Raw genomic sequence first — 72089 nt, 5'->3', positions numbered from 1 at the left:
TATCTTTTCAATAAATATTTACAGTAGCTGTTATACTGTACATTGAAACAGGTTGTTTCAACCCACCCTCCCTCACCCCCCAAATAAAACGGTAATTGCTGCATTTAACATAGTCACTGTAACATATATGTCAAAGACTAGGAACATTTCAGTGTTCTCTTTACATGTGATTAGATGGCAGCCATTACATGTGACTGGTTTCCAACCAATCATGTCCTGCCCTGTTTGACCCTGAATGGCAAAAGCAGTTGTTTGGTTTTTTTCAGTTTGTCACAGTCTATCCTATATTAAGCACAGCAGTCTGTCAAATAATCAATACTTGAAGTTTAAAATTTGTATTGAAATGTGTTTGCTATAGATTAAATATGGAAACTAGAAAACAATAAAATGTTAAACATGAGAAATATTATTCTTGTTGTCTGTTTTATATTTAGTTGACCTTGACTACCCCAAATGAAAGCGATAAAACAATAATTGTACTGATTATATTTATTTTGATGTGTATTTTTTTTAATAGCAACAGTCCTCATTTTTATTGACATATGTTTCATGATGCTGTGAATGCGTGTTGTAATATCATCATCATCAGCTATTTATATAGCGCCACTAATTCCGCAGCGCTGTACAGAGAAGTCACTCACATCAGTCCCTGCCCTATTGGAGCTTACAGTCTAAATTCCGAACATATACACACACAGACAATGCCTATTGTAATATCCTTTAGCTTTCAGTACAGTGATGTCCGTGTGTAACTAAAAGTGCATGGGCGGGGATCAACACTTTTAAACACAATTAAATTTATGTGCATCTTTTTCATATGGGGATAAACACTCATGATCAATTGCTGGCGGGAATGTTTGACTGGAAAAAAGAGTTACTCTTGAGAGAGCATGTGAGTACTTGCCTTACTCAGGTCGATCCAGCTGCCTCTTTCTCCTTCAATCCAACCTCTTCAGCCCTGTTTCAGCTATCTCATTCTCACTGCTGTAGCTCCAGTCTCTTACTGCTTCTGCTTCACCAGATGCCTCATATTCCCTGCTGTGGCTTGTCCTGCTTCCTCCATTGTTCTCTATGACTCTGTGTGACTTTTGCTCCCAGATCCTGCTGTTAGCTGTAGCTTGCAGGTAAGGCTAACTAATAGGCTTTGTAAAGAGTGCATTTGGAAATTTTGGGCAGGGGTAGTTTAGGCTAAGGCTGCAGAATGAGGACTTATGATTAGTCTGGGATGCAAATATAGGTTTAAGCTTGGCCAGTAGGTTAGTTTGTACTGCAGGAGCTAGGTGCTTAAGTTATTTGCAGCCGGTGGTGAACTTCTACACATTCTAGCAATTGCTCATTGCTTAGGTTACACAGCAAGAGAAAGGTGTTAAGGTTAGGGTACAATCATGTCTACTTACATCCAGTCCCAAGCTTCACCACATGTAATTGCTCATTTAGCAAATGAATCATGATTATCATCATCATCATCACCATTTATTTATATAGCGCCACTGATTCCGCAGCTCTGCACAGAGAACTCACTCACATCAGTCTCTGCCCCATTGGAGCTTACAGTCTAAATTCTCTAACACACACATACAGACAGACAGAGAGAGAGAGAGAGACTAGGGTCAATTTTGATAGCAGCCAATTAACCTAATATCCAAGAAAAATATTGAGATGTATAATACTCCATAGAGTGACTATAAAAATATTCATCTCTATGGGTCTATTCACTTATAAGGATAGATTCATTTAACATCCCGCGGAGCCACAAGACTACGTGGGATATTATGGTACTAAAACATTGCTTATTTATGAGGTGTGATCAAAAATAAGCAATGATTTATAAGCACGTTATACAAGTCTCCAGTGGGACCTTGCACATAACATAATCTACCCCTTTATTTTCCTTCATTATAAAATAAAAGTGGATTTTATTCAGGAATTCCTAACACTGATCAACACAAAATAATCTATTACGTCATAGAAAATAAACGCTTTTTCTTCAACAAATATCTGTGAGAGATCCTACAGTTGGTGCATTTCAAAACAAGAGCTTCATCATGAAAATCGAAGAATGTTCCAAGCAAATATAAGAAAAGTTTTTCTAAAAGCTCCAATTAGAGGAAGGCTATAAGAAGATTTCAACGTGTGAATATACCCAAAAACACTGTCAAGAGGAAAATAATATGGAAAAGATGTGAAGTCCATCCTGTTGGGATTATTTATTATGGAGGCCACCGAGAACCCTATGGCAACTCTGACAGCCTTACATGGCAGAGGTGGGAAAACAGTAGCCGGATAAATCACAAATCTGAGTTTCATGGGAAAATATGTACGCTTTACTTCTTACAATATATGTTATACAGACCGACTAGTGCTGCAGAGTTTTATACATAAACAAGGGTGATTAAAAAATATAACATGTTAGCCTCAATGTTAGGTGCTATGTTTGGCACAAGCTTAACACTGTGCATCAGTGGAAGAACGGTATTGTTACTGTGAAGCATGATTACAGGAACATGATTGTATTAGGCTGCTTCTCTGTTTCAGGTGCATGGAAAATTTGTTAGAAAAGGGCAAATGGATGTAGACAAATCTTGGATGAAAAACTACTGCACTTTGCAAAAGGGCTAGGACTTGGGAAAAAAGCCACATTGGGATGGGTTAAATACAAAAAAAGAATGTCTTGGAATGGCCCAGCCAAACTCAGACATCCACCTGACCCCACTGAGCACCTGTGGAATAGTTTAAAAATGACTGTTCCCTGTGGAAATAAAAAATACTTATGCTACAGATCGCAAACCCTAATAGGCCTAAAAAACCCATAATGTCATGTTTCTAGGACAGACACGGTAAAAAACTAATACATTAAGTGACAGAAATTGACATTGTTTCTTTTTATTGTTAAGCAGATGTAACTGTGGAAATGTGCTCATCTTTCAGAGAAACTTTATAACAATTATGTATTTTTTATGTCTAACCATCATGCTTCGGGGCATATTCAACAGTCCGCGTTACTGTCTGCGTTAAAGTAATGCGGCTTGCGCACTATTACCGTTATTACGGTAATAGTGCGCATACTTTATTACAGTAATTATTGCGGTACCTTTAACGCCGCAGCTCAGGGAACTGCGAGCTGAAATCCGGGTTAGAATTACCGTATTAACAGTAATACTTTTAACGCCACGTTACTTTTGCGAGTAACGGGGACAATTGAATATGCCCCTTCAAGTCTCAATACTTGCAAACAAAGCCTTTATAATCTGTTTGATTTTGAACTGTCAGAATTGCTGCTAAATAGAACGTAGATTTTCCCTTTGTGATCACAGACTACTTATATTTGGGTCTGTCCATTTACACTGATTTTAGCCTTTGATAGTCATTTTCACAACAATTTCTCGGTGTACAAATGACTGGAGACAGAACATAGACCTGAGGGCAGTACTAACCTGAAAACCCCAGCACACACTCCTAAGTAAGGGAATGTTTTTGAAATCTCTATTTGGGGTTCTTGAATGGGGCATTACTCCACTTCCATTTGGTTACCAGACGTTACTGCTGATATATCTGTCATCTGATAAACATCTTTGGTAATACTACACATCATTTTTTTTTTAGCTTGGAATAGGAGTAATTGTAATAGGAGTAATTGTAATAGAACAGATAACGATATTATGAAAAGAGGCGATGTCAGCTGATGTTCCTGTATGACTTGTCTGAATTTGGGTTTGATTTGAGCCTTTACGACTATGTCCTGGTTATGGGAGCACACCCAAATTGCACGGGCACTTGAGTGAACTTGTTAGTAGTTAAAAGAGATTGTCAAAACAAAAAACGGAGGATTGAAGAGTGGAAACTCCTACGTCATAATGTTATAATACTAGATTGTGTAGGTAAGTGCATAATCATTCTTACTGTATGTCTATGCATAGTCTGGTGCATAGTTCTGGGCATTTGTGAAAACAATTAGGATTTCTCAGTTCTGCAGGCAAACAAATTATTGTTATTTTGTACAAATACTTGATGCTTGAATGTATTTTTTTATTAAATACACTTGATGATAGTGTTATGATTAGAGATGGTCACTGACCCCCGTGTTTTGGTTTTGTATTCGGTTTTGGATCTGGATTACCTTCGTGTTTTGGTTTTGGTTTTGCAAAACTGCCCTTGCGTGTTTTGGTTTTGGTTTTGTTTGGTTTTGTTTTGCTATTTTCGAAAAAAATACAATTTTTTTGGTCTAAAATAACCTAATTTAGTGCTCCACCAGTTTCTTAGATAAGTGAGGTAGTTCTAAAGCTAATAAATTATGAAAAAAACAGTTTAATCCCTGGTAGGCCGTTTCGAACACTTGTCTGCAAATTATACAGACAAACCAAGTTGTCTACCTCCTCCATCTTTGATTATTGCCAATGTAGCCAGCGTCTTTGAGTGTATATTACACCCTACACTTGTAGTTGAATATTAAAAAAAGCAGCCTGCACAGACTGTGGAACTAGAAAGTAAAATTAAATGGACCACGGTAGTTTGATGGCTATCTATGCCCCCCCCCGCCCTCCACTTGTAGTTGAATATAAAAAAGCAGCCTGCACAGACTGTGGAACTATAAGTTTGAACATACAAAGAAATGGACAAAGGCAGTTTGGTATCTGTCTGCATCAGACCCCCCCCCCCATCCACTTGTAGTAAAATAGAAAAAAAAGCAGCCTGCATAGACTGTAGAACTAGAAATTCGAATTTACAAAGAAATGGACAAAGGCAGTTTGGTATCTGTCTGCATCAGACCCCCCCCCCCATCCACTTGTATCAGATCCCCTCTCCACTATCCCCTCTCCACTAGGAGTAAAATAGAAAACTATTCAGCTGTTATATAATCTTGAATATAAATAGAAATTGAGAAAGGCAATTTGGTATCTGTCTGCATCATAATCATCAACATCCTCATTAGCGCCTTCGTCACCTCCACAAATCTCCCCCTCATCCTCTTCTATTTCCAAAGTGGCATCCTCAATTTGTGTATCACCGGCTACACTCGGGCTGTTCAGGTACACATCAGCAGAACTGCTGAAAGGGCCCTTCTTTATGGGTACACTAACAGAATGCTCACGATTAGACATGTTGGATGGACTCTCCACAGGAATTGGTGTCATTTGTGAATCAGAGCAAACATTATCCTCTAATGCCTTACTGTTATCTTGCAGCTCGGCTTTGACGCGTAACAGTAGTTGTGCACCAATTGTAGGCTCAGTAACTTTTTGGGATCTGCCACTAATAGCCAAAGGTGAAGGCCTCATTCTCTCTTTGCCACTGCATGTGTAGAATGGTATGTTGGCAATTTTTTTTTTATCGGCACTTAACTTTTGCTCAATAACTCAGTTATTATTTTTTTGTTTTGTTTTTTTGGACTGATTTCGAAACACTGTGTAGTTTGACATCGCCTTGCCCAGATGACGTACTGGGAACACTAACATCAGGACTGGTGACAGAACCTGGTTGCTCATTCTGATCATATGTGGACTGCTTTCAATCCATTCTGAGCCCAAATCACTGTGGAGTGCTAAAAATTATTTGGTAAGATACTGCTGACAGATTGTAATTTTGACAGCCAGAAATATTTATGCACAATTATGGGGGACACCCCAAAAGCACTGGGGAGTGTTAAAAATTATTTGGCAGATACTGCTGACAGATAGTAATTTTGACAGCCAGAAATATTTATGCACAATTATGGGGGACACCCCAAAAGCACTGGGGAGTGCTACAAATTATTTGGTAAAAACTGCTGACAGATAGTAATTTTGACAGCCAGAAAGATTTAAAAGCAGTAAAAGCAAAAGCTCAAAATTAAGGTAATATTGATGTAAAATTTACAGTTTCAAAGGATTCCAAAACTTACCAGCAATAATAAAGCTGCTAAGGGTGGTTATGTTTCTGGGATAAAGGTTAGAAAACTTTGCAGATGTGCAAAGCTGATACAGACTTACTCAAAAAGAACATATTGTGCTTTGTTTAGTTTTTCAAATGCACATAATTCGGGTAAACGCACGTCCATATTGAACTACAAGCAGATCTGAAGAAACGTCTCTTGTTGAATTTGGGTCTAGGTGCGCTCTGCTTTGACAGACACAACGCACTGCCGGATATGTCCAATACATATGTGAAATATAAAGTCCCACAAACGCAGATAAAAAAAAAGTATTCAATGTCAATAATAGTCATTAATGAAAAAACATTAAAAAAAAATTTTTGCTTTTTCCACCCCCCCACAAAATGATATTATTGATGTCTACTGTATCTAAAATGCATTTTTTTACAGTAGCTCCTAATTGCAAACATATGTTCTAGCATTCATACACATCTGTCATCACTATTAATCAGCACTTACACCTGCACCGTAGCTGGTGCAAGTGATATCACATAAAAACATGTACCTTAGAGATGGCCAAAGCTTGATTCGGGCGCTGCTGCGTGCACTTGAGCTTGGCACGTCCTTACTGCACATTGACTACATGCACACACCCCTTTTCCTTCCCGTTCTGCCCATTAAATCAGAGGCTGTCCTAAGTGGTCTTTGCACTCGAAGATGAATTGGATGTTGCTGCATATAGTTCGGTCTGGGCACGTGCAATGCGGTATCAGCGTTTACGTTTCTTGTGTTTCTTGACATTACAGAGTACTTGTATTGATCAGTGGTAAAAGAAACTCCCAAATTAATGTTCATACCACAATGTAAGAAAATAAAATGTAAAAATTGACAAATGGGATAAATACTTTTTATAGTCACTGTATGAAACATAGTTCATAGACCTAACTTTTAGGACTGGTGACTGGATGATTTTGCATTATACAAATTCTATGCGATTTAGATGGTATGAATTATACAATGATTGCACAGTGGCGTAGTGGTTAGCACTTATGCCTTACAGCACTGGGGTCATGAGTTCAATTCCCGACCATGGCCTTATCTGTGTGGAGTTTGTAGGTTCTCCCCGTGTTTGCGTGGGTTTCCTCCGGGTGCTCCGGTTTCCTCCCACACTCTAAAAACATACTGGTAGGTTAATTGGCTGCTAACGAAATTGACCCTAGTCTCTCTCTGTCTCTGTCTGTGTGTATGTGTGTTAGGGAATTTAGACTGTAAGCTCCAATGGGGCAGGGACTGATGTGAGTGAGTGCTGCGGAATTAGAAATAAATGATGATGATGATGATGACAAAAATACACAACATTTTAAAATGTGTTTTTATTTTGTAGAGATTATTTCACACAAAGACCATGTAGACTAGTTGTTCAACAATACCATATACCAAAACAAAATTCTCTATTTTGCATTATTTTCAAAATAGAAAAGAGAATAATAAGTACACTGATAACTAAACCTTTATATCTGAGTTTTGACTTACAATCTCAGTTATCTGGTGGGAATCCACATGTCTCATTATGTTAAGAAACCAAAAATGATGTCTCCTAAATTAATGCACATCTAAAAAATCATGGATGATTGATCATGTTGTAGGTTATAGAGACAATAGAAATGTGGATGGGTACCAACAAATGGAGAAAGACAAGTAATGTCTCTGTAAGTATGAAGTATTTTGTTATAAGTCATAACAGGGAAACAAGTGCCCGTAGAGCTTAATAATATAATTTAAAAAAAAAAAATTCCACAAAGACAAATTTCAAAGTAACAGAGTAAAAAAGAGGAAGAATAGACCCTCTTAAAATCCAAATGGGTCCTCACAACTTAAGAATGAACGGCTGATAGTTTCAACTGCCCACAACTTCTTCTAGTCTATAGATCGGAATGGAGTATCTCTGCAGGAATCTTGGAGTCCTTCAATGACATAATAGCAGCCAGACAGTTAGGAAAACTTAAACGTGATGCATGGATGAGGAATAGTACTATTTCGTTCCTCACTCGTCAGAGTTTTTTTAATGACAATATGAGAATCAAACAAGCAGTAACGAACAGTACTATTTGGATAAGTTAAAGTGTTGGTTGGGTCAAAGATGTAGTTAGACAACTCAGACATTACTTTGTTAGGGAATATGGGTTGCAAACAGACAGCACACTGACAAGACAATTCCATCTCATACTAACCTCTTTTATGTACATGAGAATATTTTTCTGCACAGTGCAAACGTTGGAAAAAGGGCACAAATAGGAAACCCCAGTTTTGTGTGAAATGACTCCCAGTTTGTATCAAAATCTTTGGAAAATTCTGATAAATTCAATTATATATTTCTGGAGCTGAAATCTTAATAAATATACAACTATGCTTTTTTCTCTAAGATTATACATTGGTCTTAAGCTATAAGGTATGATTATCCATTATTATTTCTGTTCTCCCTTTCATCACCGTAGCCTACAAATTGTTAGAACTTATACTGTGCAAGAAGGAGGAGCATAATTAATGGGTACATACAGGAATACAGACCTAGTGAGTTTTAGAGAGAGCAGAGCACATAAAGGAGGAATAATTGTGAATATATGTAAGAATTTATTTGCTACACACATAAGAATACAAGTGATCAAAATAAATTCACAATTATTTTTTTTTTCAAGAGTCACTCTATCCGTTTCTGTCAAGGACTAGCTGGAACCGGACAATGGGCCTGATTCATTAAGGATCTTAACTTAAGAAACTTCTTATTTTAGTCTCCTGGACAAAACCATGTTACAATGCAAGGGGTGCAAATTAGTATTCTGTTTTGCACATAAGTTAAATACTGACTGTTTTTTCATGTAGCACACAAATATCAACTCTAAATTTCAGTGTACAAATAAGCTATCAAGTATTTGTGTGCTACATGAAAAAACAGTCAGTATTTAACTTATGTGCAAAACAGAACACTAATTTGCACCCCTTGCATTGTAACATGGTTTTGTCCAGGAGACTGAAATAAGAAGTTTCTTAAGTTAAGATCCTTAATGAATCAGGCCCAATGTTCTTTAGATGTTAGGAGAGATAACTAAACAAATAATCTGAAAATGATAGAGGTAATTTGCAAAGCAAAAAGGAACTACGCGTTCCTGGATAGTAGGAGTTTACAGACTGATAGTTCCTGGCAGAAAAAAATAACAGCTATAAGAAAATATATTGGACATTTCACCTTCTGCTAAACTCTTATATCCACAGTTGATCGTTTTGCAAATTTTTACATTTCATTGTATTCTTTAGAAGCTGATTATACAGAAAAAGGATCTCAATATATCCTCAATGTTGTGTTAAATATTTAATTTTCCCTCATTTGTAATGTGTATGTAAATAAACATGTAAATAAATATTGTGTATTAGGGAATCATTTGTAACATTCATATTTATGTATATAAAATTGCATATTAACTGAACTAAATAGTTCCTAAACTCCAGGGGCCTGATTCACTAAGGATCTTAACTTAAGAAACTTCTTATGTCAGTCTCCTGGACAAAACCATGATACAATGTAAGGGGTGCAAATTAGTATTCTGTTTTGCGCATAAGTTAAATACTGACTGTTTTTTCATGTAGCACACAAATACTTGATAGCTGATTTGTACACTGAAATTTAAAGTTGATATTTGTGTGCTACATGAAAAAACAGTCAGTATTTAACTTATGTGCAAAACAGAAAATTAATTTGCTCCCCTTGAATTGTAACATGGTTTTGTCAAGGAGACTTAAATAAGAAACTTCTTAATTTAAGTTCCTTAATGAATCAGGCCCCAGATGACTATCTCTACATTGTACTAGCCTATCAGAGAAACATCTTATAAAACTGACAGCAGCAATGTTCTATGAAGTGGCATTTAATAGAATGCTTACTACTGATAATCTATAAACTAAAAATACACTATTACATATATTCCCATTCAAGAAAGAAATTGGAACAAGATATTCTCTGTTAAGATAAAACATAGGTTGAAGTGAAGAGGGACTATATCCGTAGTACTCCTCTGCCACGCAGCTCTCTGTGAGATGATAATTTAATCAACCCTGAGTGAATGGATGGATGTCCTCTTAATTAGAATAACAATGTCATAATAATTTGCATTTATATGGCTCCTCTCATACTTGCACGCTGCCGCACACTGACAGCAGAATCACTTCATTGGGCAAAGAGCGCGTTTCCCTCCTGCACCCTCACGGGTCCCCCGCGGCCACCTTAACAACTCAATTAACCCTTTCTTCTCAGACACTTTAAGGAATCCTGAGCAAACACCTTTTTAAAAGCAATTGAACAAAACAATATATTCTCAATGAAAAGTACTTTATTTGTCTTTCCTCTGCTGCATTTATCTGTGATCATTTTCAACTCCATAAAGCGTTTGTCAATTAATCTCTTTTTTTCACCAATTCCAAGGGGTAGGAGTGAATCTATAAGGAGGTGTTTCACTGTTCTACTGCTAAACGTATGAAAGGAGATGACCTAGAAATTGGAAATAGGCAGATTGAACAACACAACAAAGATGGATATGTTAAAAGTGACTGACAGAATCTAGGTTATGCCTTTAACACCAAGGAGTCCATCGTACTACAAAAGACACTGCTGAACTACAATTTCCTAGTTTAGAGACCTATTGAGCAGATCTACTCATCGGCTACTGGCTGAGGATCTCACAAGACTTTGCAATGTCCCGAAGCAAGAAAGGGATTAACAAAGAACAGCAGGGGACATGTGCTAACACAGAGGAAATTTGTGTTTTGACATATTGCTTCATTTGCTACTTATAGGGGTGTCAAATGTAACAAAAGCGGTTCTTATGCTTGATGCAGATTGTTAGGAAAAGAACATACTGCCAGCTTCAGAGCCAACACATTTTCTTGTAAAAATGACACACTGACGCAGTCTTTTATGTCTATTGTTGTCATAAAGATACCATGTGATGCACCACAACAACTTAGATTAACACCAAAAGCCTTGGGGATGTATGCACTTTCCAATGTTGACAATTTCATTTCTCTACAGTATAAAGAAGACAGGTATACAGTAGTATATGTAAGAAACAACAGAGACATCCTGGGACTGGCATTATCATTGATTCCAAGAGAAGCTTCAGAGCTATATAAATAAATGATGATGATGATGTTAGAGCCATGTGCACTTTTCTATAGTTGAACTATTCATGTCCCGTTTTCAGTAAAATAATAATAATAATAATAATAATAATAATAATAATAATAATAATATTTTAGACCAGTTTCTTTAATTATATTAAACATTTTGTAAATGGTGGTAAGAAATATCAGAAACAGTACAGAGTTTCAATCATAATACTATTTAAAAATAAATATAAGAAAATGAGCTTAACTATTAACTTAACTCAAGAGGGCTTTTAAATGTTGCAAAGTGCAATCATATGCTGTAACCAATAGCAACCAGTAGAAATAACCAATAGAAATGAGTAAAGTTGCAGTGAAATGTCACAGATATCAGATTTCACTGTGGATTAATTCGCATTTCAGAGGTTGAAAATTCCGGCAATACAATCTTTGAGTTCTGTATTGCATTGTTTTTATAAATTCACATTTTGTGGATTTTATAATTAATGAATAGAGCTGGGATGACAATGTGCAATTCATTCTGCTGTGTGGTGTATTTGAGATAGGACTGGAAACAATGTTAAATTCCATTCACAAAAAAAGGACCTATTATTTAACCAAAGGTGGAATGAGGCAAATGTTCCTTGGAACACTTTTTTTTAAAAAAAAATTGTTATAATTCTTTATCTTGCATGGTCAGAAGTATAGATACATACATTTGTATGACAGAACTATGTATCCAAAAATGTGTGCACAAACCAATATGCAGTTAAAATAAAACAATGAACATGGAATAGAATAATGAATATGACAAGAGTTTAGGATTTCTATAGGAAAACAAAAAAATAGGTGGTAGGGTGGACAGGTAATGAAAGGTTAGGAGGGATGGGGGCTACAGAACTAGTAGGGAGGGAGCAATATCCTTGTATCATTTAACAGGCTATACAGTTTTACATTACACACTAATGGTGGCATTGCCACTTTAAATACAGAAAAGCCAGAAGGGGAATAATCTAGGGCAGCTCCACCAGATGTATAACGGGGATCCAATGACTAAGCCACATCTCCAACAGTAAACTAGACACACCTGGATGCATCTTGCACAGTTGGGAGGGACACCTGGAAAAGGTTCTTGAACTGTGTTTTATTAATGGGGCTTGAGGAGCAGGTCATGCTGAATTGAAACATTTTTGGGCCAAAGTGGTTCCGTATCTCATTCTAGTCTCCCCAACTCACCATCCCACAACTTACTGTACCTCGGTAATGGGTCATAAAAGTTTCCAATCAACAATTGATAAATAGTGGAGATTGTGGTTCCTGAGAAACATAACAAAGATCCTCAAATATAGTCAGTTTCCATCCCACCCCTGCAAGAATGATCTTCTGCATATAGTGTCTAGTCTGTAAATAGAGCCAGATTTCAGAATAGGGGAGGTTTAGTTTCTCCTGAAGTTCAGGAAAGGCCCACATTTTTTTCATTCAGTACCAGTTGGCCCCACCTGATCGCCTTCCCATCCAACCACAATCCAAAGGCTCCTGCCTGTAGCCCTGGTTCAAAGACTGGATTGTGGGTCAAAGAGGTGAGAGGAGACAATGGGGAAGAAATGTATGCATGTATTCTCAGTCTAGAGCAGCACTGGATTTTAGGGCCAATAGTTGCATGAAATATGTAGGGTAATTTGGGGATGCATGGGTGGAGACTGGGAGGTACCTGTAGATCATGACCATCAATAGAAATCCATTGTTTGGAATCTACGACACGGGCCCACTCCAGAATTCTAGTACGTAGAACTGCCTGGTGATATTTAGAAAATAGCGGGATTTAAGTTCCCATTGGAGTTTCCTCCTATAGAGAATATTTTCGGGAATCCTAGGATTTTTCTCTGCCCAAACGAAATCGCAAATCAATGATTGTAGGTTAGTGAGGTATCTGGGAGGGATATGAATAGGGAGTGTTTGGAGGAGGTATAAGACCTTTGGTAGAGTGTTAATCTTGATAAAAATTAACCCTCCCAAGAAGAAGCCTTGGGAGCACCATTTCTTAAAGTCAGAGCGTAATTTGGAGAGTAATGGAATAAATCTCATTCCAAACAAGTTGGAAAGATCTTTAGCAATAAAACCCCCCAACTATTTCATATGACTAGGATGCCAGGCAAAGAGGAAGGCATGTTTGATCCCTGCTAATAATAAGGTGCAACTAAAAGATTAAGGGCGACCGATTCCATATAATTTATTTTGAAATTAGAGTCACCAAATGTCTGAAATTCTAACATCAAATTAGAGAGAGAAATCACTGGATTAGTGACCACTGCCAGGAGATCATCAGCAAATACGGCTAATTTATGCACAGTATCTCCTACCTGAACGCCAGAGATATCATGATTTATTGTAATAGACTGAGCCAAAGCCTTGTTCCATTTTTTATAAAGAAAGTATCTGATAGAGAACCATTTTTGATTCTGGCAGTAGGAGTTTGATAGAGCGAGAGAATTCAATGTAGAAATACAGGACTCAATACAATGTGTTCTAGAACTCCAGAGAGGAACTGCCAATCCATCCTGTCAAAAGATCTTTCAGCATAGGTTGAAAGTAATAGGGCAATTGATGTCGAATTTCCAACCAAGTGACCAGATCAATGAGTTTACTGGTATTATCCTGGGCTTCACGTCCCGGAACAATATCAATTTGATCAGAGTGAATCAATTCTGATAGCAAGAGTTTCAAAGTGGTTAGCAATCATTTTTTCGAAAATCTTAAGATCAACATTCAACAGTGAGATTGGCCTGTAGCTTGGAGGGGTCCACGCTGCTCTTTAGGGAGAACTGTTATATGGGCCTCAGGGTTGTTGTGTGAAGCCAATGACATTTGAAATTTCGTTGAGGGCTCCTAAAAGGAGAGGGATCAGTTTACCCCCCAAAGGTTTTGTAATCACATAATGGTAAAACCAAAATGGTTGGTCTCATAGCTCTTCAGCTGTTTCTGAAGCTTTAGGGAAGTCACAATTTCGTAGGTATTCTGCAATCATAATTTTTTTAAGGGCATTATCGCTTCAGTGAGAGGATATTCCCTGCCCCTCGAATCTTTGATTGAGTGCATAATGATTGAGTGCATAAAGGAAGCTGCTCTTTGGGCACGTAACACCCTAGCGAGAAGGCGGCCTAGCTTGTTCATCCACTGATCTGTTCCTACGGTTTCTCAAAGACAACTTTGTTCGGTCACTCAGGAGTTTATTCAAAACATCTCTGGTCTGAATTAACTCGTTAAAGTCTCACTGGCTAGAGAACAGTTATGTCTAGTTTTGAGGTCCTTAATTTTCAACAAGAGGTCTATCTTTTGTGCTTCCTTTTGTTTTTTTAATAAAGGAGCCTAACTGAATGAGTTTGTCTCTTTGTACACACTTGTGTGCCTCCCAGACAGTCACTTTTCATGCACCCGTCAATTCTCTATGTTCAATATACTCGTCTATCGTGGATTCAAATTGGAATTTACAATAAGGGAGTGTCTTGTTTATTCTCCAAGTCCAATGATTATGTTAAAAATAGGTGAGGGAAAATGAGACATATACTGGATCATTTGCCATATCTGAGCATCCATGACAAGGTGTATATGGTTAACAAAGAGCATTTTTAGGGTAAAATGTGTGAGGGTGAGAGTAAAAAGTGTAATCACAACCTCTGGGATGGCGAAGGCGCCATGTGTCAGTCAACTGGAAATCCGGTATCTACCAGCTGTACCATTGTCCATTTAAGATCTCCATCCAGAACGATTACGCTGTCCAAGCGTTCTTCAAGCTCCTCTAGTCTGCTGGACTGAATTGATGCCCGATCCTGATTAGGAGCATAGATGTTAATAAAAATATATAGCTGGTGGTAAATCAAGGATTGAACAAGGAGGTCCCTCCCCAAAGGAGTGATGAGAAAGATCATACACTGATAAATGCTTATAGAACAAGATGGCAACTCCCTTCGCTTTCCCAGTGGGTCAATTGCTATAAAAACATGTGGGTAGTGCTTACTGCAGAGTAAAAAGCTTGCAAAGTATGTGATCTCTTTTCAGGAATATTGATGCCTTTCACGTTAATAGAGCAAATTTTAATAGTATCCCAACTGGCAGGTACAGTGCCTGGGTGGTTATGGTTAGAGGGCAGCATCAGATGCAACAGTAAGCTGTGTAGAGATCCTCAAGGACAAGAGAAAGAGGGTGGGGGGGTTATGAGAGGGAGGGTAGTGGGAGCTGGGAAATGGATTGAAAAAGATTGTGAATGAAAAATATTGTGGGATCAAAACACCTCTGTCTGTAAGAAAGGTCATATATGCAACTAATTGTATATTGATATGGGGCTTATATTTACATTTTTATATTAATTATTGTTTTAAATGGAACAGATTTACATATATTAATCTCAAATCGTCTGCAGTGAGAAAATGTTTTACATTTTGACAGCTATTATCATCTAAATTTAAAATCTAATATTCCAAAAGGACAACTACACTGTATTAAAATGACAAGATAAATATCATACACATGGTTCATAGCAAAACATATTTGGGCATTAGATGGAGCTCATGCATGTCAGTAAATAGATTGATTTCATGCAATACTGAATACAGTTACCAAAGTCATAAAATACATCAGGCTTCAAGCAGACATTGGGACATTTCTCTACAAGATCTTATTATCAGTAAATGCATCCTCTCACAATCTACAATTAACTATAGCTGCAACAATGTTAAAGACCAGGACATTCTAGTGAAATAAACATCAATATAGAGGACAATACCTCAAATACATTATTGGACCAACTGTATACCACATACATAGTAATGCAAACAAACATTCATTGGTTGTGCTACTTATATGGATTTTAATTTATATATGGGAGATAGTCACTAGCACTTAATAAGAGCAGCATGGTGGCTTAGTGGCTAGTATTGCTGACTCACAGCACTGCGGTCATTGGTTTATGTGCAATTGAGAGGAGCTGGGGTGCAGCGATTCACATATTTGGCCCCGTGACACAATGACGCAGGGTGCGGGGCCAAAATGACACCACTAACCACGAATCGCATCATTCTGCCCACTTCACTAGGAAGTGGGCAGGATGCGGGAGTCTGGGAGAACTACCCGGAATTCTGGCGTTTTCTGGACATTCTGGGAGAGTGGGCAAGTATGGTATATCTATTGTAGCTCCCAAGGGCTTGGGGTAAACCTATGCCTATGTTTGGATTGTAAAATGGTGTGCGACACTGTAAGTGTAACATTTAATTATATACATTTGCACCACACATTTTTGACAATTGAAATTTGTCTTGATTGTGTATAGCAAATCACTTTTGAATTGTAGAGAGTGAAAATTTTAGTATGTGAATTTAGGTTGTACAAGTATTCTTTTGGATCTGTAATTAATCATTAATTCAACAACATTGATAGTATCTGCACGATTTAAGGGAAAGGTCTGCCCAAATGTGTTTAATAAAATATCTCCCAGATAATAATAAGGGGCCTGATTTATTAAGGATCTTAAATTAAGAAGTTTGTTATTTAAGTCTTCTGGACAAAACCAGGGGCCTGATTCATTAAGGATCTTAACTTGAGAAACTTCTTATTTTAGTCTCCTGGACAAAACCATATTACAATGCAAAGGGTGCAAATTAGTTTTCTGTTTTGCACATAAGTTAAATACTGACTGTTTTTTCATGTAGCGCACAAATACTTGATAGCTTATTTGTACACTGAAATTTAAAGTTGATATTTGTGTGCTACATGAAAAAACAGTCAGTATTTAACTTATGTGCAAAACAGAAAATTAATTTGCACCCCTTGCATTGTAACATGGTTTTTTCCAGGAGACTTAAATAAGAAACTTCTTAATTTAAGATCCTTAATGAATCAGGGCCAAGATTTTGAAAATAATATTTTTTCTCTGGTGTCATGACAGGCTGGTCACAGTGAAAAGGAGCTGGTAACTACAGAGGAAGGTAAGTAGATTTATTTTTGTTTAATGCAGCAACTATTTCATTTTTAAATATATATTTTGAGTGGAGTGCCCCTTCATTCATTGCGTGATGAAAACATGTAAATGATGCAGAAGAGGAGAGACCAGTGAGAGAAACAGGTGTCTATTCCTCTCTTACTGTATGCAAATTCAAATACAATACGAGTATTCTCTTTAGCAATGGATTCACCAGTAAGACTGGAAAGTGGCCAGCACTGTGTCATTATAGGACATCTATGCTACCTCTTCCAACATTGAAGCAAATTAAGCTTTGATTGTGAAAAGGAGGCTAGAAGAAAAGCTCAGTGTGAGCCTTTAGATGGACTGGATCTGGGTCAACCACAAGCATGCATGTCTTATTGGCTCACTTCCGGAGCACATCATCCGTAATGAAGCCTGAGGGATAAACACTTATTATAAAAGTGGAACACCTATCGTATGTATAAAACATTGGCAGATGATTTTTATTATGATGTCATTGTCCTGCACAAATTGCTTTAGCGCTCATTTGGTTGCCAACAAATAATAATTTGCATTAAGGCTGAACATGAAGGATAACAAGTGAGCTCTTAGTTGCACATATATATATATATATATATATATATATATATATATATATATATATATATATCTATATACACCGATCAGCCACAACATTTAAACCACTGACAAGTGAAGTGAATAATATTGATTATCTCGTTAAAATGGCACCTGGCGTGGGATATATTAGGCGGCAAGTGAACAGTCAGTTCTTGAAGTTGATGTGTTGGAAGCAGGAAAAATGGGTAAGCGAAAGGATCTGAGCAACAAGTGCCAAATTGTGATGGCTAGATGACTGGGTCAGAGCATTTCTAACCTGGCAGGTCTTGTGGGGTGTTCCCGCTATGCAGTGGTTTCTATCTACCAAAGTGGTCCAAGGAAGGACAACCGGTGAACTGGCTGCAGGGTCATGGGCGCCCAAGCCTTACTGACATGCATGGGGAACAGAGCCCGCAACAGAAGAGCTACTTTACCACAAATTGCTGAAAAAGTTAATGCAGGCTATGGTAAAAAGGTGTCAGAACACACAGTGCATCGCAGCTTGCTGCCTATGGGCCCGCGTAGCCGCAGTCCGGTCAGAGTACCCATGCTGACCCCTCCACCGCCAAAAGCGTCTACAATGGGCATGTGAGAGCCAGAACCAGACTGTGGAGCAATGCAAGGTAGCCTGGTCTGATGACTCATATTTTCTTTAACATTATGTGGATGGCTGGTTGCACGTGCGTCGTTGACCTGGGGAAGAGTTGACGCAAGGATGCACTATGGGAAGAATGCAAGCCGGTGGAGGCAGTGTGATGCTCTGGGCAATGTTATGCTGGGAAACCTTGGGTCATGGAATTCATGTGGATGTTACTTTGACACGTACATACTTAAATATTGTTGCAGAACAAGTACATCCCTTCATGGCAATGGTTTTCCCTGATGGCAATGGCATTTTCAGCAGAATAACGAGTCCTGCCACACTGCAAAAATATGTGTATTGTATATACGTATATTTTACAGTGCTTCATTTAGCAATGTACTTTCCATTTCTGAAAGAAGACATAACACAGTGGCGTAGTGGTTAGCACTTCTGCCTCCCAGCACTGGGGTCATGAGTTCAATTCCCGACCATGTCTGTCTCCCTCTGTGTCTGTGTGTGAGTGTGTGTCTATATTAGGGAATTTACTCTAATGGGGCAGGGACTGATGTGAATGAGTTCTCTGTACAGCCCTGCGTAATTAGTGGCGCTATATAAATAAATGATGATGATGATAACAAAACAAGACCTTTAGCTGGAGAAGTATTCTGGAGAAGCACTAAAAAGAAATTTATTTTTAAATAAGAGACTTTTTTTAAGGTGCATTGTATAGACTCAGAACACTTGCTATCGTTCTTCATTTCCATGTGTCCCTACTTTTGAAGTGGGCAGAGAAAGAATGATTTGTAGCCAATCAGATCATTGGATTGTGCACAACAATATAGAGAATCTGCTGGCCTTGTAGAAATTAGTGATCTGTCCACGTGTTTGAATATGTTGATGTACTTACTGGTGTTTAAAGTATGCCTTTAACATGCATTTTTAATGAAAGTGAAGTGTATGTAATGGAAGTGAAAATAATAAATTATTCAATCAAATGAGACAATATGGGCCTGACTTATTAGGCAAGGCAAGACAAAAAATAAACAAATTTGATTCTGAAAAAACCAAGTTACACTGCAATGGGTGAAAATTAGTTTATTCTTTTACACATAAAGAAAATACCTGCTTCTTTGTCATCTAGCACACAAATACTTGATAGCTTTATTTTTACACCGAAATTTAAAGTTGATCTAGGACATTCCCTACCACAACTATAAATCTGTCCCCACACTTAGGCTGCGGGGTCCAGACATTGGCGCTTTAAATTAACATTAATCTAAGTCGCGCAGACGTCAGACTGAAGTGCTGGAGCGCTGTCCATTCGGAATCACTTACTGTCAGCCTGCCGGTGCCAGCCACCTCAATTATACAGTGCCACAGGCTTGGAGGGGGGTCTCCGGGCACTAGAAAACCCCCTGGTTTTGCCTATGAAAGCTGTCCTAAAAATCGGGACTTCCATGACCAACTCTGGACAGATGTCAGGTATGCATTATAAATAAAGAGCACTAGTGTGATGTTTAAGCCATTCTCCCTTTTTACATCACTGAGATCACTTTCTCTTTGCTCTGGTTTTAGAAATATTTTTCTATAGAATAACTGCAATTCTGAGCGAAGTCCTATCAAAGACTATGGGATGGAGCTCCGCAGGATGTTAGGGTACTAAAAAATTACTGATTTTTATTAGAGATGGTCACTGACCCCCGTGAACTGGTTTTGGTTTTGGATCTGGATTAGCTTCGTGTTTCGGTTTTGGCAAAAACGCCCTTGTGTGCTTTGGTTTTGGTTTTGGTTTTTTGCCCTCCCTCCCTCCCACCGTTATATTGGATCTTAAAAAGGAATCCAAAAATCGTGAGATCTGACAACGTCATGATGATGGTTTGCCTCGTTTTCGAGGGCACGCGAAAGTACTGACCCATCTCGGCTTGGTACTCGGATACCCTAAGTTCGGGTGTGTTCGGTTCTCGGGGAACCGAGCCTGAGCATCTCTAATTTTTTTGAGATACAAGGTCAGCAATGTTTCAAAAACAGTAATACCTGAAAATACAGGCGCAAATCGTGTGAGGCTCCAACAGAACTTCACTCAGAATTGAATCCCCCCTATGTGTCTTTAAGGGCTAGATTTACTAAGCTGCGGGTTTGAAAAAGTGGGGATGTTGCCTATAGCAACCAATCAGATTCTAGCTTTCATTTATTTAGTACTTTCTACAAAATGACAGCTAGAATCTGGTTGGTTGCTATAGGCAACATCCCCACTTTTTCAAACCCGCAGCTTAGTAAATCTAGCCCTAAGTCTAAGATGTGTCTATATGCAGTGAAAACACAAGCCACAGTGTGTCTTTTAACAGTTTTAAGTCGTCCATTTGATCATTTTAAATGCCGGAATGTATAGTGTAACACGTCTGCACTGCTGCTTTAGTATGTGGTCATTAAAATATTTATGTTTTGTCATAACTTGATTGTTATTTTATTTATTTATTCATTTAATTCAACTAAAGACAGATTGAAAAAGTGGGTTACCACGCAAAGGCAAAACTGGAGTTAAGTGCAGTGTCTCAGGCAGCAGCTAACAATCAAGGAATAATTAAGAACTAATCAAGAAGCAATTTGTTCCTGGAGAGTGAAGAAAAGCTGCAGTTTAAAAAAAAAAACATAACAGGAAGAAATCTACAAATTGAGAGTTTCTGACATGGCTAATGATAGAGATTTATAGGGTATGTCCACCTTAAAAAGATGTTATAAATAAAATCAGTGGAGTTTTATGAATTTAATTGGCCTATGTGCAAGAGCAGCCCCCCTACCTAAGCATCTGGGGCCTGATTCATTAAGGATCTTAACTTAAGAAACTTCTTATTTCAGTCTCCCGGACAAAACCATGTTACAATGCAAGGGGTGCAAATTAGTATTCTGTTTTGCACATAAGTTAAATACTGACTGTTTTTTCATGTAGCACACAAATATCAACTTTAAATTTCAGTGTACAAATAAGTTATCAAGTAATTGTGTGCTACATGAAAAAACAGTCAGCATTTAACTTATGTGCAAAACAGAAAACTAATTCGCACCCCTTGCATTGTAACATGGTTTTGTCCAGGAGACTGAAATAAGAAGTTTCTTAAGTTAAGATCCTTAATGAATCAGGCCCCTGGTTCTTCTATCCCCATGACAGTATAATTTTGGGTGCAAAGTGGGCCCATAAGTCAAGGGGCTTTCATGGGGGCCCCAAACTCACGAATAATCTCCATACTATGCACCAAATGCCACTGAATTAAATGTGTTCTTCAAAACAATATATTTTGTAATTGGTTGTATTTACCTGTGGAGTAATGGCAAGAGGTGGAAACTTATAAAGGAGCTTTACATTGTGTTTCACACCGACTGATCAGAGGCTGTGTGGGGAATGGACTGATAGCGACAAGTATTAAAATATGCAATACCTGTCACAATAAGACCCAATCTCACCCAGTGTGCAATTCAGTACTTACTACTGTTGAACATTAATGTTAAACCCTACTTCCGCTTGCCATGTAGTACACTACTGAAATTTCAAAGTAAGAAAATCTCAACTGTGTTACTTGGTTATATTTACTATCTGCCATCCCCCTCGCAGTACGCAATATTCTGTCACTTGTTGACAGACACAAGCAACAATCAAGTGTCTAAATTGTACAACATGTTTTGTTTCCAAATGAGTCCCATCTTATTCTATTATTCAAAGTGCAGTATCCTAGTGACTTTATTACAATAAATAGTGCGCATGCCGGTGTGCTGGATTGTCAGCAGATTTCCACACACTTTGGGTGAACAGTCTGCAGTAAGAAAACAATGGTAACTAATAAGTTATACTGTAGTAAATAAGTAATTTAGAGTAGGTCCTGCAGTGGGATGAGTGCAATGATGAGAAAACTATAAATCGTGTGTGTTTTTTACATTGCATGCCTTCTCCAAATAGATACATAGTTATTATTATGAGTGCTTAATGTGTGCGAACATATCTAAACATGCTGTTGTAACACAATAGACCTGATTCATTAAGAAAAGGAAAGCAAAAACAATGAGTAACTTTGCACCTGGGCAAAACCATGTTGTATTGGGGGGGAGGTAAATTTAAAAGGTGGTGACAGATTTAGGGCATGTCCTAGATCAACGTTTAATATCAGTGTAAAAATAAAGCTATCAAGTATTTGTGTCCTATGTGCAAAATAATAAACTCATTTGTACCCCTTGCATTATAACATGGTTTTGCCAAGGTTCAAAGTTACTCATTTTCTTGCTTTACTTTCCTTAATGATTCAGGCACAATCTGACTAAGGAGATGTGCCTGCCCAAAGGAGGTTACAATCTAAAGAAATCAGGAAAAATGTGAAACACGATGTGTAAGGGAAGATATTTAAAACATAAAATTAGAAACAAGTAGATGTTCACCAGCATTAGGGTAAATATCTCCATAGAGCAAGAGCAGAGTAATAAAAGGGAAAACAGGTACTAAAGAACTGGAGATTTAATAATGACAAAGTAAAAAGGAAATGATGAGGTGTAATGTACGTTCTCAGAAAGTTAAACAAGAAACTGTAAAGCCAAACATTAGGATAAAATTTTGATAATGAATAATCCATATTTAAATTGGTTTACTGTGAACCAAGAAACAATCCTTTCCAGCTTTCTTCTTGTGTGGGTGCAAGCGGTACATTGCACTTTATTCTGCTTCATTTGTGTTGCCCTCAGTTAAATTCTACTTGCATCCATACTTAGAGATGGTACAATAAGTGGACACAAACCACTATTACTGGAAATATTTTCTGCAGGTTATCAGGGCTGGGTGGGGCTGCTATTGGGCAATTATGGATACCAATAAAAAGAATTACCACGAATAAAAATAATCAAATCACAATTTAATCAATATAATTATTTCAAGCTTTACTTTAATTAAAAAGAGGGAACACACGGATTTTTAGTTAATATCAAGACAATGTTGCCTTTTTATAATGCCTATTTTAAGCTATAACTCTCCCTTATGGACAAACATTTTTCTTAACAAAAGTATATTAAAATGTATTCATTCCATAATATATCACACTCTTCATGTCCTCACCTTCTCTGTAAAGCCGGTGTTGTCTTGCCTTCCAAGCCGACAGTATGAAGAGAGAGCTCTGTATTTGAATTAATGTCTAAGATATAAAGTGTGGAGTATTCATTCCATTATTAAATTGTTGAGATAAGCTTCAGATAATAAACAGCATAATATAGTATAAAGATGATTTGTATTAGTAACATACTGTTTACTTTACCATTAGCTCAGCTATGCCTGATTAAGCACTCTGATTGCCATTTAACCTGCAGCCAGGAGTCTTCCATTCATTACTGTGACAGAAGCTGCCAACTCTTCCATGACTAAAAGGTTTATGGATGATATAAGCCTACTGAAAACAACCTCTCGGCTTAGTCTCACAACCCAACTCAATCTATTACTTTTAGCATGTATACAACGTGTGCATCTTGAATAAACTATAAACAAACACGAACATTAACAACACATCAACAAAATACATGTACCTAGAATGGTTCACTGCAACTGTAATATTGCCAGACAATTGGCTTAGTGATGCCATGTCACCTCTTTTATTAAATACAGGCTTTAAATAGCCGGCAGCAACTCCTCTCTCTCCCTGACAAGAGATTCCGTGGCTTGGGCGATTAGTATGATAATCACGCCAGCCAGTTGCCACTGTGGCTTCCCTGTTCCTTGTCACAGCTCTCTATACACGTGAGAAGTGCTGATTTGGAACAGCTGTTAAGGAAGGGACATATTACTGCTCGGTATGCAATCAGCATATAAATGAGCAACCTATCGATCTGGGGAAATCAATTTATTAATACAAGAAGATTGGCCTAGGCTGTTTAGGACACAGAGGTGGAATCACATGTTAAATTTTAATCACATTGGGCAGATAGTATTCAAGCAGTCTGGTTGGAAAATCTTGGTTGGCCAACATTGTTGCATGTGGGCCCCTGAAACAATGGATATTGTGAATATCACTCTTTATGCAAATTCAATTAGGAGTCTGTTCCTGCTGTCACTGTTAGGTTAATGGAGGGCTAATGTTACATTTATCTATCTCTGTGTTTCCCTATGGTGCAATGGTGGCATGTGATCCATAATACAAACCCAATACATAGCACCAGGCCCAACCTTATACCACAGAGGGACAGGAGTACAGTCATGGCCAAAAGTTTTGAGAATGACACAAGTATTGGTATTCACAAAGTTTGCTGCTTCAGTGTTTTTAGACCTTTTTGTCAGATGTTTACTATGGTAAACTGAAGTAAAATTACAAGCATTTCATAAGTGTCAAAGGCTTGTATTGACAGTTACATTAAGTTTATGCAAACAGTAAATTTTTGCACCGTTGACCCTTCTTTTTGAAGACCTTTGCAAATTTCCCTGAAATGCTGTCAATCAACTTCTGGAACGCATACTGACGGTCGTCCATTCTTACCTAATCAATGCTTGGAGTTTGTCAAAATTTGTGAGATTTTGTTTGTCTATACGCCTCTTTAGGATTGACCAGAAGTATTCAATGGGATTAAGGTCTGGGGAGTTTCCTGGCCATGGACCCAAAATTTTTATGTTTTCATCCCCGAGCCACTTAGTTCTCACTTTTGCCTTATGGTGCTGGAAAAGACATTGTTCGTCAACAAACTGTTGGATGGTTGGGAGAAGTTGCTCTTGGAGGATGTTTTGTTACCATTCTTTATTCATGGCTGTGCTCTTAGGCAAAATTGTGAGTGAGCCAATCCCTTGGCTGAGAAGCAACCCCACACATGAATGGTCTCAGGATGCTTTACTGTTGACATGACACAGGACTGATGGTAGCGCTCAATTTTCCTTCTCTGGACAAGTTTTTTTTCCAAATGCCCCAAACAATCTGAAAGGGGATTCATCAGAAAAATGACTTTACCCCAGTCCTCAGTAGTCCAATCCCTGTACCTTTTGTAGAATATCAGTCTGTCTATGATGTTTTCCTGGAGAGAAGTGGCTTTTTTGCTGGCCTTCTTGACATCAGGCCATCCTCCAAAAGTCTTCGCCTCACTGTGCGTGCAGAAGCACTCACATCTGCCTGCTGCCATTCCTGAGCAAGCTCTGCACTGGTGGTGCTCCGATTCCGCAGCTGAATCAACTTTAGTAGATGGTTCTGGCGCTTGCTGGACGTTCTTGGATGCCCTGAAGCCTTCTTCACAACTATTGAACCTCTTTTCTTGAAGTTCTTGATCATTTGAAAAATGGTTGATTTAGGTGCAATCTTACTAGCAGCAATAGCCCTGCCTGTGAAGTTTTTTTTGTGCAAAGCAGTGGTGACTGCACGTGTTTCCTTGCAGATAACCATGGTTAACAAAGGAAGAACAATGATTTCAAGCACCACCCTCCTTTCAAAGCTTCCAGTCTGTTATTCTAACTCAATCAGCATGACAGAGTGATTTCCAGCTTTGTCCTTGTCAACACTCTCACCTGTGTTAATGAGAGAATCACCGACCTGATGTCAGCTGGTCCGTTTGTGACATGGCTGAAATGCAGTGGAAATGTTGTTTTTGGGATAAAGTTCATTGTCATTCCAAAGAGGGACTTGAAATTAATTGCAATTCATCTGATCACTCTTCAAGAGATTCTGGAGTATATACAAATTGGCATCATAAAAACAGAGGCAGCAGACTTTGTGAAAAATAATATTTATGTCATTCTCAAAACCTTTGGCCACGACTGTACTCATATACTAGTAAAAAGGTCAATTTAACCTCCTCCTGTGTAAACTTTCCCCAGAATGTTGTTGGGAGAACTATTTTAGTTTCAACTAATCAGTGGCAGGTTTCAAATTTTTCTCACCAATTTTCACACCTCCGATCTGTTTACTGTTGGTTGATTACTGGATTACATGCCATTGGCATCCTATGATTTATTTGTTCATTATTGTTTCATTTTGCAATATGTGTTGCCAGCATTGGGAGTGCTACCACACAGGAGCTTTGTATGCTAGTGAAAAACAATAGTGTTCATTGTGGTTTTTTTTACCCCAGCTGGAAAATCGCTTAAAACTGCATGTTTATCACCGCACACTTTAAATTCGGATTAATACATATACGTATAATTTGTCCTGCTAGTCTTTTTCTGTCTACTGTCATTGGAAGTGAAAGCTTGGTCCACTATATAGAGAGATATTATTCCCATTGTAACTATTAAAATTCCGTCATGTTAAGCATGAATGTGTTTTCTAATAAAGTAGAAGTCAGGTATAATAATTTATAAATATAACATTTGTCACTGTTCCTTGTGTCAAACCGTATGCATCCAACCTATAATAGCAACCGTATTTGAATTCCTGCGTTTGGCAACAATGTATATAACACTTCACAATAATTACATTTGAAGTGAAATTCCTATTTCAGATTCATCCTTTAGATACTTTCCAGTTTATTCAAACCACATTCTTGGTGGCTGTCAGGCGTCCAATCAGATTGAGCACTAGGTCAGAGTCACAAAACATCTCACAATAAAGGTTTCTCTTTTGTAGAAACAGGTAGGCCTTGAATAAAAAACATTCTAGGATGGTGCAGAAGAAAAATTGTCAGGATTAGAAAATGTCTATTGATTGAATACACTGCTGCCCTTCTCTACTTCTTTTGGAGTATTATTTTTTAAATTATATTATCGGAGTGTTAGTTTTGGAGTCATGGCACTCCTCCATGCACCATGGTAATGCCCACTGGTGAAAGCAAGTGGAATGTTTTATAATCTATTGGGTTTGCATATCGGGATGAGTCAGGCGTATTAGAATTAGTGCTTGTTTCTTCATTCTATGACAACTAAAATAAATCCAAATATTTTTCCTTTTAATGGAATTACACCTACGTTTTCTAGCTTCCTATGCAACAGCTCATCCACTTAACTTCCAACCAACAACCCTGTAAAGGGTTGCCTGACTTAAACTGAAGAGAGATGAGACATCTTCAACTCTACCTTTCCTCTCCCGATCTCTCTCCCTCCCTCCTCTCCAGGGTGTCCGCCTGCCTCTCCGCCATCTCCTCCTGGATGTCCTCTAGATTCCTCAAACTTAATCTCACTAAAACCGAACTTATTGTCTTTCCCCCCACTCACTCCCCCTCCCCTTCCGACCTTTCTATCACCGCTCTCAACTCCTCTATTTCCCCTGTCTCTCAACTTCGCTGCCTGGGCGTCACCCTGGACTCCTCTCTCTCCTTTGCCCCTCATATCCTCTCTCTTGCTAAGACTTGCCACTTCCAGCTGCGCAACATCGCACGCATTCGGCCCTTCCTCTCCCAAGATGCCACTAAAGCTCTTGTCCACTCTCTTATTATCTCCCGCTTGGACTACTGTAACCTCCTCCTCACTGGCCTCCCCCGCTCTCATCTCGCTCCCCTTCGCTCCGTACTCAATGCTGTCGCTCGGCTCATTTTCCTTTCTCGCCGCTCCTCTTCTGTCTCCCCCCTCTACCAATCCCTCCACTGGCTCCCCATCCCCTACAGAATCGTGTTCAAGCTCCTCACTCTTACTTTCAAGGCCCTCTCCAACTCCACTGCTCCCTACATCTCCAACCTAATCTCCATTCACGCTCCATCCCGCCCTCTGCGTTCGGCTAACGACCGCCGCCTCTCTTCCCCCCTGATAACCTCCTCCCATGCTCACATCCAAGACTTCTCCCGCGCTGCCCCCCTCCACTGGAACCAGCTCCCCCGCTCCATCAGAACTTCCCCCAATTTGTCCAGCTTCAAATGGGCCTTAAAAACCCACCTCTTCCTTAAAACCCTCCAGTCCCCCACCTAATTGAACTAGTTGACCTTTTGACCTCCTCCCAGTCTCCCCTACCCCCTCCCACTTCTGTCCCCCTCTTACCTCCCTCCTTTTCATTCTCCTCTCCCCCCCTCTCCATTTCTGCCTCCATTCTCCACCATTCCCTCCTCCCACCATCGCGTCTCTGTCCGTCCTACCCTCCTCTTAGATTGTACGCTCCTTCGAGCAGGGCCTTCTCTCCTTCTGTTCTCCACCACCTTAACTCTGCTCTCCAGCTCCATGTCTCTTCCGTGAGGTCCTCCTGCCCTTCTACCCCCCTCTCTACCCCGCTGGGGGCTCTCACCTCTCATCTAGCTGTACATTGAGCTTCTGAGTTACTGTGCTTTTTGTTAACTGTACCGTGCTGTCTCACCCTGTATCGTGTTTCTGTCTGTCCCTGTATGGCGCTACGGATACCTAGTGGTGCCCTATAAATAAAAATTAATAATAATAATAATAATAATAATAATCTTCAGTCGTGTGTATTTCCCAAATTTTGGGAGTCCTGTCCAAGGGAACCTATTGGTTAATTATGTTCGGGTTAAGGTGCTAAGAATAAAAGATGGATGGACTTCTCCTTTAACGAAACACCCCAAATGTTATGCAAGGAGCACCTAAAATCACCCAGTCATCACTGGTTATGTTGTTATCCAACTGAGTCAGCCATTCACCCTGCTGAGGCAGATAAATGCAGTGCTAATTGTAATTGGGTAATTATAATGTATAACCTCTTAATGATTGCAAAGCGCCTTATAAATAAAGAATTATTCATCTTATTATAACAGGACCTGAATGCAGTGATTAGATGAACTTTATTTTGTCACTGTGACATAATTACTATTGTCGAATCGCTATTCTGGTGTTCATAAACATTTGTTTTACAAATTCCACTCAGGGCTTTTACAGAGCTGAGCAGAAAACGGTTTCCTTTTATTCCTTATCACCCATTCAATCAAATCTAACCTTGGGAGCGCACCAGCATGCAATTTAGCTTTCAAGCCAAATATTTCCAAATTACATTTTGTTTTATGTGAAAGAAATCTGCTTCTATCCAAGCTCTCCAAGGTTCGACATGTGGGGTGTTAAACTCATCCTGCCTGTAAAATGAAAATTATAATGCTGACATTTTTCCTGCAATGATTTAATTGAAAGGTAAGAAGTAAAGGGCACTAAGGTATGAGCATTCTATGTAACTACAAGAGAAGCCAAAAGCACCAGGGGTCATATTTGCTAAGCAATAATCAGCCACAACATCTCTTATAGACCATGAAAGTCAATGAGGCTTATCTTGTGTTTTGGGGAGACGGAATGGCGTGTGACATATTTGTAGCTGAAAAAATGTTACCAGACTTATATATCAGAACAGGTCTGTTTAGAAAGGAAATAATTTAAAAGTATCACACTGTCATTTCTTTAAAATACCAAGTCACATCCCAAAGCACTGACTTAAGCTATAAATAATTTGTTTGCCACTCTATGTTAGAGCAAATTTGTTCAACCTTCTTGCTCTTAGCATAAACCGCACAGGACAAGACCAGTTTTACAGAGATTATCACTGCAGCTCCTAGTCAGAGAGATGTACATAACAGAAATCACCTTAAATTAGCACAACAAATGTTTTAAGTTTTAAAGTACATTTTCATTTCTAGGAGTACTATTCCAGAGCCACACTTATATCCCATGACTAATTTAGATAGTGTTACATGGCAGGATTAATATCTGTTAGTTGAAAGTAAAGTACACCTATATGTGGATCCACTTTGATTTTGCAATCATTCAGTTTGGGGAAAGGCTTAAAATACTTTCTTCTCCACAATCTCAAATAGTATAGATTTCAACTCCATCTTCAATAGAGAGTATATAAAGATGCAATATTAGTTAGAGAAATTGGAGGACATTTATAAGATTGAAGGAAACAAGTTGGATATATGAACTTTGTTTCACATAGAGAAAAAACAAGGCCGTGCTCGGTATGTCCCATATTATATATGGTACCAGCTGCTTGGCAATAAGCCCACGCTCGGAATATCCCACACTGTATATTGTACCAGCTGCGTAGCAATATAACTGCCCATATATGTATACAAAACAAAAAGACAGTTGTCAGCGCTTATTCTTTACACTGCATATCTGTGTGTGTCTAGCAAAATGAAAACATGAGGTATTAGTTCATATTTTTCTCAAAACATTTAAGCCTGCATCCCAGCATCAAGGACACCTCATTATATGCAGGTCCTACACTGACCTATATGCTTTAAACACCATTACAATGCAGTTAAAATCAGATGCACTCACCTCCTAGGTATAGGGGTTTACATCTAGCAAAGGCTGGCTTGTGAGCCACACCCAAATGTGCCCTAAATAGGCTTGATGAACAGCTGCTATGACAATAAGGCAATATTTTTAAACAAAACCAGAGAAAAAAGAAAAACTAATACCTCATGTTTTCATTTTGCTAGATACACACAGATATGCAGTGTAAAGGATAAGCGCTGACAACTGTCTTTTTGTTTTGTTTCACATAGAGTTGATAGAAGTCTCAAATCCCCTCTGTGTGCTGTTGGGGGACAGAGTGAATTTTATTTCATGGCCATTGGATTACAAGCTGGAAGACTGAAGAGGATTTCTTGTGGATTTTCGGTGTGTAACATATGGGTAAAACAGGGTGTTTGGGGGAGTGTTTATTTAAAAAAATATTTTTTCATAGCTTTTTTTAGCAGTAATTTTTCTCCTGGTTCACTACAGGTCCCAGTGGGCCATTATTGCTGGGGAATGCTGGTGCTTGTATGCTCTGTCAGCTGTGGGTATACTGGCAAATTTAGTTCTACAAGTGTCAGCATATCCCAGCAATTTATGGTTGCCAGGACTTTCTGGGATAGGGTCACAGGGCAAAATGTTGATTTTTCTACCTTTTAACCATTTATTACCCCTACACTCACTGACAGGAGTTTTGGGAAGGTCCTCAGTACTTCCAACACTGGGTTGTTTTTTCTAGGGGTAGGGGCCCACATTCTTTCTTCCAAGAGAAGCTTGTGCCACCCAATTATGTATTAAGGGTGGTGGGAGAGAGAGTATGTCTTTAATAATGAGAATGACATCTATACCAACCAAGTGATACTATGGTTAAGGTATATTGATGACATTCTAATTCTATGGGGAGGGGAAAAGCATCTATTAGAAGAATTTATTGGAAAATTAAATACAAACAACATTAATTTAAGATTAACAAGTGAGATTGATAAAGATCAAGTCAACTTCTTAGATCTTCAAAAAAAGGGGAATCGCAAGGGAAAAATTGTAAAGGATCTTTTCCAAAAACATACAGCCACAAACTAATCTAGGAAATATTGACAGATAAACCCAGCATCTTCACAATATTTTTAAAATTCGGATTAGGTTTTGTTATAAAAATAAATTAAATAATAAAAATAATAATAAAATAATAAAAAAGTGCATATATTATCAGAATATCAAACAATTAAATATTCACAAACATTTACTAATTATTCACTAATCACCATGAAAAAAACACTTATTTTAGATATGAACAAACACTATACAAAACAATATTAATTGAGGTATTAAACAATATAGTAAGTTGTATTATTTTTGTTTAATATCACTTTTTAAGCACTAACGATTTTCACTGAGATGTTTCACTTATATATTTATTCAGATGTAAATACATGCACTTTCATCAATTAATCACCATGGGCATGAGTTATGAAGAAGAGCAAAGCATTAAAAAGGAGTAACTTTGCACCTGGGCAAAACAATGTTTCATTGGAGGGGAAGTTAATTGTATAGTTGGAATAGGGCATATCCTAGATGAATTTTAAATTTCAGTGTAAAAATAAAGCTATCACGTATTTGTGTGCTACATGAAAAAACAGCCAGTATTTAACATATGTGCAAAATAATAAACTAATTTGCACCTCCTGCAGTGTAACATGGTTTGTCCTAGAGAACATTTAATCCTTTTTTTGCCTTTCTTTCCTTAACAACTCAGGCACCATATCTGTAGCCTGAATCACTCATGATACAGCACATATATACAAATTTAATAGCAAATGTATTCACATAACACTGTATTGATTCACTTAAAAAGTGATTTTATGATGTATTATTTTAACTATATCTATTTATATAATAATAACTCATAAATAGCAGTCTAATTATAACTATACCAAAGATAATTAAAAAATAAAAGAATTTGATTATTATAATACTAGAAGGATTACAATAGAAAAACAAGGGACAAATGTATGCAATATACTGTCATTTTGTTGAGATTTGAAGGGTCCATCTGCATTTAAAAATCCCACTGAAATGAGGATCGGGTTGACACTTTGAAAAAGCAGAGGCACACGACGCTCCCAAATGGTCCATATAACCAAAACTCGCTTCAGCCGGCTTGCAGCGTACTGTATGTTGGAGCTAATGGGGACACTTTGTAGTTAATAAGTGAGTTACACAGACAATTATGAAATAAAGTAGATTTGCGGTCAGCCGCTGAAGGATCATTATCATTGCTGTAGTTGGGGCACAAGATAAGAGCTGAGAAAATGGCTCTAGAAGTTGCCCACAAAGTCACACACAGATCGAGGAAGGCACCGGCTGTTAGGATGCCTTAATGAGTTTGGTTAAAACAATCTCCTTTCTACTGTTATATATCACATAACGCCTGAAATAGGTTGTGACGTGCAATATATCTATTCACATCATCTTTATAAAGAAGACAGCTGATTGGAAAGATCAATCTTTCCACCAATTGTAATGTTACTATAAAAAAAATAAGCCAATCAAGATTAAGAGCATTTAGTGAATGGGGTTACTAATAGAAAGATATGCATGAAGCAATATTATATAAATGTGTAGATTATCACACTGCTAGCTGAAAGAGCTTAGGATAAAGAAAATGATGGTTAACAACTAACAGGCCGTTGATGGTAGAAGCTTATATGCTCACAATAAACAGTACAATAAGCTGGTCATAGCAAATACAGAAAGGGATATGTGAAAATACATTTAATTGCTTAAGTAACAATAAGAAATAATAAGCAGTTCACTACTGACAGTATAATAGAGTTGCTGTAATAAATTACAAGGGATTAATAAAATCACAGTATGTTATAACAAGTGGTGATATAAACCGATATTAATGACAGCACTGGAAATATATAGAGCAATTAAGGATACCGACATAGGAATCCTACACTGTTTAATAGATATTCTTATCACATTGTTTGATCCTTCAAAGAACATTAAACTAAAGGAATAATACTATATAACTCAGAGTTCCTATTTGTTGTGTGATCACAACATTTTAAATTCCTATTTCTTATCTAATATATATATATATATATATATATATATATATATATATATATATAAAGAGATTATAAATAAAGAATTATGATTGTATTATGGTATCAGTAATGCATTCAAGGGAATTGTGGAGTGCCCCCTTGATAAGAGAAAGAATCCCTTTTCTTCTTCTTAGAAATGTAATTCGTCATGCTAAACAGACTAGGGCTGTGTGTAGGGCCGGTAGAAGACTATAAACACCTGAAAGTGTGAGGGTGAAAATTAAATTTTCTTTATTGATAAGTGAATTATAAAATGCTGTTATAACTTTAAATAATAAAGACCAGATATATTTCTGCTTGCTGAAATCTGAAGCCAACGTCTTGATCAGTCATCTTCTAAGCAAAATAAGGACACCCACCTTCATTACCATACAATCTGAAGACTGCAAGGAGACAATGTATAGATCAATCATCTGCTAAGCTAGATAAGGAAAGCTCACCTTTATATTGCCACATATGGACTTTAGCATCTGCTAAGCTATGCTTTGCATTTATTGGACAACAGCCTAATTCTGTGTATATATAAACGAGGAGGGCTGGAAAGCCAGAGCTGACTCTGAAACTTAACTACGTGTCTGAGTTTCATTTTTCTACTCTCCAGTCGACTGTGAGATTTGCTGTTATTGGGAAATCAGGTTATCAGAGGATTATCAGAGGAGCACCAAAAGCATTGCAGGAAGGCGCTGGGCATATGAAAAAGGCAGGAGGGTAGAATTCTACGGCTGTGTAACATGATGACAAGGGAACCCCACGCTGCTGGGTTTCTTCTTATAGAGTCACCAGCCTAGCATGCCATAGCCTACTGCTGGAAGCGGCTTTTGCACGTGGTCCCCTCTCTGAAGCACATTTTGTACCATTTTTGTTCCAGAATAATTTGGTGACTAGTTTGCAAATCTCTGAATAATAACTTCTGTTCATGTTAGTTCAGAAATATGTTAATAAATGCACATTACTGGATAATTATGATACACCTGTAAATGCAAAAAGGATCCTTTAATCCACAAGCATACATACTCCACATTTATATTTCAAATATTGATTTTTCTGCAGCTTTCTGGTGGAAAAGAATAAAGAATCATATATTTAAGTTGTTTCTAATTTTGTTGCAAGCTAAATAATTCAGATGACATCTATAATTTTTCTTCTGAAAAAATTACATTGTGGGCACTCACCTGATTATTATTATTATATTATTCTTAAAATATATTTATATAGTGCCAGCAAATTCTATATTGTTACAATCTATAGGAAAATAAGACTTTTTTACATGAGAGTAAGTCCATATTAGTCCACCCAATTTGCAATGGAATGAAGTGCTTAGTGAGGATATATTACATCTTCATCCTTTCTCTGTTCACTATAATAGAGATTGGCCACCACTATGTTTAAGTTTTCCACAATGAAATTCTGGCAATGATGATGATGAATGATGATCATCATCTTCATAATCTGAAGTTCCCTTCTTTGCTGAGCAGGAAGTAAATTACAAAGCTGGTGATAGCAGAGGAGGATGAGAAAGCCAGCAGCTCGGTATCATACCTCCCAACATTTACAATCACAAAATTGGGACAAAATAAGCCCCATTCCAATTCCACCCAATGTCTGCGCACAAATGCACAATTTTGAGTTAAATTCCACAAATTTTGGTTAAGCCACACCCCTTTTACAGCCTACGAATTGGGATGTTCCAACTAAATCTGGACAGTTGGGAGGTATGCAGTACCGTAAGAGTGTGGAGTTGGTATCTTCTTCCTGTGTTTGCGTGGGTTTCCTTTTTCTTCGGGTGCTCCGGTTTCCTTCCTTAATCCAAAAATATTCTAGCAGGTTAATTGGCTGCTTTCAAATTGACCCTAGTCTGTGTGTGTATTTTGGGAATTTAGACTGTAAGCTCTATTGAGGCAGGGACTGATGTGAGTGAGTTCTCTGTACAGCGCTGAGAAATTAGCAGCGCTCTATAAATAAATTAATGATGATGAAAACAAAGGAACAGAGGTGTGATTCTCTCTATCCCAATGTTGCTCTCTCAGGTTAAAATTAATGGAGAAACATAAAAGAGGAAAGTCTAGGGGTTAGAATTACTAAACTGTGGGTTTGAAAAAGTGGAGATATTGCCTATAGCAACCAATCAGATTCTAGTTATCATTAATTTTGTACATTCTACAAAATGACAGCTAGAATCTGATTGGTTGCTAGAGACAACACTTTTTCAAACCCGTATTTTATTAAAATATACCCCTAGGTCCGAAATATGTTCTATAATAAATAAATATATCTAGTATATGTTTTACTCATGTCTTTTATATAGCATAGGAAAAAAACACACATTTACAGTTGATAAAAAATACATTCGACATCCTACATATCCAGAAAGGCCTTGAATTTTTTCTCTATGAGGTATAATTGGCTTTTTAATGCCTCTTACATAACAAATTAATTTAAAGAAACTCAGTTCATAGAATTTGAAAATACTGATTAAGAGCAGAGTAACAATGAACCATCTTCTCTACTCCAGATAAAACAATTTTAGACTAATCTGGCATGATAAAGACAGTGCATTTGGAACATTTTTTTTCCTCTAAAAGAAATATATTTTTGGCAGAGCTTTATTCCCTATGCAACTGATTAGAAGATTAAAATTTGTTCGCTAGATGCATCTCAGGAAAAAAAGAGCTCCTCATAGTCAAGCCTCTTATTATAAGAGGCTGATACAAACATGTCACACAACATGCAGATATAATTATCCCATTCGTGCTCAACAACTTTTAGGTCAAATCCCTTTTGTGGGAATTAAGCCATAAAATATGCAGGGCTCAGAGTGTTATCGATTATATATTTACTTATTTTTCAGCTGAAATTACAAAGCACCCATGAAAAAAAAATTGTATTTCAGCATTTTTATTCGTTTTTTTGGTTTTTTTTAGACCCTTAAAGCTGTGATGTTTCTTTTTTTAACTCTCCAGCTTAAAAAAAAAATGACATAAGGAAAGCTGACTACAATAACACTCTCAATGGCAAACTAGCTGTTCCTTAATTGTACTTTTTGCTCTCCTCAATGTCTGCTCTTCAGAGCAATGCTACAAAAATTGCCTGAATAGCTAAAGAAGACTTTCCCACAGTCATGTGCCACAGAAAATACTCAATTGTTCCCGTTCACAATTTGGATGGACAACATTTCTATAACTGGATATCCAGAGTCTGTCAATGAAAATGTTGCTGAAAAGGCAAATGAAGAAAACAGATTCTGCCAAAAGCATGTTAAGAAATAATCGGGCATTCACTGGCCAGACAGCTGCCCCTGGGACCTGTAGAAACCAGGTGCCCTTTAAGCCATTTCCTATTCAGAGAGAATAAAAAATAGGCAGGCGATACCTGGGAAAGGAGCAGCTTATTTTAGATTGACAGCATTTGTCCCGGAGAACGGATGCAGATTATTTTGCAACTAGCACATATGTGACAAAAAAATAACACATAGAACCTCCCAAAACCAATTAAACAACCATAAATACATTATGCAGCAAAAAAAACAAAAAAACAGCACATTAAATAGCATTCTACAATTGTATATCTGATATTGGGAAAATGTAAAATATATATATTTAATTCAAATGATTTTTTTTTAAAACATATATAGTAACATATTAGTAACCTAAAAAAAAGCCTGTTTCCATAGATACTCATTATACAAATACATGTTGGGGCCCACAACTTTCAGGGTTTATTAGGTTATAATTTAAATAACAAAAGTATATAATCCCAAACAATGTGGCTGCTGTAAATACCTAATAAAATGTATAAAATGACTATTCCTGAAAAAAACTCATACCTACAGTCATATACAAAAGTAAATACAATTGATATCAGCATGAAAAGTAATCACACATCAGTAAGATTAAAAACAAATAAAGCAATAAAACAGTATAGTATATATACATGATATAATATATATAATAAGTGAGTATATACACAAGCAATCACATACTAACCCAGATACACAGGGTACAATCCCAGCCTACTAATAACATTTATAAAATTATTATTCCTGAGAAATACAGTGGCTTTAGCTAGGTGCACACTACACGGTTTTCGTCCAATAATCGGCTCAATCAGCCGACATACGACACTCGTTCAAAAGTCGGGTCAGTGTGTGTAGAGACACGATGGTCGAAAGTCTGCCCAAATGGACGATTGTCTCCTCATTTGGTTGGTCGTACCGTTTAATATTTTCGTTCCAATCTCGTTTCCGTTGTGTAGTGTGTATAAACTTCCGACCAATCCACATCAGTGAGTATGAAATTACAGTCATTGCTCACGACAACATGGCTGTAAAAAGTTGCTAAAGGGACGTCCGCTCTTCCCTTTATCGTCCTAAACAAGGCTAGTGTGTAGGCAGTCCATGGACCGAGCGATCGGACCATCGATCGCATGTAAAATCGCTTGGCATAAAAAGTTGGTTGAAATTTCTGTAGTGTGTACCCAGCTTTAGTGGTTAGCACTTCTGCCTCACAGCACTGGAGTAATGAGTTCAATTCCCAACCATGGCCTTATCTGTGTGGAGTTTGTATGTTCTCCCCGTGTCTGCATGGGTTTCCTCCGGGTGCTCCAGTTTCCTCCCACATTCCAAAAACATACTAGTAGGTTAATTGGCCGATATCAAAATTGACCTTAGTCTCTCTGTGTGTGTGAATGAGTTCTCTGTACAGCGCTGCGTAATTAGTGGTGCTATATAAATAACTGGTGATGATGGTGACACATGGTTTACATTAGATTTCCCAGGAGATAATGATTCTATGTATTATAGTCACAGAGTTCCAAGCGTTAGTAGATAATAATAACATAAATCAGTAACGCTTATCTTATCTAATCTTAACTCCTTTTGAAGAGAAATAAAAAGAGAGACAACATTTCCAGAGTGGAGCATGTGATTAGCCAACTCTCTAGAACAGTGTTTCTTAATTCCAGTCCTCAAGCACCGCCAACAGCGCATGTTTTCAGGATTTCGTTAAGCATGCACAGGTGACTTAGTTTCCACAGACGGAAATCCTCAAAACATGGCCTGTTGGTGGTGCGTTTGGACTGGAGTTAAGAAACACTGCTCTAGAACAGTGTTTCTTAAACCTGGTCCTCAGGACTCCTAGCAGTACAAGTTTTCCATATCTCCTTGCTTTAGCACAAGTGTATTCATTACTGACTGACACATTGAAACAGATCCACAGGTGGTATAATTATCTCCCTTGTCACCTGGAAAACCTGCACTGTTAGGTGTCCCCAGGACTGGTTTTGTGAAACATTGGTCTAGAATGATAAATGAAGAAATTGATGGAAGTTTCTTTTGGAGCATCCCAGGATTGTTAGATAATTTAAAAATCGAATCTTCTTATAAACCCAGACCTTGATTTTGTATATATCTGGGTGGTTGTGGTTTCCACAAGATAGTGTTCATCAAAACAGTATATACTACAATTCATTGCTTTATAAAAGTAGCCCACATCCTACTTCCAAGGTAATTTCAAAAGGACAATTGTATATTAAATATGTTTATATTAAACATGTTTGTTCAACTGATGATTGTGGGCAGCAAAGTGGTGAAGTGGTTAGCACTTCTGCCTTACAGTACTGGGGTCATGAGTTCAATTCCCGACCATGTCCTTATCTGTGAGGAGTTTGTATGTTCTCCCCTTGTTTGCGTGGGTTTCCTCCGGGTGCTCCGGTTTCCTACCACACTCCAAAAACATACTGGTAGGTTAATTGGCTGCTAACAAATTGACCCTAATCTGTGTGTGTCTGTGATTGTCTGTCTGTATGTGTGTGTTAGGGAATTTAGACTGTAAGCCCCAATGGGGCAGGGACTGATGTGAGTGAGTTCTCTGTCCAGCGCTGCGGAATTAGTGGCGCTATATAAATAAATGGTGATGATGATGAAGATGATGATTAATTGAAGAAATAAAAAGAAGATGTGGGGTGTAGGTTTAAACAACACAGATATGGCAAATGGTCAATTCATAAAAGCTCAATATATGAATTACAAATTAACTATTAAATCCCTAACCATCCATGCATGCTAAGGATTATAAAATGTGATTCATTAGCACATATAGGGGGGAATTCAATTGGCCGCGTTACTGTAAAAAGTAACGCGGCCTATGCACTATCACGGTAATAGTGTGCTTAAATACTGTTATTGCGGTAGATTCCACACCGGCTTTTCTCTACGAGCAGGAAGCAGGTTAAATTTACCATAATAACGGTAATAAGTTTAACATTGCGCTAATTCGGGGGGGGGGGGGGGGGGACTGAATTCCCCCCATAATGAACAATGGGACACAATGTACAGGATTTTTAAAAGGTTTTGCCATTTTTTTTTAAATGATAAATATTTGGTGACCTCACTCAATGATAGTAACACTTATTGCTTAGAAATTCAGCAATTTATCTGATCTCTTGTTCCACAGCCACTGTATTCAAGCGGTCAGTAAGTGGCATGGCGCTACACTCTACCTTAAGGGTTTTTACCTCTGTAGAGCAAGTTAAATGTAATATGTATTACAAGAGGTAACATTTTATTTCAGATAGCTCAGTCTGAAATACATACTCTAAATCCCATTTTATACATTTTGAATCTCAAAATGAGCTATACATATATAATAGCCATCAGAATATAGACAATCCATTTGAGGGATCCTGTAGGGTGGGAAAGAAGATAATACAATAGTTACATATATATATATATATATATATATATATATATATATAAAGAGAGAGAGAGATAGAGTTTATAAAATCTCATTAGTCTAATAGAGAAGGCGATCCTGTAAGTTTATGCATATTTATGTATATGTGTAAAGAGGAAACAGAGACAGCAAGGGAAGAAGGATATTTACATTTGCCACGAGGGAAACTGCAGTATCTAATTGTATTAAGTATTGCTAATCCTTCCTGATCTCTTTACATAAAAATGATTCAAGGCAACTATGCAATCCAAAATACTGTTCATTTCTCAGATTCTGGATTGCAACAAGAAAGCAGCAATATGTGAGAATTCTATTTACACAAATTGGGCCTGATTAATTAAGGAACATAAATGCTGATACATTGCCTTATTTCATGTAAAATCGCTCTGCGGATACTTAGAACCAGACCACACACCAGTGAATGCTGCAACAACCAATTCAGCTTACCAGAGCCTAGGATTGCATGGGCGGAACGGTGAGGGGAATGGGCGTATGTACAGTAAGGGCGTGCCAAGCTCGATATATATATATATATATATATATATATATATGTATGTGTGTGTGCATATATACATATATTTATGCTATAATAAACACATATATGGTATAATATGGTGAAAAGATGCATAAACAGGGTCATTCATCAAGTAGAATCAATCAATTGCATGTTTATAGGAAATGTAGGGGTCGTGCTACTCAAGCTATTCCTGGATCTGAAATCTGATATGGTAGCTATCATCATATGCCCAATTTTACTATTCCCTGCATATTTTTTTTACATTAGTTTTTATTTGCAGTTTCCTAGGTATTGAAGATGTTTACTCCAGAAACTCTTCGATAATGTCAAAATAAGGATGTGATGAGCAAGACATAAAGTTTGGATTCACATCCTACCATGATCGTGGAGAATTAAAGTTACAATGTATCCTGTGCCAGAACGTTTTCGGAAATCACAGTTTGCACTCATGGAAGTTGAAGCTCTATTTAGAGAAGATGCATCCACAACACCAACATAAGGATGTGGACTTCAAGCAAATGGAAGAGAATGTGAAGTGTCAGCACTTGGATCAAAGTGGAGTATTGTTTCAGTAAGACGAGTGTTTTACAGAGGTTTCTGATGCCGTTAGCTTCCTCATTGTGCAACAGAAGAAACCTCACACAGCTGGAAAGACTCTGATCAAGCCCTGAAAATAGCTTGTATTCTACTTGGAGAAGAAGCTGAAAAAAAGTTCTTTATCAAATAATATGGTTCAAAGGAGGATTGCTGACTTGTCTAATGACATAAAAGAACAGGTGATTGCTGAAATCAAAGATGCTGCATTTGGATTGTCCTAAATTCAGTTGGATAAATCCACAGATGTTCCATTCTGTTCTCAGCTTCTTGTCTTCCTTCAGTATGTGAAGGGTAATTCCATCAAGGAACAATTCTTACTCTGCCATTCTCTTGAAAAAAATACCAAAGCTGTGGATGTGATGGAAAGAGTATCAGAGTTCTTTGTTCATGAGGGTTTGAACTGGCACAATCTATGTGGAGCAAAAAGTGTCTTACAAACCAGAGGTGGAACTTTCAAGCTGTGGGCCCCAGTGCAGGGAGACGGGGAGGACGGAAATGGGCCCCCAACTTTCTGCATCTGCCATGCAACGGGCCCCGTTATCACCATGGGCCCCAGTGCACCTCACCTGCGGCACCAGTAGTAGTTCTGTCACTGTTCCAAGCGTTTGTTCAAGATTGATCTTCAGACATCATTGGTGTTCACTGTCTCATTCATTGGCAATCTCTTGCTTCAAAGACCCTTCCATCTCAATTTCAGGATGTTCTTGAACAAGTTATCAAAATTGTGAACTATGTCAAAAATAGTGCTGTGAATTCCAGACTGTTCAAGCAATTGTGTACAGAAATTGATTCAGGGCGGTATAACCTGCTGTACTACAGCAAGGTGCTTTGGCAATCAAAAGCCAGTGTTGTGGCACGAGTGCTTGACCTGCGAGGAGAGTTGCAGAGTTTCCTACCGATGTAAGAATAGCATAAACTTGAAGCTTCCTTCCATGAAAAGTTGTGGGTCTTTTTGCTGCTCATACCTTATGGATGTTTTTGATCAACTGAACAAACTGAATCTAAAGCTGCAAGTAAAGGGAACAACTATTCTTTCAGTTCTCTGACACTCTCAGTGCATTTATACAGAAGTTTAAAAACTGGAAACGAAAAAAGCTGAGGAAAATAGCCTTGCCATGTTTGAATCTCTTTCAGCAGTTGCTATTAAAGATCTGTTGGATCCTGGAATTGCAAAGGATATTGTGATACACCTGAGCTTTCTGAATAATTTGTAAAGTACTTTCCAGAAATTGGTAGGACTTATTTTTGCTAGGCATACTTTACACACAGATTTCATCTGTCATCCAATACCATCTTTTTAACTTTGCCCACTTCCACCTGCTAAGACACAGTCCAATAAGTACATTACAGACACTGATATGAACATTTTCAAATGTTGAAATATACAAATATTCCTAAAAATATAATATCTCACTGAGGTCCCAAATTTAAATTTGGTATGGACAATCTAAAAACACCAAGGAATAAACGTAATTTTCTTTACAAAAAAAAATAATTAAGTCATGTTTTTTTTTTCTATCAGAAATCACTTTTCACATTTTCTAATCCTTGACCTTGAAATGTTAACTTCCTCAAACATATTCATGTGCTATATCAAATTAAAGCCTGTTAAATTCTCAACAAAATGTTTTGGTTTTTGTTTAATTAAAAATTTTCAGTCCTGGCCTGAGATAATTAGGTTTATATATACTCACAAATAACATGATTTGCAGATCCTTGACATTTTCAATCCTTTAATAATCACAAATTACATGGGATCAATGGGAAAAATTCAAATGCAAGATTTGTAGTCAGTGTTGATGATCCATTAAGTATACTGAGTGAAATAAAATTGATTAAAAAAAATAAGATAAAAAAAAAATTAACTGAAAATTAGGTCAGTTGATGTGGACTGACCCATATGATGGGCACAAGCAGATCAGGAGACAGTATGTGGAGCACAAGATGACGTGAAGGACATTTGGGACACAGACTTCTGAAGGTGGGGGGGGGAGAGGTATAGACTGGTGAGGTGGGGGACGTATATAGCTGTGGAAAGTGACGGTAGTAGTATGCATATAATTGTTAATATGGCACTACTGTGATTTATTTATCATTAGATATTTATCATCATCATCATTTATTTATATATTGCCACTCATACCCCATTCATACTGCATCAAAATCCCGGGTATTTCCCGGGGCGAGCTCAAACGACCCGGGTCTTGGTGCAGTATGAATGGTACAAGTCCAAAATCCCGGGTCTAAAAACCCGGGTCTTCAACCCGGGATTTATCGAGGGGTAATTCCCGGGTCGGACCCGGGTTGCCTGCACTATGAATGGTGCAACCCGGGTTTTTCAACCCGGGTTGCACAGAAAACAAGATGATTGGCTGTCTGCCTGTCAGTGAATCATGAAGAACTGTGGGGCAATGGTGAGGGGTATGTTTTATAGTACAGATCTGTGTGCAGCATATCTCACAGTGATTCTACTGTGCTGTGTACATACATTTTTTGGAACTGAAGGTGACCTCTCAGTTTTCTTTATTTTATTAAAAGGGGAAAGAGTAAAATGTAGTAATTGGGTTTGGATTGTGAGAAAATTAAGAATATCAACCAGAATAGAGCTACAAGTACACTCAATTTGGAATATAAGTAGTATATAAAGGTCATCAACAATTAAAGGTCATTTAGCCACTCCCTGCAGCTGTATAATGCTCATTATTCAGCCACAGAGGGGTCACAAAGAAGAAAGCTCAATGTACATGTCAAGTTGCTGCCTCGTTTTATTACCATAGAGCAAAATTAAATTCTAAGCACCAATAGTTATTATCCCTGCACCTTTAAATCACAATATCTTGGTACACACCTTCTTACCATACCTTTTTGTAAATATTGTGCAGGAATCCGAATGATAAGTTCAGTCGCTGAGTGATGAAGAAAGGTACTTAGATCCCAAATACTATACACATTATTATATTGATTGCGTGAATCATCACATCCCCAGATTATGAGACATATAAATGCTGTGTTCCAGCATTAACCAGTCACCGTTCAATGACATCACCATTTTTCAGCCAATGAAAACTGCTCTGGTGATGACTCCCACAAATTGCCAGGGCACAGACTTGTGCAGTATGAATGGGGTCAACCCGGGAAATTCCCGGGTCCGAGGTGCAGTATGAATGGTGTTTCTGAGCTGGGACGCTCCGAGACCCTGCAAAAACCCGGCTTCAAAAACCCGGGATATTGCAGGGGCGGCAGTATGAAAGTGGTATCATTCCGCAGTGCTATGCAGAGAACTCACATCAGTCCCTGCCCCATTGGGGCTTACAGTCTAAATTCCCTAACACACACACACACACACACACACAGACTAGGGTCAATTTGTTAGCAGCCAATTAACATACCAGTATGTTTTTGGTGTGTGGGAGGAAACCAGGGCACCCGCAGGAAACCCACGCAAACACAGAGAGAACATACAAACTCCCCAGATTTATAACTGTTGCTGGTTCTTTGTTGTAATTTATAGTAAAAAATATAATTGTTTTTGAGCATGCAGTTAGTGTGCTCTTTTTTATACCGTTATTCAATGGGCATTGAGCACGATGGCGAGCTGCATGTCATTTCGATCTGCATGTCACATAAAACACCTTTGTTATGACTCGAACACTGATTAGCGGGTTCAGGTGTTAAGTTACAGCAGGTGATCTGTAAGTGGAGGAGGAATGTGAGTAATGAGGGAAGAAGGTAGGTGGACATGCCCAATTTTATGCACAATGTGTGCATGAAAAAGTATATTTTCTTTTTACAGGAAAACCTAAAAGTGTTTCCATTTGAAATGTTAGTAGGTATGCAGCATATATTCTATTACAAAGCTGTAAAACACTGTATGCCATGCACTATTGTTATACTGTAAAACGACTATATATATTTTATAAAATGCATGTTTCCTATTCATTCGCCGTATTAAAGGCATTTTAACTCCGTAATAAAATGCAATCTGTGTCAATGTCAATGTCATTAAATATAAATAAAGTTTATATACGATGCTATAAATGCACAGTAATTAATAATTATTATGTGCCAGAATGTTTACTCTCTAATTCAGCCAGGCAAGCCGTGCTCTGTGACGTCATCAAGCCTGCGCCGCTGGCTGTGTGCGTTACCATGGTTACTGCCAGGCTCTGGGCCTAGCTGTAAAGTAAACCAGACAGCAGCCTTCTTAGAACCATGGCCGCGGCAGTGCAGCGGGGACAGGAGGCTGCAGGGCTCTCCAGTACAGAAGGCTGTAAAGAAGCCGTGCAGGGAATCCTGAAAGCGTTACAACTCTGTGTGGGAAAGGTGAGCTCCGACATAGGGCGCTCTGCACACATTTACTTCAATCATGGTGTATTGTTATGATTCTCTGTGCACCTTATACGTCACATTTCTAATTATTAATTCAAAGGTTGCTAAGGAATAAAGCCTGTCCAATTTCTTTGGTAGAGGACAATCTAAGCACTAATTCACATATTCTATATACTATGTGTTGCTTTCTACCATGTGTGTTTGTGGCATACAACTTCCCAATGGTCTCACTTGTGGACTTAAAACTTTCCTTCTATCCAAATTGCCTCACTTGGGACCTTCTGGGTTTGCTGTAGATATCTGTATGGCTAATGTCCTATATGTCTGACAAAGGTTTCTGAAATTATAATAGTGTGCTGTTTATTATTGTGTGGGTTAGCACTTTGTATATTAAGATGTGCTTTTTATCATTATGTTTCTGATGTCAAGTTGTTTATTAACAAATGAAAGTGCACTTTTTTTTTCTTGTGCTTTTTGTATCTGTCATACACACATGCACAGGTGTATTTTCATGGACTTTGGTGCACGACTACAGTCCCTATCATGGTGTGTTTAATGTATATGGTGATGTAATTAATTTGCTTTTTATATATTAATCTACAATAAATATTAAGTTCAAAGTTTCAGAGCATAATAGTGAGAATTGCATTTGCTATGCAGAAGACAAGAAATTGTAGAGTACCTTAGGTCAGTTTTGGAGAACGGAGACATGTACAGGGACTTAACTTTCTGCAGATGAATTTTTAAACCCTGGAATGTGCCAGCAAACAAGTAACTATGCATTACTGAGGCACATAGTGTCTCATGTGTCCGTAATGTCACTAGCTCCCAGTGAAATGCATTCTCAGGAAAATCTGTCCAGCCCACAAAACTGCTGCTTCCACTGAGTGTAGCCAACTTTTTTTTAGGCTTGAAGTTTGTTGGGCAGCACAGTGGCTTAGTGGTTAGCACTTCTTCCTCACAGCGCTGGGGTCATGAGTTCGATTCCCGACCATGGCCTTATCTGTGTGGAGTTTGTATGTTCTACCTGTGTTTGCGTGGGTTTCCTTCGGGGGCTCCAGTTTCCTTCCACACTCCAAAACATACTAGTAGGTTAATTGAGTGAGTTCTCTGTACAACGCTGCAGAATTAGTGGCACTATATAAATAGATGATGATGATGATGAAGAAGTTTTTTCTTTGGCCGCTTGAAATGTTGAAAATTATGGTGGCCTTGTATTAGGCTTGAACATGTGTGATCTGTATTGTTCATGCTCCTGCCCTTCTCAATTACTTCAATAACTATAGAGGTTGGTAGATAAATTATATGCGTTTTTCCATGGCTCATATAGAATGTATTTAAACAGTTAGTATGCTTATTATATATAATCTATGCTGTCATCTGTCTGATATGACTATTGTATGGTCATTCAGGTATACAATGTAGGTCACCTTGTTTATTTTTCTCTTTGTGTTTAAGCTTCAACAGACAAATGATGCAGTGAGTTTTGCCATAAACTGGGACAAGATCCAGTGCTTGCCAAGTGTGGGACCCACATTCCTGTCCTCAGTACTTCACCAGCACATCTGTGATCTTCAGGTACTCTTCACCTATTGGAATAATAGACAAACGCAGTTAATCTACGTTCTTGTATATAATTCTAGATCAGTGGAGGGAGAAATAAAGTGTTGGTAAAAAGTCCTTTAAAATGTTTTTTAAATGAAATCCAGCTTCTATAATCAGAAATGTGATCGCTTTTACCTACAGTTTGTAAACAAAGGTGGTGTTTTTATGTTAGAACATTGAGTAAATGTACCATCATACTAAGGACCATTTATCTCTACTTTTATTCCTTCAATTTTATAGAATTCCTCCCATACAGTTATTTCAATAACAGGTCACCCTTATACTTATTTTATTTACTTTTTTTTTTTTTTATAGTCTGCCCAAGTGAATTTATTGTGATTAAATATTTTTAGTTTTTTTGTTGTTTATTTATTTTGGATAGTACAGAGAAAACAAAACTACAAAAATGAAACTCGCCTGCAACATGTCCTGGCATTCCATTTATGGTGGATTCAGACTTCTATTGCTGCTGCATACACAATAGAAGTTGCTGTCATGGCGCCAAAGACTAGCAGATATAGTCTCCACCATGCTTTACCGCTGTTCCTATGCGTTCTCTTTTTAGGGATCTCTCTCCATACCTTCATGAATTTTGAACATCTTTCGCACACACATTTCCGTGTATACCAACTGCATGTAAAAGGCCTGTCAAACAAATACATTGCGGTTTACAAGTGTTCTTACTTGAGGTTTCTTGTGCATTAGAAAAGCATTTAAAAGCCAATTGCAGATGGAGGTGCTTGATGATATTAAATAAAAGTGCCATCGTTGGGAAGCCTCATTTTTCTATAGTGCAGTGGGCATACTAAATACTAACTTTTGAGGTGTTAAGTTCAGGGGTGTATTTAGACCTTATGTTGAGGGGTGTGTGTGTTTCCAAGTCCCCTGTCACCTCAGCCGCTCAACTGTCATTCAAAATTGCTTTCATTGCCTGGATTCCATATCATGCTTTCCCTGGAGTGAAGAAGATTTCAGAGCAACATGCTGGGCAAGGGGAGTATGTACATGGTTTGAGAACTGATTGAAGGATAAAAGACAAAATGGTAGCTCTAAATGCAATATATTCAGACTACGTTAGTTATTGGAGGTGTATCACAAGTATTTGTCCTTTTCAGTCTCTTTAATAATGGCCTATAGAGTAAAATGTCCATATTTGCTGATGACACACTAAGTTATGTAAGGTTATTAACACAGAGCAGAATAGTATCTTGCAACAGAGAGACTTAGAGAAAATGGCAAACTTGGCAATGAAATTCCAAGTGACAATTAATGTAGGATTGTGCACCCAGGCTGTGGTAATGTCTGTGATGCTTATAAATTGAATAGACTAGAAATGGAGAAAACTGAGAGAGAAAATATGTAGGCATACCAGTTGACAGAAAGCTGGGTAGCAGCACACAATACCAGTCAGCTGCTGTAAAGGTAAATAAAAAAATACAGAAATAAAAGTTGCTCAATCAATTTATAGGTTTATAGCAGGTGCTTGAAAGGATGGGGTAATCCTGAAAGGAACAAACGCAGAAAAAAAATCCCCCAGCACACTGCTATAACCAGCAAAGGAGCCGCTGTTTCTACTTGTACATAAAAATGCAGAAACCTCAGTTGCACACATTTGCAAATGTATGGTAATCCACCCACCACTTCACACGCTTCTGCTAATAGGGTGGTCCTAGCTCTGAACAGAGTCCCTATATTGGGCCATACATATGTGTCTTTATATTGAGAGCTAACTTACCAAGAGGTACCTCCAAATGACAATACAGCAGCTGCGCTCCCCATCAGCTACTGATACCAAACATGGTAAATAAAAAACAGGGATGCGTAAAAAGGGATAAATGCATGCAATGCACCACACAGTATTACCATGGGGCAGATTAAGTTAGCCACGAGGTACCACACTGCACACATTGCCGGCTAATACAGTAACAAGGCTACACTCCTTTTCTTCTCGCATCTATATGGGACGCAAGGGAAAAGGTGCGGAGATTTGCGTAAAAACAACGAGGACTGTTCTGGAGACCCATTGCGGCATCTCTTGTTGAATTGTGACCCCCCCCCCCCCCCCTGTAAGTCACTAGTTACACCACATGTTTAATATGTGGTACAGAGTTTGCACCTCCCTGGGGTAAATTTATCAAGCTGCGGGTTTGCAAAAAGTGGAAAAGTTGCCTATAGCAACCAATCGGATTCTAGCTGTCATTTTGTAGAATGTACTAAATTAAATGGTAACTAGAATGTGATTGGTAATACTGTGCTTTGTAATACCACTGCAGTAGAATTTCAGCTTAATATTGATCAATGTATTTTACCTTCATAGATCATATCTAAAGATTTCAATTGTAGGGTTTAGTGGTACTGTAAATGCTATGGACGGGGACTTCAGTGTTAAACTGTGGCACTTTGCTTTTGTTTAAAATGATGGTTATATTTGTCTATGAGGACTGGAACACCTAATATTAGTAGCAGATACAAAACCAAATTTCCAATCATCTTATTTTATTTTGCATTAACGCTATTAAAGGAAATTGCAAAGTTCAATTACATCGGCAGTAGTGTTAATGGTTTGTAAATGTTATTGAACTTTGCATACAGTTTTGTTCTATCTTTGTTTGCTATCGTACTTTTTCTCTGGTGCGTTATGCTAAGGCATGAGGGGTACACTAGTGTATATAAAAGTGCAAAAAGTGCACAGGATAGCTATTATGTTTTTCACTGATATTTATTTCTCCGCTTTATTTGTAGAATATTTTTGTCTTATATCTTTATTTCTACTGCATTTTTCTATTTCTTTTGTGTATGTGCTTTCTTGTGTTTTTTTTTTTTTGTTTTTTTTTTTTTTTGCTCCTACACAGGAATAATGAAAGACACAACACTACCGGTGGAGGGTGCGGGGAGAGATGCACGCTGATTTCTAAAAATACAAAGCAAGATCAAGAGACGCAACATAGAATTAAGGCATTCATTGATTTTAATGGGGTGGGATTTTGCATGTGTTCTTTTTTTTTTTTTATGAGTAAAGCAAATTAAAAAAAACACCTGTGTGCTTGAGAGTTTAGTCTACTTTCTAAGCTGCTTACGTCATTTGTCACTTTTGTCAGTGAAGAGGTTCAGCCTGTGACTAAAAGCTCTCCGTATACAGGAACACGCTAATAAGAGGGAGCGTCCAGACAAAACATGAAATATAATCAAAACAGACTACATTTGTATTTTTATGATGGTTCAAATCATGCAAAGATATTCGTGTTCTAGTTTTGTTTTTGTGTCTTTTTTGCTTTTGTGTTATCAATCAAATATATTTTTTTCTTTCTTTACCCTTTGTAGCCTTTTTTAGATCGGCTTCAATCTCTCTCAAATGGCAATGGAGAGAAGAGTGTTGGCCTAGAGAGAGCAGAAGAGAGCCACTGTACTTTAGATGTTATTGAACCTAAGGAAAGGGTTGATGCTGATATTGCATCAAAACTCACTACAAATAACGTGTTGGTGGACTCAAACTGTGTAACCAATCCTGCGGCAGTTCAAATACAGGCAAGAAAGTCAGAAGTAAGTTATGGTGCTGGATTATTCTGTCTAATGATCTTGTATAAACTTCAGTGTATTGCACAGTCATTTAAAACGAGTGTCTTTCTTTGGAGTGGGGGGGGGGGTTAAATATAACTTTCTACACCTTTTGTTTGCTTTAAAAATGCTTTCCTATGTTTACTAAAATGGCTAAACATGTTGATGAAGCTTCTTGGTGACGTGTGATCTTCATTTATAAAGTAAAAGTAACGATCACACACCTAAATATAACTGTTGGAAATAGTCTTATCCATTGCAGCTGTGTATAATACAGAGTATTATCTTTGTGTATGGTCTCCTGCATTCTGCAGCCATCCCAGCTTATAGGGGCTTATTTTAATAATGTGCTACACATAGCAGCCAATCTGTTTATAGTTGTCATTTCCGTAGCACAAATTAGAAAATGAAAGCCAACATCTGGTAGGATACAGCAAATTGCTGCACATTGCTCCATGGTATTTAGGAAGTCCTATGTAGTCCAGTTCAGCGTGGTTTTAAATTTTTCCTACGTTAACAAGCTGCAATCTTATTTCGGTAGCCTTTCTAAGTCTAGAAAAGGTTTGTGGAACTATTCTTTGATCTCTTCTCCCGTAGTTACCTTTTTCCCCCTTTTGTCACTCATGGAGAAAGTTCACTGATCATGCACAAGTGCTGTGATAGAATAGGCATTAAGGAAAGTAAGGCAAAAAAAAAAAAAAAGTACATGTGCTGTGGGACAAACGATGTTACAATGCAAGGGGTGCAAATTAGTTTATTATTTTGCACATAAGTTAAATACTGGCTGTTTTTTCATCTAGCACACAAACACTTGATAGCTTTATTTTTACACTGAAATTTAAAGTTGATCTATGACATGTCCTATCCCAACTACCAAATACACTACATCCATCAGAATGATCTCCCTAGCTCAGTGGAGAAACCATCTGATAGTAGAGACAGACTACTTGTACTTCCCCTGTAGACTTTCAATTTTATAGAAGTAACATTATTTAAATTGTGCTTGATGTTTCACCTTTAGTAAGTCAAGCATTTTTTGGACGTTGGACAGGAAATGTAAATTGCAAAGGAAAAACTTTCTCCAATGTCACAAAAGCCAGAAAATAAAATATTTTAATTTGTTTTTTTAAGGTTTGGGGATCTATATGTGATTCATCCTAAAGAAGTAGTTTATATTTTATCTATACCCCCCTCCCCCATCCCTTCCCTTCACTAAAGTCTGCCTTGAAAATCTTGCTATTACTGTCTCCACAATACCCTTCACAGCGCTTCTCTACCTATAGCTTTCAGAATTTCATTTCTAAGCGTCCGAAATCAAAGCTAAGTTTCTGGAGTAGGTGGTCGCATGCATGCTGTGTTGGGGGTTTTAACGCAGGCGATCCCTACTCCCCCACTCAGTCCATTTCTTTTGCCGTGCTTACTCCCTGTAGATCGACAGAAGGATATTGGCATTCATCGAGAGAAAGCAAGCAGAGATCAATGAAAACAACGTCAGGGAGTTCTGCAACGTTATTGATTGTAATCAAGGTAAATGCTCCTACAGTCACTCCATTTCCCAGTGATCTCTGCTAGACATATGATGTGAAATGTACGCTCTCAGTCTGATTCATGGCTTTGTACAGCTATCAGTTCACTTTGATTCATCTTGCAAAGAATAGTTAGGTAGATGAAATTGCCACACACGCTGCCTTCCTTTCATTTGTGTTGCATATAAAACAAAAATGTGTCTAAGCAGCAAAATAAATGCAGTACTTCCTTTGTCCATGATTTTGCCTTTTTTTCTTTTTGTAAATAAAACCTTGTATACTAACATACATTAAATGTACATGTAGGATGTGTATGTTCATAGCAGTTATTTCGAAACAAGCGATCAGTTCTATGGTGTTTGCCTATCTTGTAAATTAAAAATTCTTTATTTCTAGTTTAGTTTTGACCTTTTATAACGTATAAAAGTAAAATTATAGTTGGGTAAACGAAAACAAAAGGGTGCAATATCTTAACTTCATAATACATGTAAATCACATAGCAACTAAATAAGAGTGCATAACATTATATACTAATATTAGTGATTATTTTCATTAATGCTATGTAATAACACTTCGTCCTTAAAGAATTATTACTTTACAGCCATGATTTCTTCTGAATTTGCATTGTAGCAGCTTAAACCTTTCTTGTATTTTGGGAATATTGGGTAAGATCATGTTAATTTAAGCTTATTTCTTGCAGAAAACAGTTGTGCCAGAACGGATGCTGTTTTCACTCCATTTCCTGGCTTCAAGAGTCATGTAAAAGGTGACGTTGCTTTTCCTATCAGTTATCGCCTTTGTAGGACCGTTCTGGTTGGTCCGTGTTCTTGTCTGCTGTGCCAGTGATTTATTAAAATGTGATGTTGAAATGTTTGTGGGCTTTCAATACTTGGTAAAGTAATGGAACATTTTATAACTGGACTGCTGGTGAACAGTCCAAATGAAAGACTGTTTGACTTAGGGAATTGGATTTCTGTGCTTAAAACTAATCTTACATTTGTACTTTTTTTTATTTTTTTATTACCCTTTATTATTATTATTATTATTATTATTATTATTATTATTATGTTTTAATTCATTTTATCTTAAAATTGCATGTGCAATGCCTAAAAATTTTCACATCTCTAGAATTTTTTTTATTTTATTTTTTTTTTTTTTAGCATAATTTAGTAACTTCTTGCGAACTGGGTGGTTGACCTCAGAAATGAGGAAAAATTGTTGTTTTTCAAAGAATGTCACAATAACCGTGTCTCTGATTTCAGTTTCCAGGGTTCTGAATGCTTATGGGCCTCAAACTAGAACTGATAGCTCAGCTTCCAGCTCCAGAGCACATTCTCTCCCTCAGGAAAGTGGGAACCAGGCTGTGGAAGAGAGACTCCAGAACATTGAATGTCACCTACGTCTAAAGCAAGGTAGTAATGGCTTCATCACATGAGCAGATTTAAAGATACTTGTCTGCTTAATTGTACACTAGTAAGCATGATACCCAAGAGGCAGTTTTGCTTCCTGTACTTATCCTTCTGTGTATTAAATACCAGCAGGTACTCCTTTCTGGTATTTAATACATGGTTGTTGTTTAATGCATGGCTGTAATCCATGCAAGTAGTATATACACCTGTACTTGGTCTACAGAATTTAATCTGTTTGTAGTATAAAGGTTACCATTCTCTGTACAGCTGGTGGACGAGCAAAATATAGCTGCAGGAAAGACATTTATGCCTCTCCACTCTTTTGTTATGTGCCAACTTTCACCTGGAAAAAAAAAATCCACTTTCCACTGTTAAAGCACAATTGAGCCACGTAGCGCGTGCAGAGTCGGTTTAACATATTTGTCTTTCTGGGCTATTACCCAGGGGCCTCTGGGGCAGCCAGGGGGCCCTAACAAAGATTTTTACTTAATGCTGGTGATCGGGTCCCATTTATTCAAGTTAGTTAGACACAGCAAATCGTATGCTGTTAGCTGCCCTTCTGTTAGTGCAGGCGCGTTACACAGAGTGCTGCTTAGTGAAGAGGTCTTATGAGACTATGACATAGTCTCACAGGATCACAAGACCTCTTCACTGACCAGCATGCTGCGCACTGACAGCAGGGCTAGAAAGAAGAGGCTGCGTTGAAGAGGGCCAGGTAAGTTTCTATGTATGGGGGGAGTGGAGATCATATACTGGGGCTGAGGAGGAGGGGGGGCCTTTACAAATTACCAGGAGCCTACAATGGCTTAATCCAACACTGCGCGTGTGAAAACCGCATTGCAAATCGGATGAATTGTTTTTTTTATTGTCTCGTTCCCACTAATCTGTTGTAAAATGTGAATGACGTGCTCAAAATTTTAGAACTTGGGATGACCTAGTGCTCATGCATTAACTAGCAAATAGATTGTATTGGTAAAAGTGCAACAAATCAAAATTAATTAAAAATACATTGCTAAAATGAACTTGCATGTTTTCAAGCAATTTTACCATTCTCCCACCAGACCATATGTGTGAATGTGCCCTGAATTGTCTTTTTTCTTTTCTTTTTTTTTTCTTGCTTTCAAATGTTTTGTTTGTTTAGCAAATATCCAGATTGTGTTGATTTTATTTTGTTGTTTAAAATGTTGCTTCTACAGTTAATGTTTGTTTAAAGTAAATTGTTTATAGTTTTCAATGATAATTTTGCTATTCGGGGTCATTACCACTATCTGTATATCATTTTACCTCTGCAGAAGAATCATTCATTCCACATTATTCATACAAATAAGGAGAGATTTAATGTTTTGGTTGCTGAATAACTTATGTCTATATGTTGTTGTTTTTTTTTGTTTTTTGTTTGTTTTTTTTTGCTAAATCTACAATATTGAAGTGAAATTGAGTCTTCCATTTTTTTTTATCTGAATAATACGCACTTATATTATATTTCTCTAAAGTAAATCCTTGTTAGTGCTTTTGCCTCTAAATCCTTGTAAACATCAGCAAACTGTTCTGTTAATCTAGATTACAGCTCTTTAATGAAAATATTTTCTGCATAACAGTGGCAGAAAATTAAATCTTTAAAAGAATGTGTAGCCGTTCAGCACTTTTTATAATAAAAAAAAAATGACCACTACATGCAAATTGAGAGGACAGCAAGGTCATGTCTTTTACACTGGAATGACAGAAATGTATTTCAAGGTAGTCTACCCCTTCTCATCACATACCTCCTATTTGTAGAAGATTGTTAACTGAAGTGTCAAGACCTGCAAGGGTTTCCAGATTCCCCCCCCCCCTCTCCTTATTTGTTTAAATGTATGCCAAGTGCCATTTTCATTTTCTGTCTAAAATTGTTTAACAAGCACCCCCTTTACTCATAAAGTAATCTGATTTTTATATATATATATATACACACACACACAAGTTAACCCGTGCATGATACTCATGCATTCTAGTCAAATCAAGCTACTTAAGGTCTTAAAAAGGTTCTTGTCATGCATTTGGGCCTAGCCTAGGCCTCCTCAGGGGAAGAGCGTTACTTCCCGACACAAGCGCCCTTTTTAATGTGTGTTCATGAGGTAAAATTACCTCACGAAAATGAGTTTGACCCCTCAACTGGTAAATTTAGCCTTTACTACCCCTACCACGGGGGGAAGGGGGGATGATGGAAGTTAACTGACTTCACTATTCTAATTTTTTTGTCAAATGTCAGTATACCAAATTTCAGGTCAATTGGATGAGCCCTTTCTGAGAAAATAGTTTTTTCCACACACACACACTAACACACGCCGCTAGGCTTTTACTTTTATATATTAGATAATGCTAAGAATTTAGTAGGTCAGTGTATAACTCTGCCCAGCAGGTGGCGCTGCAGCTTGTTTTTTGTTTTTTTTCACACACAGACTAACACACGCCACTAGGCTTTTATATTATAGATATATATATATATATATATATCTCCCTAATGTTTTCATGGGAAAAATCCTTTAACAGGCTCTGAGTATAGAAGATGTACAAATTATATAATAGAGATTTTGAGGATTTAGGATTGAAGCCTAACCCCCCCCTGCCATCATAACCATGGACAGCATCTCTTAAGTGGGAAAAGAAAGAAAATACACTGATTATTTAAGGGGGGATTGTTTTTTTTTTTTCCTGTTTCAATGTTTTTATATCATGTGATATGTAACACAACCAGGAGGACCTGTGCCGACAGACATTTATCAGAGAATTAAAAAGCTTGAGGACAGGATCTTGGAATTAGAAGGCATTTCCCCTGAGTATTTCCAGTCCATGGTGAGTCATTTTGAAGAGATCTGTTGTCACATGTAACTTATATTATTTAGATTCAGGTTAATTGCAACTTTCTCCAAAAACCTATTTTTCTTATCCTTCACACTATCCATAAGGTATCCACTTAAAGGACTATTCCACTTGATATTGAAAATTTAATTTCTGTGAAATGTCATAAGTAAAACATTACATACCTGAAGTCAGGCAATCTAGTGGGTCTACTAATGTCTTGTTCATGCCTGGCCCTGCTCAAGTTGCTCAAACTAGCTCCTGCCTGAGTTACACAAGAACAGATCAGGCAGGAGTGAGGACTTGTTGACACATCTTGGGAAGCTCCTTTCTCCTGCCAAGTCTTTTCCAGAACACTGCCAAAGCGGGAACCACCCAATTGCATGAGTGCCAGATTGGGTTTTACTTATGGTATTCCACCCATAACTTATCTCTCCTTTAAATTCCTCAGGTACCCTCAGTGTTAAGTATAAAAATGTGTTAAAATGTGTGTGAGTGGGGGTAAGTTAGAAAAATAAGTTACTATGTTACTTCAGTTAGCATTTCAAAAGTAGCTACAATCCTCATTTGACAAAGTAAAGTCTCCAGTGCAGATTTATTCACTTGTGACGCGTCCCCTTTAAGCATTAGGTTGCCTTTATATCCCTAAATCTGCAATCATTCCCAGTGTCAAATTGATTCCACATTACTGTGTGCTACTGGGACGTGATGTTCTGATTCCTGCTGCTGATGACAGACAAGGAAGACACGATAGACAAGAAATTGTTAGTTGCTGCAGCATGCTATTAGTTGGAGTCCTATAATCATCTACATTGCTATCACATTGTAGGCAGGCATGTCTACAACTCCAGCAATGGGATTCAGATTTATTCTAATGTGCTTTATATTTTGTAATATTATTTTCCGAATATCTTGGCTGCATGTAACGTATTTGTTTCATACTTTCTGAAGTGAAATGAAATTTGCTTCGCTGCATATCAATACAAGGCATGCCAATACATCTCCAGCTATGTACTGTCAAGTACCATGCATTAGTATTTATCCTTTGGAGAGTACATTTTATGTATGCATCGTTATATACTCAAAGCAACGGCTCTATCTGAATGACCATTGTTAATTTATTTTTATTTTTATACTAACGTGGCTCCTTTACTATGCAGTGCCTCATAAGTGCAGCATTTATTTAATTTCTTTAAGCAATAACTACACATGGCCTTCAACGTTGTACAATGCCCCCCCCCCCCCCACTTCCCCAAATCTTTAATTGTATCTTACCACTTATTGGCTGTATTACATTTGACTTTCTATATCAAGCAGCCACTGTATGGAGCAAACAATTACTAATTATTGTTGGTAGAACAAAGATATTCAGGCTTATTTGATCTTGTAAGTGGTACGTATTATTACTAGAGATGCTCAGGCTTTGTTTTCTGAAAACCGAGCCCATCCAAACTTAGGGGATCCGAGTAAGCTCACGAGCCGGCTCGGTACTTTCGCGCGTCCTCTGATCTGAATCGAGGCAAAACGTCATTGTTGCGTTGTCAGATCTCGTGGGTTTTGGATTCATAAGTACCTCCATCCCCAGGAGATCCAGCGCCATTGCTCACACAGAAACAGCAGTAGCAGTGTCCTTGCCCCTCTCCAGTACCATTGCTCACACAGAAACAAGAGGGGTAGCAGTGTTCTTGTCACTTGACAAAATTGACTTGAAATGACTGGAAATTAATGTTATTGAGGTTAATAATAATGTAGGCACAAAAAATAGGTATTTTAGAAGAAAATAGGGATCCAAAACACGGGGGTCAGTGAACATCTCTATTATTATTATTCTTTTGCATAGTGCCAACATGTTAAGGAGGATTTACAATCAGAGTTTTATACAGATGAATCAATACCTGCATCAGTGAAGCTTGCAGTCTAATTTCCCTACCACAGACACATGTACACACATCAGTGCCAGTTTAGTCTGAGGATTTTGAATTTGCAAGGTATGCCTTTGGATTATAGAGGAACCAGAGCACCTGGAAGAAACTCACACCAATACTCTGAGAATGTATGAACAGCACAGGTAGCACTGATCAGAATTGTACACTAGATGCCATCGGTGCAGCACTGCAGTAATAATCACCATATGTGCTACCTTTACCAACCAATCAGCATTAGTTTTGATCAGTGTAGGGCAAATGAAAGAAGATCTAATGGACCACATATGTTCTGTTTGCCCTAAGTTTTTAAAGCATGTGTTCTGGGGGTTGGCTTGAACCCCTGAAATATTTCAATTGCGATCAATATGCTTTTTATTTCAAATTGGCTGTTAATTATGTAGCATAAAATATGTACCAGAAACATTCCCTTCCTCTTGTGGTCTAATGGCATTAAATTCAATTGGTTCTTTGACTAACCTGACACAGGCTCTTTGTGCAGCCTCTGTGTATTTTAGCTTTAAGTACTCACCGCTTATCCATTTACCTGCACATAATAGACAATGTAAGCATAGAGTTCCTGTGACACGTGCACTGATTCGCTCTGCAAACTCTGCCAACAGACATTGGTTTGTTCTGAAGGTCAGTCATTGTATATCTGTGTGTTCACTGGGGTGCACATATATGAATTAGTGAATTTGTGTTCTCTATTTTAGGATGCGTCCAGTAAGCGGAAAAAAGTCCAGGCCTCACAGGTAGACTGAAAATATAGTAGTGTATATGTTTATGTGGGTGTAGTACTTTGCAGAAGTATCGATGACAGAAATACCGAGAGTGACTATACCTACATTAAAATGCTGAACACTTTGAGAGCAACCTAAAAAAAAATAGTTGCCAGCAAATAGAGAAAATTTCCGACCCAGCTTGGTCTTGGCTCCTATGCGACTAAAGGAAAGGCCTGCAGTTGGAATTGACATCAGTTAACATAGCGACACTAACATTTCCTGTTTTAAAGCTGCAATGCCAGGACCTGGCGCCCTACGCTAATATTAACCCTAATCCTATCCCTAACGCTAACTGTAGCGCTAACCCTTAGTTTAGATTATTCAGTCCTGGCATTGTCGCTTTAAAACGGGGAATGTTAGTGTCGCTATATTAACTGACGTCAGTTCCAAGTACAGGCATTTTCGTTAGTCGCAATTCATAGGAGCCGAGTCGAAGCCGGGTCGGAACTCTTCTCTGTTTGTTGGTAAGTCTATATTTTTTTTTTTATGTCGCTTCTCATAATGTGCGGTATTTTTATGCAGGTATAGTCGGTGTGATTTAGATTCGGAATTTCGACTACCACCGGTTTATATGTATCTATTATTTGTGTTTATTAGAAGCTACAGTATACAGTGCAGTTCTTGGCTTGGCCCATGCATACCATTTATCTGTTGCGTTTCATCTTAGCCTATTATGTGAATACCCACTCAGTAGTGTAATTTTTGGTATTTTTGAAAATATCAGTGAAGACTTATTCATATATATTCATGACATTGCAGTCGTCTTCCTGCTCTATGCAGGATGTATACAGGCTGTCATGCCCCTGGTTCTGCTCTAGCTCAGCCTTTTTATACAGGGGACCAGGGTTTTCCTTAGTTATGCTTTGGAAAACCTTGTGACCGAATCATCTTGCACAATGACTATATAAGAACATTCATGTTTGTTCTAAATTGCATCACTCTACTTTTTAAGATGTAATTGCATATCTAAAAGCTTTCTATTCTTGTTTTTTTGCCTGTCAGAATTACTCACTGGTGGAACTTGATCAGAAGATTAATGCACTCCGACAGACGCTCATACAAAAAAGCAAAAGAGAAACCTCTAGAACAGATATAGTTCTAGCCTGAATATTATAATTTGTTGATGCCACTGTCCTTTTCCTGGCTTATCTGCTCTGTCATTTTCTGTTACTTATGATTATACCACATTCCCAGTGACATCATACCTGTTACTAAGCCACACCCACAACCTGTTGTGTTGTGAAATTATTTTCAAACATAATATAAGAATGACCAGATGATTTGGGGAGGAGATAATTGTATTCTGGGGGGAAACTGTATGCAGTTGCTCTCTAGAATATGGTACACTCTACAAGAAGAATTAGTTAAACCTTTACAGAAGCATGGTAAACATATGCGATAGGAATATTATTAATATATTTATCTCCCAATATTGGCATTAGGCAAAGAGTGGTAAAAATATTTTTCTTTTATAATAACCTAAAGCTTTATAAACCTCTCCTCCCATGAATGAAATTTCCTAGCCAGAAGGATATGTTGAGAAGGTCCTAGTTGCTAAACTAATTATTCTTGAAAATAATGTCGACTTTGTTTATTTTTTGGCATGCTCAAGAACTAAGTATTGGTAGGTAAATATTTTGAGTATGGTCATGGCAACACTCTTATATATAATTGTCTTTACAAAGTAGGTAGAGATAGGTGTACTCTTCCAAGAGAGTATTTATAATAATGCTACTCAATACTATAATGATGGAGTGAAACATTTCCGAGATTCCCTTCCATCAACATCGGCCGGTGCTGAGAAGAGGTTGCACAGAAGGTTTAGAAATCATGGAATAGGCTTCTTAGAAGAAGACATTACCTGTACAGCAGCATATACACTTATCTGTAACCACACTTAGATGACTTCAGGAATGAACATGGAGTCAATGTCAAGAGATATTTCAGGATGTTATAAAATGTGGACTCTCACTGTTGTCTCTTTTCTGGTACCTTATTAAATGTTAATATTTGTTTAAGGGACATATTCAAATGTTGGTGAAAACGCAAAAATCTCGCGGCGCGCGCACTATTGCCGTCATTACGGTAGTTTTCTCTCTGGATTTTAGCACGCGTCTCAGGGAGCTGTGAGCTGAAATCTGAGTAGAATTATCGTAATAATCCGCGGCGGAAAAAGTAAACAATTGAATATGCCCCCAAGTGTTTTATTTACCTGTGTATAGATACTTTCTGTAGAGTCAAATTTGTACAAATGTGTCAAAATACTTTAAAACTTTTTTTTTTTTGTATATACTGTGCTTGTTTTCATAGAATAAAACTGATTTTGAAGGTTGATTGCAAGCAGTGCTAGTTTTCTTCCCTATTATGTCTACAGACAGAAGTAGTTGTCTGTGCTAGCCCTTTAATATGATTGATTGGCTGTTTTAAAAATAGAAAAACATTGATGGCAGAAAAGAAGCAACATATACACCTTTGTTAAATCCTGCCTGGGCCCACCTCCACCACTTTCCCTGTCAGGAATGCTGCCACAAGAAGTCTAGCTACAAAGGCCCAGTTTTGAAACCATTTACTTTATACCATAGATGCAATATATTCAGCAATGTAGCAATTGTGGGTTAATAATTTAGTGACGTTCGAGAGAAATGGTCACGTTTCAATGTGTTTTCCATATTTACACTATAGGGGCTCACTTAAACTTTAACGATTTGGCTGATGCATTTAATAGTCGGTCTGATTGATGCACTTTATGCCCAATCTTGTGTGCACTAAGGAGACGAGAAACTTAGATTCTCTTCTTCTTTTTTTTTTTTTTTTTTTTGTTGTGATCTGATGTCTCCAAAGCCATTGGTTTTCCCACAAACCCAGTGGGAAAAGTTAAAGATCAGTGGATGGTTAGGGGAAAAATCAAGGTTTTCTTTGGGGACCAATAAGCTTTCTGTCTCAAACTGTTAATCTAAATGACCGAGTTCACACATCTTTAGCTGGTCTAAGGTACAGTAATTGAAGTAGACTTTTAAACTTCCAATTTGTGGCTCTCAGACACCTATAGTCAAAGTCACATATGCTAGCTCACTTGTAAATACTAAGGGCTTGTCCAGATGAGCCTTGGTAATCATCCCTGCAGTTGCTTTCTGAAGATTAAAAAGGTCTCCTGTGTTTTTAATAGTTTTCCACTAATTACTTGTGCCCTTCTAATGTTGGCATTACTCAGTTACTCAACTTATTCCTTTGGAATTCTCAATTTTGTTTTGTTTAATATGCTTGAGCTGTTGGATGTAACATTTCTGTACCCTTCATATAACCCTGCGTCTGTACACAGAAGCACACAAAATGACAGGTCCTCAACGTCTATTATTGTGAATTATTGTGAATGCCTCCCAAGTTTTCAACTACAGTGCATACTCTTCTCCATTAGTAAAAATACGGCATATTTCTGTATCCGCTATACAAGAAGCTTTTCTTGTTTCCAGCTCTGAAGAAGACCATGTATTTCAATTAACATCCTGCAGCAAGATCATGTTTTCAGGTAACTAAATGGTATTTTGTTCTTTTTATATTTGAAGCAAGAAATTGAAGAGGTTTTGTTTTGTTATGTTTTTTTATCCTTAAAATATATACAAGATATAAATATTTTCAGGTCTCCAAACCTCTTTAATTTGCTAAGCTTACCCAGGTGTACTACTACTACTAAGCCCATGAGCTATTCATATGGGAAAAGCGAGTCTTATAACGCACATATCGACCACACAAATCTATTAAGGTTTACATTCAATGGAACGAGAAAAAAGCACAGCAAACTTTTGTTATAATTCTGAAAAGAATGCCATTAAAAGCATGCAAAAGACTGGCGGCTCAAGCTTTATTCATGGTTTAAAAATTGTCAATATACGTTTCAAGAGATTCAGTTTTATCATACTCCCTTGCTCTTTTGATTTAAAAATGTAGAAATGAGATCATTACAAGATGAAAATGTAAGTACTGTGTTATCAAGCAGCTTTAAAAGAACATTTTCTTTATTTTTTTTAAATATAAGTTAGTAGCTGTAGTCAATGTATAAAATATAGATAGATATATACGTATATACTTTGAGACTGAATATGAGAAGAAACCGTAAAGTCTAACAAAATAACTTACTTTTTGGGCAACATTTTTTTCCACACTGTGAGGATCCCAGGGTAATGTTTAGCCCTGCTAGTGAGCTGACCTGCCTGTAGGTCAGCCCTCTGTGCCATCTCTGGCCTTCTTGGTACCTTGATGTGGGTTAAATAAATCGCCTGGAAAATGCACCCTTTTATTATATTAAAAACACAACACAAAACAATAACATGTATATCATCATCTATTTAGATAGTGCCACTAATTCCGCAGCGCTGCACTTATTCACATCAGTCCCTGTCCCATTGGAGCTTACAATCTAATTCCCCTAACATACACACACACAGACCGAGAGAGACTAAGGGCAATTTAATAGCAGCCAATTAACCTACCAGTATGTTTTTGGAGTGTGGGAGAAAACGAGCACCCGGAGGAAACCCACGCAAAAACGGGGAGAACATACAAACTCCACACTGTCAAGGTTGGGAATTGAACTCATGACCCTGATCTCTCCGGACTCCTCAGTGGCTATCCCTCAGCATAGCCACTGAGGGGGGGTGTGAACAAGTAGCCACACAAAGATATAAGGTAGATCTGTCAGCCCAGGCCCTACTCCCATATGCCGCAATTCACTAAAGTGGACTTTGAATGACTGTATGTGCTTTAATTGATCAAACATACATAATAAATACTTCTTTTATTTTTTCTATACTCTATGTGGAGAGGAGTCAATGATCAGACATGCCACTTGTATAATGGTGGTCTCCCTGGTCTGTGAGCATTTTAAGCAGTATTACTGTTGTCTTTGGAAATTTTGGGATCTCGGACTTGTTCCTTTAGGTGTTATACCTGGGTGGGATTACCGGACCTCTCTGCATCCCTTCTGTATTGTGAGATACTACCTACTTCTATTGAAACAGATTCTTTGCTACGCTCATTGTATACAGAAAATCCCTTTATGTAACAAAACGCGTTGGGTTAACATAGCTACATATCACCATTAATTCCAACTTTGTTATGCAATAGAATCATCAGAAAGCATCTAGCATCTTGAAAGCTGGCACTTGGCTGTTTACAAACATGACCACCAGTGCTGCTCCTAATGCTGGGAAGCAGCGTTAGAACAAGACAGCGTCCCGAGCGTTGCCTTAGCAACAGCTGGGGCGAATACAGGAAGTGACGTCCCAGTCGTCATGGAGATGGCCAGGACATGTCTGCGGGCACAGTGAGTCGTAGCGCTTGAGGCACCGCCGCAGCTTATAACATTACCAGCAATCAATGACTGTCAAAAGGGTAAGTTACTCACTCATAGGGATATATTTACCATCGTGCTCTGTCTTTAATAAAATTACCATTTGAAGATGTGAGGGAACCACCCTTAGCTGGGATGGTGGTTACCCTCAGTGGGGTTCAACTCACTCAGGTAGACCAGAATATATAAAAAATAAGGCTCTATTACGACAGCACAACCCCATAAGACGTTCACAAGCTATAGGGTAAATGGTAGCAGCCTCTTGCAGTCAGCACTCGAAAGTAATAATCTTAGGGCTAGATTTACTAAGCTGCGGGTTTGAAAAAGTGGGGATGTTGCCTATAGCAACCAATCAGATTCTAGCTTTCATTTATTTAGTACCTTCTACAAAATGACAGCTAGAATCTGATTGGTTGCTATAGGCAACATCCCCACTTTTTCAAACCCGCAGCTTAGTAAATCTAGCCCTCTAGTCTCTTTCAGAATCGTATCCTCCCACAGTATTACCACTACCAATTAGCTAGACAGTTATCATGTCACCCAGCCTGGGATACTGGCTCACACAGACCCTGTCCTGGTAGAGTTTCCTCCAGCGGCACTACAATGCCTGCCCAGTGACCTTTTTGCTGGTGTCTTGTACACCAGGATCCTCCAAGCTGGAATAGCTTTATTGGTATTCTGCACTCCTTATATCTTGGCTGTATACACAGGGAGTAGGGTCAGAGACAGATTTAGACCTCATGAGGCCCTAGGCAAGATACTGGTTTGGGGCCCCTCTTCCTCAAATAATCCATAACATTATATTTTTTTTAGCATAGCATATACCCCTATAGTCGAGCAGTAGATTGAGCTCTGTGCTGCCATGCCATCAAAGAGGGTGTGGTTTGTATTGTTGATGGCGTGTCTAGCAGGTAAAAAGAGTTAGGCCACCCTCCTACAGGAAAAAAAACCTGCATTGCTGCGTACACCATTGGCAGAAGTGTGCAGCACCCACTTGCTGGAGTGTGACATATGTCCCAGCTGTCCTGACTTTCAGGACAACAGGACAGTGACCTAAAAGCAGCATTTTTAGTGAAAGATATGTAATTTAATTATTTTATGTTTTTCAAATATCTGTTGTGTGCTGTACCTGAGTCTCGAAGAACACCTGTTTTATTAATTATCTGTATTTGTAAGTAAATTATATTTCCAAGTGAAATTACAATACTACTGTCTTGGAACTTGCATAAATTAATTAAAGGAGAACTCCACTGCCCCCCTAAAGAAGTTCCTACCCAGATCATATGTTTAAAATAACATGTATATAACACTGCTGCCCCTCATTACTATCCCTCTCATCACACTGTGCCCTCCTTTATCATTTCGCTGTGCCCACCATAATTTTGCTCCCCTCTCTTGTTTCCTTCACACACACACACTGTGCCAGCCATAATTGCCAGCCATAATTTCGCTCCCCTTCTTGTCTCCCTCACATTGTGCCTCCATTAGTTTACTTACCCTTCTATTGCCTTTTTCTTTTCTGTTTTTTCGTCGTCTGTTCTGTCTTCTGTTCTGTCTGTCTTCCTTCTTTGCAACTTGCATGGCTCCTATCTGCTCCTCAGTGAGTCCTCAAAGAACATGTCATCGAGCGTGATGACATCACATCTGACATTCAGTGAAAGAGAGGAGGGAGGAGGCTACCAGGCGCTGGCGCAATCAGGTGTTTTTTTGGGGTGTTTAGCCTTAATTTTTCATGGACCTGTGGACAAGCGGCAGCGGGGGATGGCAGGAGAAAGGGAGTGCCTCTCAGGCTTGGCGTCCCCCGTCTGACTTACCCCAGTCACTGCCGACCTGTGGGGCCCCCTTGGGACCTCTTGGCCCTAGGCAGGTGCCTAGGTTGCCTAGTGGTAAATCCGGCCCTGAATAGGGTCAAATGTCTCAATCCTCCACCTTTCAGCAGGGGTCTATCAGTGGACACTTTAACTGTTAGACATACCGGGCCTGATTCATTAAGGAAAGTAAAGCAAAAAAATTGAGTAAGTTTTCTCCTGGACAAATCATGTTACAATGCTAGGGGTACACATTAGTATATTATTTTGCAAATAAGTTAAATACAGGCTGTTTTTTAATGTAGCACACAAATACTTGATAGATTTATTTTTACACTGAAATTTAAAGTTGATCTAGGACATGCTCTACCCCAACTATAAATCTGCCATCACATTTTAAATTTACATCCCTAAACTTTCTCCTTTTTTTGCTTTTCTTTCCTTAATGAATCAGGTCCATCGTCTCTGTTACCTTGATAATACTATGGAATGGCTTGACTGAATTAGCTGTTTGGCTGGATACACATAACAAAGGGTTACAATATTACATCAGGGAATAACATGACACTTCATACTTGCGCAACACATTAAGACATTTGACACATTGTATCTGTAACATTACACAATCTATGTCTGAGATACATTTTGATACAATAACATTTATATTGATAGATATTAATATATTTGCCAATGCTATTTCAGCCAATATAATACTGTGGATACATTGCTCATCATCTGACCTAATGACCAGGTCTCAGATTACCTGTTGACCTAGATAATTAACCTGGTCTGCCAGATAGCTATGTTAACAGTCACTCAGATATTGTTCTGATTACAAACCAGATCTACGCCACACCTCATAACAATGGACATTTGAAACAAGCAAAATTACTTCTGTCCTGTTATTTTCACACCATATGGCAATATTCTTTATATTTCTAATACATAAAATATTGCAGGTAAGAGCAAGGACAAAATGTATTTAATAACATAAAATAACAATACACATAATTACACCAATACTCTGGTGTATATACTTAGACTGGGCCAAGGATTAAAAAGTTCATTAACAGAAGAAAATGCCTTTAAAGTGCCGGGAATCGGTGGTTCCTTAGTAAATATACCCCATAGATTGCAAACTTCTCTCTTAGGAGATATTCAATTCTTCGAGGACAATTTGGAACAACTTTTTATTCATTATACCTTGTTGATTTTTAACACACTCAGAAGTGTAATAACTAAGATTGTGTCATCCACCATTTCCTAATATGGATTTTTATAAGGACTACTGAACATTTATATTCTAGACTATAATTTAAATATTTTGGTGTTTATTTTTATTATTTTTCTTTTTGTGACTTTTGTTATATTTCATTTGAACCACATGTGGCCTATCCATTCCTCAAGATAAGCTGGGTTGCTTACAAGTCCATGCCAGGTTATTTTTGACTATTTGATAACATCAAGTTATCCATTAAATATTATTTTTTCAAAACCGTGTTCATTCTTATACCCTCTAGATACACAAGTTTATAATCTGCAATACACTAAGAGAATTAGGTTGCAATCTTATTCCACTCTCTCTTACAAACTTCATGCTCTTATGTATATTTCATAGCAGAGTTCCAATTACTACAACCAAAATTCACATTTTTCTAGTCGGAGTAGATGCAGCGGTGGAGAATTTTTTTTATATATTTAATGATGATTATTGTTATTATCATGGATTTGTAAGGCGCCACAAAGTTCCTCAGAGCTGGACAGTGGCGAAAACAAGACTTACATAAAATAGGGACATATATTTTGGAAAAAATAAATGCAGATGTGAAAAACACAGGTTGTGAGAGCCCTGAGAGAGGTTATGATCTACATGGAAGAGGGCACAGCTGAAACAAGAGGGGTGAATGGGGCTCAGAGTAGAGACTGGGACAGTTGTGAGGGTGCATTAGGGTGGATAGTATAGATGAGAATAGGTTAAGCTCTAATAAAGAGATGTTTCAGAAAGCATTTCAAGATTTGAAGGCTGTGGGAGAGTCTGATCGGACGTGATAGGGATTTCTATAAGTGGGTAATGCATATAAAAAGTCTTGGGAGTGGGAGGTGGTTACCAGAGGCGAGACGCAGGTCAGAGGTCGATCTAATGATGTTTGGTATTGAATCATAGGCTTATGTGGAAGCAGGAAGGATACTTACAATTCAAACGCCCTAAGCCAGGGTTTCCCAAACCCAGTCCTCAGGGCTCCCCAACAGAGCAGGTTTTCCGGATCACATGTGACATAATTAGGACCAGCTGTGGATCTGTTACAATGTGTCAGTCAGTAATGATTACACCTGTGCTCCAGCAAGGAGATATGGAAAACCTGCACTGTTGGGGAGCCCTGAGGACTGGGTTTGGGAAACCCTGCCCTAAGCAATTGGATCTGTACAGTTTGGCCCTACAAATGTTTGAGTCGGTTGTTCAACATTCAGGCTGATAGATTGCAATATGTGAGGTCAGCTTGAGACATTGGATGGTAACAATGGTCTTTTGTTTTTAGTAGTTCTCACAAATAAGATGGTAATTGCTTAATAGCACGTACTCAGGGTGAGATCCATCTAAAGTCCACCTAATATTAGTGATTCTGTCTTTGCAATCAAAATACACATAACTGGACAGGTGACTGAAGCATAACTTACATAATTATATACAAAACACACTTGTCCTTTGCCTGCTGTCCATTTCCATCACATCATTTTTATTACAGAAAATTGCTCTTGCAATTTAAAGTCATTTAGGATATATTAAAGAATCAGAAGAACCACTCAACTCAGTTATGTGTGCACTAATATATTGATTCAAAACAGTAATTTCCAGCTTTCAAACTGTCCAATTCCTCTGTGTTGACAACTAAGGATTGTTTGATATCAAATCACCACAAAATCATTCATGATATTCATAGGAGACTAAATGACTCTTGAACATACAGTAGACAGGAACCTGTTTATTGAAAACATTTTGACAGAAAGTCTTGGTATAGGTCAAATTTGTTGCTTTCTGATTCGATCCTAGACCATGCCTCTCATATAATGTCTCCCTAATTGGGATGTGTGAGAAGGTAAGGCCAGAATCTAATCCTAGGATTGAAGACAGACCACATGTGTCATGTTGGAGAGGGGAAGGAAGACTACAGATGGAGCATTAGATATTCAAAAACATGGCAAACCATTTTAATGTATCTTCAGACATCCTAATCTCTTTTACACTTATTTTAAGCAAATAGTTTAGGAAATAGCTATCGGAGATAACCTAAAAATAACAGTTAATATCTTTTACCCTGTAAATTATTTTAGAATATTCTGTGTTAGCTATTTTTCTATCTAGGTAGACATGTCAATATGACTCCAAACTCTCCTTATACAGAACTAACGCTGTACGTTGGTAGGTCCCCGTAAGCAATTGTTGTTAATTGTGTAAAACTCTGTAGACGTTGCAGAAAAAAAATCTTTAAATGATGACACAGGATAAACCGCATCATCCTCTCTAAAGAGGGGATGAACAGTTTAATGTAGACTAAATAAAATGCAGTTTGTGTAAGTAGAAAAAGAGGATATGTGTTATTAATATTTTGGGGGGTAAGAAACAATTTATTTATTCCATACATGGATGCAGGGTTAAGTATATTTATCTTCGCTGTAAAAAGTGCTTTCATTCACAATTTAAAATAGAAATTATGCTCTAGTATATTTAAAAAGGGTCTATGATGCTTTCCAAAAACTGGACTCTGTGCCGCGGTCATAAAAAAAAAAAATATTAGTGTACTGTGATTTCCATAAAAAGGCAGAAAACATTGTAACAGCACCAAGACATTTAAGAAAAAAAATAAAATAAAAAATTCAAACGTAATATCATAAACTTAAATTTCCCACTTTCTTGCTCCACTTTCTTCCTATTTTTTTTGTTCCTCAGCCATTTTCGAAGTGTCCATGTGTCTTGTTAACCTCTCATTTCCGGCCTGCGCTAACAAATACTGCGAGCTGGCTAGTCAGTGTCTATTTATGAACAAAAAAACTGTCCATTAAAAATGCCTTGAATTTGTGGTTCAACAGCAATGAACATGGCTAAATCTGACAATTAACAAAAGAAAGAACAGCTTTCTAAATCCCACTGAACATTAGGTACGGATGCCTCTTTTGTTCCGATTCTTGTGGTTTTAAGACTTTGAAAGGGACCACCTGTTGGGATAGCCATTTTGTGATTTTATTAAATGCGGAGAGGGGAGAAAGGGCCACTCTTACCAATCACTCCATATTATTATTCACTTATTATATGGGAAATGCACATTCAAAGATGCCAAGAGAATAATATAAAGCACCCCTCCTTCCTCTGCCCCACAAGTAAAGTTTAAAGCTATACATTTCTCTATTAATGCTGTTTCCTGCTGTTTCTGGACATCTCTCTCCACAAACATTAGGGTTGGAAAAATAAAAAGAATAGCAGTCTGATGGGGCGATTAAGACCCGGGGAGTAGTAAAGGTTTTAAGGTTGTAGTTGTAGGAAGTTTCTTTGGAAATGTGTGCTCAGTCATGCCTTGCCTCATTTGGACATACAAGGGCAAGAGCTCCGCATTGAATTCTAGCAGCTGTTTGGTAAAGTGTAACCATTTAAAGTTAAATTATCCAAACTGCTTTCTTCTTTTATTGTTGTATTTGTATTACGTTATGATCAGGAATATTAAGACTGCTTGTCCCTTGTTTTTTATTTTTTTTATACTTGCACAGAAAATACAAACTTGGAATCATACATAATTCAAGAGTGAGTTCACATATATGAAAATTTGCATTAATTAAACAATAATTGTTGCATTTGTAAATGTAATGCTTTTCAGGTATGTTTTATAACCTTATACCATCTACCAACACTATTGACACCATTTTTTTTTACAATGTGTTGCGATAAACCACTTTTTGCAAAGCTATCATCATCATCACCATTTATTTATATAGCGCCACTGATTCTGCAGCGCTGTACAGAGAACTCATTCACATCAGTTCCTGCCCCATTGGAGCTTACAGTCTAAATTCCCTAACATACAACCAGACAGACAGACAGAGAGAAACTAGGGTCAATTTTGATAGCAGCCAATTAACCTACTATTATGTTTTTGGAGTGTGGGAGGAAACCGGAGCACCCGGGTGAAGCCCACGCAAATACGGGGAGAACATACAAACTCCACACAGATAAGGCCATGGTCGGGAATTGAACTCATGACCCCAGTGAGGCAGAAGTGCTAACCACTTAGCTACCGTGCTGCCCCAAAAACAAATTATTTCTGTTTACTTATATAGCGCTACTACATCATGCAGCTATGTACAGATAATATTTAATCATTCATATCAGTTCCTGTCCCATTGGAGCGTACAGACGTGCACACCCACTAGGGTCTATTTTGTCAGCAACCATTTATCCTACAAGTATGTTTATGGAGTGTGAGAGTAAATCACAACGTATGGAGGAAGCCCATGCAAACACAAGCAGAACATACAAACTCCACAGATAAGGTCTTGGTCGGAATTGAACCCAAGGTCCTAGCACTGTGAGGCAGCAAGACTAACCATTGTGTCACCATAGTGCCTCTATTATTAATTAATGTGTTAATTATTAATTATAACAATATTATTATGTAAACGAACCCTATATTTATGTACCATTCTATTTATTAGCTAAAGATGAGCATCATTTTCTAAACTGGTCTGCAAAATGTTCGCATTTGGTCACAA

General features: G+C 37.9%; 1 protein-coding gene across 3 annotated transcripts; it reads left to right on the top strand.

Annotated features, from left to right (window-relative positions):
* The first annotated feature begins 45350 nt into the window (after positions 1-45350).
* Positions 45351-61509, top strand: MBIP (MAP3K12 binding inhibitory protein 1). Of its 3 annotated transcripts, XM_075193394.1 has the most exons (9): positions 45352-45531; positions 46996-47115; positions 50464-50682; positions 52128-52224; positions 52924-52989; positions 53486-53635; positions 56367-56464; positions 59109-59147; positions 60180-61509. In XM_075193394.1, the coding sequence occupies exons 1-9, from the start codon at positions 45421-45423 to the stop codon at positions 60282-60284; spliced, it is 1005 nt and encodes a 334-aa protein (XP_075049495.1). In that variant the 5' UTR covers positions 45352-45420; the 3' UTR covers positions 60285-61509. The 3 variants fall into 3 exon arrangements, with proteins under 3 accessions (XP_075049498.1, XP_075049495.1, XP_075049496.1); XM_075193397.1 differs by lacking the exon at positions 46996-47115 and having other exon boundaries at positions 45351-45531; XM_075193395.1 differs by lacking the exons at positions 45352-45531; positions 46996-47115 and adding an exon at positions 49923-50118.
* Positions 61510-72089: the final 10580 nt, after the last annotated feature.

The sequence above is a fragment of the Mixophyes fleayi genome, chromosome 12, assembly GCF_038048845.1.
Source record: "Mixophyes fleayi isolate aMixFle1 chromosome 12, aMixFle1.hap1, whole genome shotgun sequence".
In the NCBI taxonomy this organism is placed as follows: domain Eukaryota; kingdom Metazoa; phylum Chordata; class Amphibia; order Anura; family Limnodynastidae; genus Mixophyes; species Mixophyes fleayi.
The sequence above is the reverse complement of the archived record's forward strand: the minus strand, read 5'-3'. Positions and strand labels throughout refer to the sequence as shown.

Coding starts and splice junctions, on each gene's coding strand:
- MBIP (XM_075193394.1), top strand. CDS start 45,421: ATGGCCGCGGCAGTGCAGCGGGGACAGGAGGCTGCAGGGCTCTCCAGT. Junction 45,532..46,995: donor TACAACTCTGTGTGGGAAAG/GTGAGCTCCGAC, acceptor TTTGTGTTTAAG/CTTCAACAGACAAATGATGC. Junction 50,683..52,127: donor TACAGGCAAGAAAGTCAGAA/GTAAGTTATGGT, acceptor TACTCCCTGTAG/ATCGACAGAAGGATATTGGC.